We start from the raw sequence: 72089 nt of genomic DNA, 5'->3' as shown, positions 1-72089 counted from the left end.
TGCATTGGGGCAGGTAGCGTTCTCCTGGCATCCGCCAAACCCAGATTAATCCGTCGGATTGCCAGATGGTGAAGCGTGATTCATCACTCCAGAGAACGCACATCCACTGCTCCAGAGTCCAATGGCAGCCCCTTTTACACCACTCCAGCCGATGCTTGGCATTGTGCATGGTGATCTTAGGCTTGTGTGAGGATGCTCTACCATGTAAACCCATTTCATGAAGCTTCCGACGAACTGTTCTTGTGTGGACGTTGCTTCAAGAGGCAGTTCGGAACTCTGTAGTGTGTGTTGCAAAAGAGGACAGACAATTTTTATGCGCTACACACTTCAGCACTCGGTGGTCCCGTTCTGTGAGCTTATGTGGCCTATCATTAGCTCCTAGAATGTTTCCACTTCACAATAACATCACTTACAGTTGACCAGGGCAGCTCTGGCAGGGCAGAAATTTGATGAATTGACTTGTTGGAAAGGTGGCATCCTATGACAGTGCCACGTTGAAAGTCACTGAACTCTTCAGTAAGGACATTCAACTGTCAATGTTTATCTATGGAGATTAAATTGCTATGTGCTCAAATGTATACACCTGTCAGCAACAGATGTGGCTGAAATAGCTGAATCCACTAATTTGAAGGGGTGTACTTTTGTATATGTTGTGTATCTAAACTCAACAAAAAAATACACGTCCTCTAACTGTCAACTGCGTTTACTTTGAGCAAACTTAACATGTGTAAGTATTTGTACGAACATTACAAGATTCAACAACTGAGACATAAACTGAACATGTTCCACAGACATGTGACAAACAGAAATTGAATAATGTGTCCCTGAACAAAGGCGGGGTGAAAATCAAAAGTTACAGTCAGTATCTGGTGTGGCCACCAGCTGCATTAAGTACTGCAGTGCATCTCCTTCTCATGGACTGCACCGGATTTGCCAGTTTTTTTTGTGAGCTGTTACCCCACCCTTCCAACAAGGCACCTACAAGTTCCTAGACATTTCTGGGGGGAATGGCCCTAGCCCTCACCCTCCAATCCAACAGGTCCCAGATGTGCTTAGTGGGATTGTGATCCGGTCTCTTCGCTGGCCATGGCAGAACACTGACATTCCTGTCTTGCAGTAAATCATGCACATAACGAGCAGTATGGCTGGTGGCATTGTCATGCTGGAGGGGCTTGTCAGGATGAGCCTGCAGGAAGGGTACCACATGAGGGAGGAGGATGTCTTCCCTGTCATGCACAGCGTTGAGATTGCCTGCAATGACAACAAGCTCAGTCCGGTGATGCTGTGACACACCGCCCCAGACCATGACGGACCCTACACCTCCAAATCGATCCCGCTCCAGAGTACAGGCTTCGGTGTAACGCTCATTCCTTCTACGATAAACACGAATCCGACCATCACCACTGGTGAGACAAAACTGCAACTCGTCAGTGACCTGTCTTACAACAGGGCTACAAGCCCTCAGCCCAGGTGAGATGGTGATGTCTGGTGAGGACCTCCCTTACAACAGACCTACCTCAGTCCAGCCTCTCTCAGCATATTGCGGACAATCTGAGCACTGATGGAGGGATTGTGCATTCCTGGTGTAACTCGGACAGTTGTTGTTGCCATCCTGTACCTGACCCACAGGTGTGATGTTCGGATGTGCCGATCCTGTGCAGGTGTTGTAACACGTGGTCTGCCACTGTGTGGACAATCAGCTGTCCGTCCTGTCTCCTTGTTGTGCTGTCTCACAGTACGAACATTGCAATTCATTGCCCTGGCCACATCTGCAGTCCTCATGCCTCCTTGCAGCATGCCTAAGGCACATTCACACAGATGAGCAGCGACCCTGGGCATCTTTCTTTTGGTGTTTTTCAGAGTCAGTGGAAATGCCTCTAATGTCCGAAGTTTTTATAACTGTGACCTTAATTGCCTACCGCCCTTAAACTGTTAGTGTCTTAATGACCGTTCCACAGGTGCATGTTCATTCATTGTTTTTGGTTCATTGAACAGGCATGGGAAACAGTTCTTAAACCCTTTACAATGAAGATCTGTGAAGTTGTTTTGATTTTTACGAATTATCTTTGAAAGACAGGGTCCTGAAAAAGGGACGTTTCCTTTTTTGCTGAGTTTAGCTACAACCAGGCCTGCCCTGCGAACGTTCTTGGTTTCCACTAATGCATTGCTGCAATAAAGGCTGCCAGAGAGCCTGAGAAAACTGCCAATATTGAACAAAATGGTGTGTTTCAATTCTTTCCTTCATGAGCAGTCAGTGTATTGACTGGAATAATGGTCCGATAGACTGTAGACGATAAATGGCAATATGAGATTACCACACATAGCTTGTTGATCTATACTCTATTTAAAAAAATGTAAGTGCCAAGGAATGGGACAATATGTGTGCTCTTTGTGATATTCATCTTTAATATCAGGTTATGGTAAAGAGGGAAGGTGTGATGTTAGTGCTGAAAAGGAGAGGTGATTGGTCTGGAAAGTGGATTTGAAAATGCTCTTGGTCCATTGTTGCAAACTGGATTATTGTAAGAATTAGATATAATTGGATAGTACACACTGTAGATGTACAACAGTAGACCTACTCTCTACATGTTTCATTGTCTCCCTTCAACGTTTTGACACCATTCATTCTGCTTAGCAGATTTTGAAATGTCATACACTTTCTTCTGCAGCAGCTAGGGCATGATGCAGACTTCACAGACCCTGACAAGGAAGCTTAAACAGCATGAAATTGGAATGAATTCACACATCATCTGAGCCATCTCCAAGGGCTTTAATCTTCTTTATGTCTCACAAGCAAGCCTATCAAAAAACTTTTAGAGTCAAGTTTTACTTAGAGGGAGGGATATCAGGGACTTTATAAATGAAATGATCTATTGTTGTCTTGTTCTTAATTATTGAATTTAAAATATATTTTAAGGCTAAAGTTAAAATATCTTTGATCGCCCTGCCTTGTCTGAGACATTCTGGGATTCATACCTGTGTTAATAATAGCTTTGTGGGAGAGTTTGAGTCTTGTGTCCCTACGTTGAGTCTGCACTGATCTCAGTCTAAATTGATGGGGTATTATTTCAAGTCGTAGATTTAATTCAATCTTTTAAACACGCTGTTGTAATCTCAGTTGTATCGTTGAGATGAATTGTCAATGTCGAACTGTACAACAATTAAAAAACGGAGGACCAATATGTTGTCAGAAACTAACAACTCTCAGTTCAGAACTGCTTACACTTTGATTTGTAAGTTATGTTGGCATTTCCAGGGAGCCCTGAGGTGCATCATTTTGACTCAGTTCTCTGAAGTTGATTTCGGAACACAAAATAGTTTATTGGGCCTGAACTGTTGTGGTATATAGAAAGGTAAACAGTCAATAATCAATGTTTAAGGGTCTCATCAGGCACTGCTCTCAGATAAGGCAAAAGCAATTTCTCTCTCTCTCTCTACGCTTTACTTTATTCTGAGTTTCAACGGTCAAAGAGAAAAGGCCGCTGGCTCTTACACTAGCCACTGTATCACTTAGTGCCAAGATTGTTTAGGTAAGATGACAAAACACTATCATTTTTAGTTGAATGAACATATGAGACAAATTGAGCGAACACAATTTTTTCCTACAATTTCTCATGTTGGACTTCAGGTTACACTTTGAATTAAAAGTTAAGTAAGCAAACAATAAAAGACTGGAAACCAGTTACTTTTAATACTATTTAGTTGAAACAACTAGATGTGTTTTGTTTATTTCGTTTTTTGACAGTCCGGCTTTTGCAATAAAATGGACACGTACTGCATTCTGGAGAAGTTTGAATGGTAAAATATCATTTTGTTTAATACAAAATGGGCTCTAGAGGAAAACAACAAATTGTTAATTTTCTGTAGCTCCTTTCAATAGAACAAGGATGTGGTGTAATTTGGTTGGTGCGGTTAGTTTAGCTTCTATTGTTTCTCTCATGTTACATTGAAACTAAAGGTAAGACTGGGAAATCAAGGCCTGCTAATCAGCATGATTCACAGACATTTCACAAGCATAATTGCCCTAATTTTTTTTTTAAAAAGGGAAGGAACATCCTACTCCCTAGGTCTTGATCAAACTGGAGTAAAAGGTCATGACCTTCTCCAGCTGAGCTTTGAAGTTGATTGAAGATGTTGATATTCTGGGTTTGATTGCAGAAGACACGCATGGGTCAAGCTGCCTTGAAAGCAAATGAATCAGGCCCTGTTCAGAGGAAAGAACATTAAATTAATATAAGCCCAAAGCCACCATTACATTCTATTAATGTATCATTTACTATTTCTATGTCTTTTAAGACTGCAGTTGTTAATTAAGACTTCCACACAATGGACGTGTTCGCAGAGTTGAGAGATTAGCTCTCCGCGACCATTTGTGACCCATTTCAGGAAACTAGGTGTATGTCGCAACTTCAAAGGAGACTCATTTGAAAGGTTTTTATTTATTTTTTATCAAAATGAGTTTTTTGGGGCAGAAATGCCTTCTGGAACATGTGAACTTTCATGTGCTTTAATAACACATGTGTATGTCATCTGTAAATATGAATACACATTTTAAATGATGAGCCTTGTTGGTTAAGCTACAGAAAAAGTCAGCAGCTTTCCCACTGGCCATGATTGGCTGAGATAATGAGGGGGCTCGACATGCCGAGAGAGGAGTTTGGATTGGTCTGCCATATAGAGGGCTTCTGTCTATTTGAGCTGGTCAGTCTGTGTTGGTAATTCTGTCGAACGCTGCTTTAAAAAAAAAAAAAGATTCTGTAGTGGAATCAAGTGTTCCTCTCCACTTTCTGGAGGATCGAGTTTTGAAATCAGTGTAATTAGAGAATGATAGCTACAGAGATAGAAAAAACGCATGTCTCAGGACTACGTCTTCAGACTAAGGGCAACCGTGGCATGGCATCCATGACAGGGAGACACGTCCATCATGCTAGCTACATTTTCAGATATTAGATGTTACTAATTTTGACAGAAAGATGTTTCATTTCAAGTTAAAGTGTACTGTTAGCTAGCTAGCTAATGTTAGCTGGCTTGATCCCTAGCTAATGTTGCGTGTATGATATTCTTATTCATATCAAAGAGACATTTGCTTTGCTAGTTAGAGCCTAATGTTAGCTAGCTAACATTGAACATCGTTGGTTTGGCACTGTGTTCATTGTTGTTTAACTAGCTAACATTAGCTGGCTGGCTCGTTAGCTAACGTTACGTGACGTGTGTGATCTTACATGTTGTTTACCTAGCTAGGTAGCTACATGTCTTAAGGCTTTCTGCTAATATCAGATATGTCTATGCCCTGGAAATGTTCTTGTTACTTACAACCTCATGCTAATCGTATTAGCCTATCTTAGGTCAACCGTCCCGCAGGGGACCCACCAATCCTGAAGAAGTTTTATGCTAATGTGTACAACACCCGTTGAATATGGCCAGTGTCAGTAAACGTTAGCAAAAAAAGCGTAATGAAATTGTTGCCAGCAGAGCTAGTTAGGCTATTTTCATATTATCCAGAGGTAAACAAATCATCGCTCCGAGAGCGAAACGAGATGGGTGGGGCTAAAGCTTAAGCTTGTGAATTATGCTGAACGGATGTAGACAAAGAGCTCTTCACTAGATAGCAAAATATTCAAAGGCCATTTTCTCAAAAGTGAAGTTTATCAACTTTCAAAGTCGAATTACTTTCCCATTTTTCCTCAAAAACCAGTGTATGATCAACCATTTTGTAGCTCTGAGTCTCTACTTTTATCAAATGAATAAGAAAAATCACAATTTCAAATGTTATTACATAAAACCAAATCCAGGTGGTTAGTCACATTTAATCCAGACTAATTTTGATGTAGGATGGTTATAACAATATAACATATTCCTGGTTTCTTTGTTGACGTAAAGCAATAAATGGAGGTAATTAAAATAATAATCTAAACTATTCTGCATAATTAAAAAGTGGCACGTTAATTTCAGTTTTGAAATAGTGAATGACTGGGTTTTACAAAAGTAGAACATAAAATAGATTCCGTAATGGCAGTCTTTATTTCCTCCTGAGTCTTTTGAAGAATATAAAAGTATGAAGTTGGGGTTAATTAGAAACTGAGTCATATGGTATCTATAACGTATTTTCAGCCACATCTTCCGTTTAGTTTTAATATCATGAATTAAAACAAAAGTACAAAAATCCTGAACTATCTTCAAAGCTTGTTGCGAAATATCCATTTTAAAAACATTTTTTTATGTTTCAGGACCAAAGTGTCATAGGTTTCTAAGGCATTTTACTCAGATTGCATTTTGCCATGTTGAAAGACACATTTAACTGTGCTTTTACTTCCGTGTGGGAATACACAAAATGGCTTGAAGTTGTGTTGCGACCATGGTATAAGATGATACAATTATGTAGGAGACAAATCCAGATGTTATCTCAGGCGGCTGGGCTTATTTTATTTGTACCCCTCACACATTGGAAAGATATACCTCCAGCATGCTGCATCCCAGGAGATCTCACACATATTAGGTGTCTGGACTAGACAAGTAGAATTATTTATTTCCTGTTCTTCCTCCTCCCTCTGGGTGAAAATCAATTGAGGGATCAATAATCTCCCAGGCCGTTCGTTCCTAACAAACATGCCAATTTCCTGTCTGTTCTTAATCTACGACCGGCAAACAAGGTGCAGGGATTGTGTCTCCTCTAAGTGAAAAGCTCTGCTCTCTGAGATGCCTCACAAAGTGAAATGAGGAACCAAATATCACATACCATGGGACATTTTAAATTCACGTTCTCGTTCTGTTTGTACATTTGTCTCTATCTAACTCTAACTCTTGCTTTGTAAGGTTTCAAACAAGTTGCTTCTACGGTATACTGTACATACCGCAGAGTATAAGCAATGAGTCTCCAAAAAGCCACAGATATTATAAGGAACACCTGTTGTCAGAATACCTGAAATAACGCACAAAGATTTAATGACATTCACATGCTCGGAACCTTTGTAAATTTTCATTTTTGATGTCCTCCACCAAGATAAGTGTAACCACACCAGGTGATGAAGTATCACAATACAAGTCCTCACCTGCCCTGGAGATCACTATCCATTACATTCAAATATAGCCTAACTTCACAAATCATTATATTAGCCAATAGAATCCCCCCCCCCCAAAAAAATTATATTTTTACGCAGTACATCTAAAAAGCAGTAATTTTGGAAGCGGTAGGAAGAAATAAGAAGTAGGAGGTCGTCCATCCCCCCCCCCCCACCCCCCTATTTGATTAGAAATGTAATTCATGTAGGTACAGATGGATTCGGTGATTAAAGTATGTCATTTCACAGGGTGAGAGCACAATGCAAGGCATGTGCTTTGCAAAAAGCTGACGGGAACATTTTCTCCTGTGACTAAATGTGATGGTGTTCCAGACGGCTATAATAGGAACCTGCATTTTACCATGCTATACTTCAGGGCATTTTGTCATTTCGACTATTATTTATCAGTCTTCAAAAGGCTTCCACTAAATCCATGTAGTCTAGTGCCATATTCTGAACAGAAGTGCAAATTCATTTTTTTCTCCTGTTTATTTGGTAGCACAGTAGTAGTGTTTACCCTTTGTTATTTATTGAGTAAGATACAGTGGAAACAGCTGTATTACACTGTAATATTGTGGGAACAGCAATACATACAGTGGGGTAAAAAAAGTATTGAGTCAGCCACCAATTGTGCAAGTTCTCCCACTTAAAAAGATGAGAGAGGCCTGTTATTCATCATGGGTACACTTCAACTATGACAGACAAAATGAGAAAAAGAAATCCAGAAAATCACATTGTAGGATTCTTTATGAATTTATTTGCAAATTATGGTGGAAAATAAGTATTTGGTCACCTACAAACTGGCTCTCACAGACCTGTGAGAGGGTCATCTGTCCTCCACTCGTTACCTGTATTAATGGCACCTGTTTGAACTTGTTATCAGTATAAAAGACACCTGTCCACAACCTCAAACAGCCACACTCCAAACTCCACTATGGCCAAGACCAAAGAGCTGTCAAAGGACACCAGAAACAAAATTGTAGACCTGCACTAGGCTGGGAAGACTGAATCTGCAATAGGTAAGCAGATTGGTTTGAAGAAATCAACTGTGGGAGCAATTATTAGGAAATGGAAGACATACAAGACCACTGATAATCTCCCTCGGCCTGGGGCTCCACGCAAGATCTCATCCGTGTAAAGGAAAGAATGAATGGGGCCATGTATTATGAGATTTTGAGTGAAAACCTCCTTCCATCAGCAAGGGCATTGAAGATGAAACGTGGCTGGGTCTTTCAGCATGACAATGATCCCAAACACACCGCCCGGGCGACGAAGGAGTGGCTTCGTAAGAAGCATTTCAAGGTCCTGGAGTGGCCTAGCCAGTCTCCAGATCTCAACCCATAGAAAATCTTTGGAGGGAGTTGAAAGTCCGTGTTGCCCAGCAACAGCCCCAAAACATCACTGCTCTAGAGGAGATCTGCATGGAGGAATGGGCCAAAATACCAGCAACAGTGTGTGAAAACCTTGTGAAGACTTACAGAAAACGTTTGACCTCTGTCATTGCCAACAAAGGGTATATAACAAAGTATTGAGATAAACTTTTGTTATTGACCAAACACTTATTTTCCACCATAATTTGCAAATAAAATCATTAAAAATCTACAATGTGATTTTCTGGATTTTTTTTTCTAATTTTGTCTGTCATAGTTGAAGTGTACCTATGATGAAAATTACAGGGCTCTCATCTTTTTAAGTGGGAGAACTTGCACAATTGGTGGCTGACTACAAAATCTTCCCTAAAAACAAGCCTTGGGTATCAAAACATCTAAAATCACTACTTGATAGGAAGAAGGCAGTTTATGCTGGAGGTGATAGACAGGCTTTAAGAGATGTACAACGTGAGATAAAAAGACAGATACTGGTGGACAAGGAGGCATACAAGCAAAGGGTGGAGAGGACCCTCTCCTCAGGAAACGCAAGGGTGGCCTGGCAAGGGATTAAATCCATGGCTAGCGCCCCCCATATAGGCAGGGGAAAGATCAGTGCTGACCTTGGGGGATATGAGGGCCAGAACATGGCTAATGAACTGAATGTTTTCTTCTCAAGATTTGAATCAGACAACTTCGTGTCAGAAGTAAAACAAATGGAAGCATCATTACAAATGTTTGAGAGAGTTGTTGTTCAACAGTCTGATGTTCTAAAGTTGTTCAGGGGATGTAACACTTACAAAAGCCCAGGCCCAGACAAAATAAGTGGGCATGTGTTAAAGCACTGTGCTGAACAACTGGCTGGTGTTTTTACAGACATTTTCCAATCCTCACTCAACCAGCAACACGTTCCAGTATTGTGGAAAAAATCAATAATTATACCAATTCCTAAAGTATCGAATCGCTCTGTGCTGAATGACTATCGCCCTGTCGCTTTGACATCCTTAGTTATGAAATGCCTTGAGAAAATTGTGAAAAGTCATATTCTCAGTGTCACCCAGAAGCTCCTCGACCCATTTCAGTTTGCCTATCAGACCAGCAGAGGAGTTGATGATGCCATTCTTACCCTCCTTAACATGGTCTAGAGACATCTACAGGGTGCCAAATCCCATGTCAGGGTTCTGTTTGTTGACTTTTCTTCTGCCTTCAACACAATCCAGCCCTACATTCTGGCACAGAGACTCATTCGGGACTTTTCCTTAGATGGGGGGCTGGTTTTGTGGCTGTTGGACTTCCTGAGCCAACGCTCACAGCGAGTCAAAATAGGTCCCCATGTGTCGGACATACGCAACACCAACACAGGCTCTCCTCAGGGATGTGTTTTGTCCCCACTCCTGTACATCTTGTACACTAATAGCTGTACTAGTTCCTATACTGACAGACACCTCGTTAAGTTCGCTGATGACACTGCCTTGATCAGCCTGTTGCATGATGACGAGGAACATCATGGCCCGGTCCTAGATGACTTTGTAGAGTGGTGTGAGGAATCACACTTGGTCCTCAATACTAACAAGACCAAAGAGATGTGCATAGACTTCAGGAAGCGTACAACACCTACCTCTGCAACATCTATCAGAAGCCAGAATATAGAAATTGTAGAGGAATATAAATATCTGGGTGTCTTTATGGACAGTAAGCTTCAGTGGAGTAAATGTACAGGCCAGATCTACAAAAAGAGCCAACAGAGACTGTACTTTCTAAAAAAGTTGGGTTCTTTTAATATAGACTGTACTATATTGACTCTGTTTTACAAATCCTTTATTGAGAGTATTTTAACTTTTTGTATTGTTTGTTGGTTTGGCAATGCCACTGTCAGTCAGAGAAACATGCTGAGAAGGATTATTACCACAGCAAGTAAGGTACTTGGAGTCAAACAGACAGGCCTGGATGAGATATTTAAGGTCAGGGCCCTCCGTAAGGCTCACAAAATCATTTTAGACCCAAGTCACCCCCTGTACCTGGACTTTGAATTACTCCCCTCTGGGCGCAGGTATAGGGCACCCCTCAGCAGGAAAAATTGAACGAGACAGTCATTTGTGCCAGGTGTGATATCCCTCTTAAATAGCTCAGGCAAATGTTCCCATTGACCCCGTAAGGCCAGCAGGTTAGTCTTTTCTTCTTCTTTTTTCTTTTTTTCTTTTTTTCTTTTTTTTAAATTTTAATTTTTTTGTATTTAAATGTTTTTAACATGTTTTAATGTTTTAAATGTTTTATTTCTTATTTCTTACTATTATTATTATTATTTTATTTTTATTTTTTATTGGTGCGTGACTGTTATTGAAAGTTGTCTTGTCAATCTTGTTTTGTATTTAACGCCACTTTAAATGTGTACATGACACTGCAACAAAATTTCCCCATGGGGACAATAAAGTAAGTGACTAAATACTGTTTTGCCCCACTGTATATCCTTAACAACTAGCCAAGTAGTACATAAGATGTGGGAAAATCTATTTATCTTCACAGACCAATTCTCTAAAGGGCAGAAAAAATATGTAAATACTACTACCATTCACTATGTTTGCCTCAAGCACAAACACTTCCTTGATTTGGTCGCAATCAATTCTACATCACCTACATTTCAGAAGCCTGGCGCTAAGTGCATAAAAATGCACACTTAACCTTACAAAGAAATATCTTGAGACAACAATACACAGTGGATGTAGAACTGAAACAGTTATATGATTGATTTCTAAGGGAGATCAGGCATTTTAGTTTACCTGTAAACTGTTCATAGGGTTGGTTTTGTGAGTCTGTGTCACTCTGACAGGAAGCTCAGTAAGATCATGCCGAGCGCACACACTGGTCACACGCACACAAGGTCATTCCACTGCCAAGGAATGAACAGAAAAATAGTGGAAGCCAGCCTTGATTATTGATCTGAAGTATATACACTGAAGACCAATCAGATTCACCACTGACCCTCACATAATGATGTAAACATCTATCCGTGTGTGTGTGTGTGTGCGTGCGTGCGTGCATGAGTGCGCATGTGTAATAAAAAAGCCTGTGTTTGTATGACGAAAATGTGTGTGTGCATATGTGTAAACTTGCTATATTGTATTTAGGTGTCAAAAGAGGCATGTCTTCTGAATCCCATTGTAAATGTTTGTCTCCCAAACACTCAAACCTCTATCTCTTGAAATTCCAAGTGTACACTTAAAAAATGGCCGCTAACATGTAAGAGTCTACACTACTGGTGAATCTTTAGCTATACACTTACAGATATTACTATACATCCTTTTGTCCAGATTTTCATCCAAATAGGTATGGTGTCATCCATATTATGCAATTTGTTAATACGTGCTTGAATACGTTGATTATCAATAGGACATTGCAGTGTTAATCCTTGCAAGAACTGTACATTTAGGTAATTGACTTTACATTTGCGCATAAATTAAGGTTTAATGAAGCAAATCTGAATGTAGTGCCACTGTTAAATCTAATCATGTCTATTCTATTTCCGAAAACATATAAACCTTTAAATTCCAGATACAAGCATGGTTCGACCTGCCAATGTCTGTTTGTGTGTTTTCTTCGTAAACGTGTTTGATGGCAACAGATGTTTCATATCTTCCATCACCAAAAGTTACCCCCCCAATAGCTAGTGTTGGTTGGATTTGAGCTAATTGGCTTCAAAATGAACAGATTTTAACTGGCATTAGGCTTTCAAGTGGTGACTTTTCTCCTTTCTTGGGTCTTGTTTACATACACACATGGCCAAACTGTCCACACATAAAATGCAGAAGCTCTGTTAATGCAGGGTAGAAAATGTCACATGTAGATTCAGCCTCATATGGAGCCTTTAAAGGGTTTTTACATTGAAAACTTAATGTAATAAAAATTTGAACTAAGACAGATTAGTATCACCAAAGTCTGAAACATGTATATTATTGCTCTGTCCGTTGAGTTGTACGTGAAGTTCCAATGACCTGACTTGAGGCTGAATCGCTCGGAATCAATTTGTCTCAGCTAGGATGACATAAGCCTAGCTACTCATTATTAATGTGTCAAATCAAATCCAATTTTATTAGTCACATGCGCCGAATACAACAGGTGTAGTAGACCTTACAGTGAAATGCTTACTTACAAGTACCTAACCAATAATGCAGTTTCAAAAATATGAATAAGAATAAGAAATAAAAGGAACAAGTAATTAAAGAGCAGCAGTAAAATAACAATAGCGAGACTATATACAGGGGGTACCGGAACAGATTCAATATGCGGGGGCACCAGTTAGGAGGTAATTGAGGTAATATGTACAGTGGGGCAAAAAAGTACACTGCTCAAAAACATAAAGGGAACACTTAAACAACACAATGTAACTCCACTAAAGGAGTGGTTCTGCAGGTGGTGACCACAGACCACTTCTCAGTTCCTATGCTTCCTGGCTGATGTTTTGGTCACTTTTGAATGCTGGTGGTGCTTTCACTCTAGTGGTAGCATGAGACGGAGTCTACAACCCAAACAAGTGGCTCAGGTAGTGCAGCTCATCCAGGATGGCACATCAATGCGAGCTGTGGCAAGAAGGTTTGCTGTGTCTGTCAGCGTAGTGTCCAGAGCATGGAGGCGCTACCAGGAGACAGGTCAGTACATCAGGAGACGTGGAGGAGGCCGTAGGAGGGCAACAACCCAGCAGCAGAACTACCTCTGCCTTTGTGCAAGAAGGAGCAGGAGGAGCACTGCCAGAGCCCGGCAAGATGACCTCCAGCAGGCCACAAATGTGCATGTGTCTGCTCAAACGGAGCATGAGGGCCCGACGTCCACAGGTGGGGGTTGTGCTGACAGCCCAACACCGTGCAGGACGTTTGGCATTTGTCAGAGAACACCAAGATTGGCAAATTCGCCACTGGCGCCTTGTGCTCTTCACAGATGAAAGCAGGTTCACACTGAGCACATGTGACAGACGTGACAGTCTGGAGACGCCGTGGAGAACGTTCTGCTGCCTGCAACATCCTCCAGCATGACCGGTTTGGCAGTGGGTCAGTCATGGTGTGGGGTGGCATTTCTTTGGGGGGCCGCACAGCCCCCCATGGGCTCGCCAGAGGTGGCCTGACTGCCGTTAGGTACCGAGATGAGATCCTCAGACCCCTTGTGAGACCATATGCTGGTGCGGTTGGCCCTGGGTTCCTCCTAATGCAAGACAATGCTAGACCTCATGTGGCTGGAGTGTGTCAGCAGTTCCTGCAAGATGAAGGCATTGATGCTATGGACTGGCCCGCCCGTTCCCCAGACCTGAATCCAATTGAGCACATCTGGGACATCAAGTCTCGCTCCATCCACCAACGCCACGTTGCACCACAGACTGTCCAGGAGTTGGCGGATGCTTTAGTCCAGGTCTGGGAGGAGATCCCGCAGGAGACCATCCACCACCTCATCAGGAGCATGCCCAGGCATTGTAGTGAGGTCATACAGGCACGTGGAGGCCACACACACTACTGAACCTCATATTGACTTGTTTTAAGGACATTACATCAAAGTTGGATCAGCCTGTAGTGTGGTTTTCCACTTTAATTTTGAGGCTGACTCCAAATCCAGACCTCCATGGGTTGATACATTTGATTTCCATTGATTTTTGTGTGATTTTGTTGTCAGCACATTCAACTATGTAAAGAAAAAAGTATTTCATAAGAATAGTTCATTCATTCAGATCTAGGATGTGTTATTTTAGTGTTCCCTTTATTTTTTTGAGCAGTGTATTTAGTCAGCCACCGATTGTGCAAGTTCTCCCACTTAAAAAGATGAGAGAGGCCTGTAATTTTCATCATAGGTACACTTCAACTTTGACAGACAAAATGAGAAAAAAAATTCCAGAAAATCACATTGTAGATTTTTAATGATTTTATTTGCAAATTATGGTGGAAAATAAGTATTTGGTCAATAACAAAAGTTTCTCAATACTTTGTTATATACCCTTTGTTGGCAATGACAGAGGTCAAACGTTTTCTGTAAGTCTTCACAAGGTTTTCACACACTGTTGCTGGTATTTTGTCCCATTCCTCCATGCAGATCTGCTCTAGAGCAGTGATGTTTTGGGGCTGTTCCTGGGCAACACGGACTTTCAAATCCCTCCAAAGATTTTCTATGGGGTTGAGATCTGGAGACTGCCTAGGCTACTCCAGGACCTTGAAATGCTTCTTACGAAGCCACTCCTTCGTTGCCCGGGCGGTGTGTTTGGGATCATTGTCATGCTGAAAGACCCAGCCACGTTTCATCTTCAATGCCCTTGCTTATGGAAGGAGGTTTTCACTCAAAATCTCATGATACATGGCCCCATTCATTCTTTCCTTTACACGGATCAGTCGTCCTGGTCCCTTTGCAGAAAAACAGCCCCAAAGCATGGTGTTTCCACCCCCATGCTTCACAGTAGGTATGGTGTTCTTTGGATGCAGCTCAGCATTCTTTGTCCTCCAAACACGACGAGTTGAGTTTTTGCCAAAAAATTACATTTTGGTTTCATCTGACATTCTCCCAATCTTCTTCTGGATCATCCAAATGCTCTCTAGCAAACTTCAGACGGGCCTGGACATGTACTGGCTTAAGCATGGGGACACGTCTGGCACTGCAGGATTTGAGTCCCTGGCGGCGTAGTGTGTTACTGATGGTAGGCTTTGTTACTTTGGTCCCAGCTCTCTGCAGGTCATTCACTAGGTCCCCCCGTGTGGTTCTGGGATTTTTGCTCACCGTTCTTGTGATCATTTTGACCCCACGGGGTGAGATCTTGCGTGGAGCCCCAGGTCGAGGGAGATTATCAGTGGTCTTGTATGTCTTTCATTTCCTAATAATTGCTCCCACAGTTGATTTCTTCAAACCAATCTGCTTACCTATTGCAGATTCAGTCTTCCCAGCCTAGTGCAGGTCTACAATTTTGTTTCTGGTGTCCTTTGACAGCTTTTTGGTCTTGGCCATAGTGGAGTTTGGAGTGTGGCTGTTTGAGGTTGTGGACAGGTGTCTTTTATACTGATAACAAGTTCAAACAGGTGCCATTAATACAGGTAACGAGTTGAAGTGTACCTTATGATGAAAATTACAAACCTCTCTGATCTTTTTAAGTGGGAGAACTTGCACAATTGGTGGCTGACTAAATACTTTTTTGCCCCACTGTACATGTAGGTAGAGTTATTAAAGTGACCATGCATAGATAATAACAGAGAGTAGCAGCGGTGTAAAAGAGGGGGAGGTGGAGGGGTGGGCAATGCAAATAGTCTGGGTTGCCATTTGATTAGATGTTCAGGAGTCTTATGGCTTGGAGGGTAGAAGCTGTTTAGAAGCCTTTTGGACCTAGAATTGGCGCTCCGATACTACTTGCCATGTGGTAGCAGAGAGAACAGTCTATGACTAGGGTGGCTGGAGTCTTTGACAATTTTTACGGCTTTCCTCTGACACCGCCTAGTATAGAGGTCCTGGATGGTAGGAAGCTTGGCCTCCAGTCAGGATGCTCTCGATGGTGCAGCTGTATAACTTTTTGAGGATCTGAGAACCCATGCAAAATCTTTTCAGTCCCCTGAGGGGGAAAAGGATTTGTCGTGCCCTCTTCACAACTGTCTTGGTGTGCTTGGACAATGTTACTTTGTTGGTGATGTGGACACCAAGGAACTTGAAGCTCTCAACCTGCTCCACTACAGCCCCGTCGATGAGAATGAGGGCATGCTCGGTCCTCCTTTTCCTGTAGTCCACAATCATCTCCAATTATATGTTTTGTTTATACTTCATCCTTCGCCCTCATTTGAATGTGTACCTTGCATTACCTGTCAGTTGCCACCACATCTTCTGATTCAGCAGCAGGTCACCAGTAATAAAAATAATGGCTTGTCGTTATTGTGTCGTAGGCTGTAAAAGCAATTTACAGTTGTTTTTCGTTCCTAAAAAAAGAAGACTTAATGGAGAAGTGGGTTACATTAGTTTCCCAAGTTCAGTATGCACCCAAGTTGAACACAAAGAGTGTCTTTTGCAGAGCACATTTTGCAGACATGTGCTTTGAGAACCTGCTACAAAAAAAGATGGGGTATGACAAGCTTCTGATACTGAAGCCTGATATGGTCCCAACACTTGAGTTGCCACTGACAGTCCCAGCAGCAAGCAAGAATCACTCATTTTGTAAGTATCTAATGTCGTGTCTTTGGCATCATTACAGTGAAGACTGTTATTTTATCAAATCAATTCTCTGTAATTATTATTATGTGATTAAACGAATCATGTAAATGGAATTAGTCGGGGCACCAAGGAAAATCTTCAGATTACAAAGTTACAATTTTCCTAATAACTTTTCAGATATTTTAATATCTGATCAATTAGTCTTCTAATTAATGAATTATTCTTCACCTCACATTAGTCTCATTCCAAGCGTTGTAAATTGTTGGTTATCTGCACGAACCCAGCCTTCACTATGAATCATCCATACATCAATTGTCTTAATCATTTATTTACTTAATAACTAAATAAATAATCACAGAAATGCATAACAAACAAACAAACAGTAGGTATGGTTACAAGGAAATGATAGGGGATGTGCCCTGGTGGGCTAAACCGGTGGCTTGGTAGACAAAGGGACTGAGAAGGGCGCGAAAGACAAAAGACACTACACAGTTGATAATTATAATAATTTAAATGCTAATCCTTTGCACATGAGCGCTCACTCATTCGGGAATAATTGCAATCAACATATATATTTACACTCAGTGTGTCGTCATGATCTCTTTTGGAATCGTCCGTCTTTCTGTTGGAAAGTGCTCCTTCCTGGCCTCTTCGCCCCCCTCACCATTACGGTGGTCAGCTACTTCCTCACCATCAGCGCCCTGCAGACTGAAGCTACCCTCTGCCTGGACCAGCTGGTGACCTGGCCCAAGTGCAGCGCCACCCTGACCCTGGGCTTCTTTCCCCAGGCCTCGCTCTCCTCAGAGAAGCTTTTCTTCAGGTGTTCACTAAGCCACAACACAGGAGGGGTAGGAAGAGGGGTTGATGGGCAGGGATGGACCTGAGGTATGGGCGTCGCACCATGCAGTCAATCAGCAACAAGCAGAAGGCCTCCCAAGGTCCTGGGCACGGCCTTCTTCCTGTTTGTGGTCATGTGGTGTCCCTTCTTCATCCGCAACGTACTGGTGGTGGTGTGCGACCCTATGAACTGTGACCCGGGGGTGATGGGAGGGCTACTGAACATGCTTGTGTGGGTGCATACCTCTCCTCAGCCTTCAACCCTCTGGAATACACTGTTCAAAAACTCTGTTCAACGTACCGTGCAGTCTTCTTCCGCTACATACGCTGCCAGTACAGCAGGGAGAGGAAGCCTCTGCAGCTCATACTGGTCAACAACATCCCTCCGCTGGCCTACAACTCCCCTAAACTTAAAAACATGGTCAGTGATGGTCTACTTAAGAGGGTGGCTCTCCCATGGACACCAATGCAATAGCAGCTGGGTCTGGTCTAAACTCATTGAAATAGAAAAAAAAGGATGTGGGCCACGAGTGGGATGTCTCGCGTCCTTTTCCATCTCTGCTAGTCACACCAGAAAAGAACAACTAAGCTAATGCTAAATTCTCAGCAACATCCAGGGGGCACGAGTGGATTTGATTCCCCAAAATGTTCATTAACCTAGCCTTGGTACCAGTCTGTTCAGCTAACATTCCAGTACCTGTACTCCATGTCATATGCCAAAGATGTTTTGCATTGACACAGAGTACAAGGAGTGTAATGTACACTAAACAGACACCATACACAAATCTACTGTATATTTGTATATACATATACATGTGCACATGTGTATGTTCTGTTTTTATTGTCATTAACCCGAAGAGAGAGCTATCTTCTGTTTTCTATGATAAAAATACAGAAATGTGTATTGGTGGGACGCAGGCTAAATAAAATGAATCTGTAAGTAGTCACAAATGAACTGAAGTCAAAGTGTGTTTATTTCTTTGCTGTGTCTCGTTCCCGGTTGGACATTCTCGGGACGTTGTGTCATGGTCCCCTGAAGCTCCCCTGGATGTTTTAAGGAGGTATTGTCACGTGATTGTCCCAGGTGTTCCAAACCATTATAAGTAAAGTAATGACATTGTATGGGGGGGTTTAAAGGTAAGTGTTACGCTGTCTAGCTAAAATAGTGTAAAAAGCCAGCATTTTCCCGTTTGGATGAAAAGCGTGCCCAGAGTAAACTGCCTGCTACTCAGTCCCAATTGCTAATATATGCATATTATTATTATATCTGGCTAGAAAACACTCTGAAGTTTCTGAAACTGTTTGAATGATGTCTGTGAGTATAACAGAACTCATTTGGCAGGCAACAACCTGAGAAAAAATCCATCCAGGAAGTGGGAAATCTGAGATTTGGTCGTTTTTGAACTCATTCCCTATTGAAGATGCAGTGGGATATGGGTCATGTTGCACTTCTTACGGCTTCCACTAGATGTCAACAGTCTTTAGAACCTTGTCTGATGCTTCTACTGTGAAGTGGGGCCGAATGAGAGGGTAATGAGTCAGAGGTCTGGCAGAATTCTTTGAGCTCGTGACGCTCATTCACGTGAGAGCGAGCTCTGTTCCATTCCATTTCTACAGACAAAGGAATTCTCCGGTTGGAACATTATTGAAGATTTATGTTAAAAACATCCTAAAGATTTATTCTATACTTCGTTTGACATGTTTCTACGTACTGTAATATTACTTTTCGTCTGAACTTTTGCCTGGACCTGCCCGCGCGTTGTGAGTTTAGATTGTGTACTGAACACGCGAACAACAAGGAGGAATTTGGACACAAATTATGAACTTCATGGAACAAATCAAACATTTATTGTGGAACTGGGATTCCTGGGAGTACATTCTGATGAAGATCATCAAAGGTAAGTGAATATTTATAATGCTATTTCTGACTTATGTTGACTCCACAACATGGCGGGTACCTGTATGGCTTGTTTTTGTGTCTGAGCGCCGTACTCATTGGCAATCTGCTCTCCATCCATTAACCAGGAATCAGCTTCATGCCGATTGTCGAACAGTCAAATTAGAAAATACAGCAGTATGTGACTTGTGGCAATCAACATGGATTATTGCTCCTCGCCCCACACTAATCCAAGCATACAGCCTAACTGATGCTGTTTTTGGTCACTCTAAAACTATTTCATCTGGGAAATAGGATGTCATTGCAATCCCTTAATTGAGAGAGAGAGAGCAGGAGACGTTATGCTTGTCATAAAACTAACATAGAGCCCATAATTATCCCCCTTATCATATGTAAATAAGGCTGTTAGCAAAATGAATGTTCTCTATGCCATTATGAAATACTGTAATGTGTGACATATTTTGGGTGGCAATCAATCATAAAGTAATCAGTTCTAAATGCAGTCTATATAATGGGGGCAATTCATTTTCCACCTTGATTATTCTAGACACAATTTGACTATGAAAATTGGAGTTAGCTCTCACGAAGTTCCAGCTGTTGCTGTTAGATAGCTTCAATGCCTGACATAACTATTATTATTAAACCCAATTTGAGGTGGCATATGTAGGTAAGGGATATGCTGAGCTTTGATTGCAAACACACGCATACACACACACTCATACTGTATGTACAGTTGAAGTCAGATGTTTACATACACTTAGGTTGGAGTCACTCCACATATTTCTTGTTAGCAAAGTATAGTTTTGGCAAGTCATTTAGGACATCTACTTTGTGCATGACAGAAGTAATGTACCAACAATAGTACACAAGTATAAACAGCATGGAACCACGCAGGCATGATACCGCTCAGGATGGAGACGCTTTCTGTCTCCTAGAGATGCACATACTTTGGTGTAAACAGTGAAAATCTATCCCAGAACAACAGCAAAGGACCTTGTGAATATGCCTGAGGAAACAGGAACCAAGGTATCTATATCAAACAGTTAAACGAGTCCTATATCGACATAACCTGAAAGGCCACTGAGCAAGGTAGAAGCCACTGCTCCAAAACCGTCATAAAAAAAGTCAGACTACTGTTTGCACATGGGGACAAAGATCATACTTTTTGGAGAAATGTCCTCTGGTCTGATGAAACAAAAATAGAACTGTTTGGCCATAATGACCATTGTTATGTTTGGAGGAAAAAGGGGGAGGTTGGCAAGCCGAAGAACACCATCGCAAACGTGAAGAACGGGTGTGGCAGCATCATGTTGTGGGAGTGCTTTGCTGCAGGAGGGACTGGTGCACTTCACAAAATAGATGGCATCATGAGGCAAGAAAATGTTGTGGATATATTGAGGCAACATCTCAAGACATCAGTCAGGAAGTTAAAGCTTGGTCGCAAATGGGTCTTCCAAATCGACAAAGACCCCAAGCATTCTTTCAAAGTTGTGGCAAAATGGCTTAAGGACAACAAAGTCAAGGTATTGGAGTGGCCATCACAAAGCCCTTACCTCAATCCTGTAGAAAATATGTGGGCAGAACTGAAAAAGCGTGTGCAAGCAAGGAGGCTTACAAACCTGACTGTTACACCAGCTCTGTCAGGAGGAATGGGCCAAAAGTAAGCCAATTTATTGTGGGAAGCTTGTGGAAGGCTACCCAAAACGTTTGACTCAAGTTGAACAATGCTCCCAAATACAAATTGAATGTATGTAAACTTCTGATCCACTGGGAATGTGATGAAAGAAATAAAAGCTGAAATAAATAATTTTCTCTACTGTTATTCTGACATTTCACGTTCTTAAAATAAAGTGGTGATCCTAACTGACCTAAGACAGGGAATTTTTACTGGGATTAAAGTGTACTGTTAGCTAGCTAACTAAAGTTAGCTGGCTGGCTCGCTAGCTAACGTTACGTGTATGATCTTATTATTCGTATCTCAAGGCCATTTGCTTGGCTAGTTATAGCCTAATGTTAGCAGCCTAATGTTAGCTACCTAACATTGAACCTGGTTGGTTAGCTACCTGCAGATTCATGCAGGGTAGTAACATCATAACTTGGGTTGATGGTTCTAGCTAGCTAGCTACATGTCTTAACAAAATACTTCACTATGCAAGTAACCATTTCGGGTGCGTTCATAAATTTATTCTGGCCATCTACTCCGATTTCAGAGCACTCTCATCCGAGTGTGTTATTAAAGCACAGAATAATGGCTGAATTTATGAACGCTCAACACCCATTGAATATGGCCGGTGTCAGTAAACATTTGCAAAAAAGCATAATTAAATTGTTGCCAGCAGCACAGTTACAGTCACCAATGCACTGGATGACATTGCAGCTTAACCTGCTCTGCTAGCGCAAGTAAAATGGTCAAAGTGGGGTGTTCTTTAATATGTGTCTGGAAGTAGCTAGCATGCTAGAGAGAGTTAGCCAGTTAGCTTGGGTGCTTGACTGCCATTGTGAGGTCAGAACGCTCAGATCAACGGTACTCATCTGCCAGATCGTCCAGTGTGCACGGTATGTATGAACGGACAATCTGGCAGCACAGTTGCAGTCACCAACGCTCTGGACAACTTTAAAGCAGCCTAACCGGCTCTGCTAGGGCGAGTAATGATCCGTGAGCTGTTCTCTCATTTGTGTCTGGAAGTAGCTGAGAAGTTAGCCAGTTAGCTTGAGTGCTTGACTGCTGTTGTTAATACAGAACGCTCGGATAAACCCTTAAAGAGGGTTGGGCTAAAGCTTAAGAACGATGCTGAATGGGTGATGACAAAGAAGAGCTCTCTAGTTGGTACCAAAACATTCAAAGGACATTTTCTCAAAAGTGAGGTTACAAGAATTACTTTCCCATTGTTCCTCAAATGCAGTGTATGGTATACAATTTCGTAGCTCTGTGTCTCTGCTTTCATCCAACGGAAATTTTACTACATAAGACTGATTCAATGGAATTGTTTTCCTTCTCAACCCAATTGAGATGGTTTGGGATGAGTTGGACTGCAGAGTGAAGGAAAAACAGCCAACAAATGCTCACCATATGTGGGAACTCCTTCAGGACTTTCTAAAAAACATTCTAGGTGAAGCTGGTTGAGAGAATGCAAATTGCGCAAAGCTGTCATCAAGGCAAAGGGTGGCTACTTTGAAGAATCTAAAATAATCTAAAACCTAAAACAACACTTTTTGTTTACTAGATGATTCCTGTGTGTTTTTCATAGTTTTGATCTCTTCACTATTATTCTACAATGTAGAAAAGAGTCAAAATAAAGAAAAACCCTTGAATGAGTAGGTGTGTCCAAACTTTTGACTTGTACTGTATATACTGCATATGGTATGGGGGTGCTTTGCTGGTGACACTGTCTGTGATTTATTTAAAATTCAAGGCACACTTAACAAGCATGGCTACCACAGCATTCTGCAGCGATACGCCATCCCATCTGGTTTGCGCTATCTTTTTTTGTTCAACAGGACATTGACAAGGGCTATTTGACCAAGAAGGAGAGTGACGGAGAGCTGCATCAGATGACTTGGCCTCCACAATCACCCGGCCTCAAACCAATTGAGATGGTTTGGGATGAATTGGGCCGCAGAGTATTTGGTATTTTATTAGGATTCCCATTAGCTGTTGCAAAAGCAGCAGGTACTCTTCCTGGGGTCCACTCAAAACATGAAGCATGACATATAGTGGTTGCTCAACTAAAACTTTTGAGATTATGCTGCGGGATTTAGAGGTAATTTGTGGTTTAGTACGATACCCTGCGTCACTGCTTCATCACTCCAGACCAGCGCAAGGTGGAGTTATAGCACTGATTATGCTTTTGGGTCCGAAGTCGCTAATGTGTCTCTAACTGACAATGAATGGATGTCATAAACCAAATATAAACTGATAATTGTGCATGACTTCAAAACTGAATATCAATGAACCGAATCATGAGGATGAAGAAGGGGATTGAATTTAGAACAATAGTGTAAGAATTGCTATTCCTCTGTCCTGCATGCGCACACCAGAGAAAACTACACATATGTTTTGGTTACTACGCGTCAGTATTACTTACTAAAACTGTTGTTACACCAAGGTTTTTATTCTAAGAGAAACTAAAATGTTCAATTATATTCCATGATATTTTTAAGATATATGTGTTGGCTGAATATAAACAAGTGATGTCCGCTAAATAATCAAGTTGGTGGTGTGGTCATTTAGCCTCGGCACCTACATAAAGCTGAGGGACTGAGTGGCTTTGGATTAGAAAACAGCAGAGTGGCGCAGCGGTAGCAAACTGCGTTGCTACAGATACTGGTTCGATACCTGTGCCAGCCGCAACCGGGCGACCCATGAGGCTACGGTGGGCTTTTGGTTACTCTCCCTCTCAAATAAGAAATAAATAATTATAAATAACAAACTGGCTTCATTTAGAAATTAGTACAAATGTCTCACCCCATGTTCAATAATGGCCATTTTCTCGCTCACTTTAGGTTATTTGAAAACTTTCCAAAATAAAATCATAATTTTATAAACAAAGCTATTATTATTATTATTAATTCATTAAAGTTATATAAAATCCCCTTAGATATTCTCACAGATCAGATTTGCACTAATAAAAAATGCCCTGAGATATTAATTTAGAATCCTCCAATCCTCTAAATGCAATTATTGGCGGAGAGTTAAGTCGTTGAAAATAATATTTGTAGATGTACTGTAGGCCTACCGTAGGCGACATGAGTCTCACTAGTGTTGAATAATGTAATTTTAAAAGTGGTGTAGATCTTATTTATTTAAAAGTCTTATTGGAATTTAGAAGCTATAGGATTTGAAGCAATAGCCTACTGGCATGTGGTCAGCTAATTCAACATCGTTTCGCACTGCTCTGAGACAACATGGGGTGGTCTTGATAAATCAATTAGATTTTTATTTTCACCTGAGGGTTTCATTTTCTGTTTTTCTTGGGATAGAAACACCATATTATTAATGAAATTAATTAAGTTACATTTGTTCAAATCAATCCCATATACTATGTTCTCACAAAAAAAGGTTTTAAATTCTCCAGTACAGACAATATTGAAGACTATCCAATGTTTCTCAAAGATGTCCTCTGGTGGTCAAACTAGCACTAACTAGCATTAATGGCAAAAATGGCTGACAATTAAATAACGTGCCATAGAATTCTGCGGCAGCCAATAAGGTGTGCTGCAGTATGACGCAACTTTTACAGGAAGAACCACCGTAATACAGAACATTAAAAGACAAGAACAGCTCAAGTACAGAACTACATACATTTTAGGTGAAGGAAAAGTAGCCAACAGGGGCTCAGCATATGTGGGAAGCATTCCAGGTGAAGCTTGTTGAGAGAATGGCAATAGTGTGCAAAGCTGTTGTCATGAATGTCCTGTGAGGATCACAATGGGTCAGATCAGCTTGGCAATGGTTGACAATAACCAGTCCTTCTCTCACCCACAGAAAAGGACAGGAGGGAACTGGGCCAATTCACACCCTGTTGTACATTAGAGGAGAATGGGGGGGGGGGCTCTTTCTCCCCCTTTAGTATCAATCTAAAGAATGTCTTTGTTTTACAGACAGTTTTCCCTCTTAAACTCTCACATGGTCAAAAGTTGATAATAGAACAATAATTCTAAAATAAGAATGTGGGGAATGTCATTTGGGATTCATTTTGTGGTGTCATAAAAAATTGTATGGAAGAAATACTGTAACTTGGAAAGTATATCCCCTTTATCTGTTAAGTTTCCATTCAATACGTTGAGCTTATAATGTGTAAATGATGAAAGTGTTGTTGTTAAAATAAGAATGTGATTTTAGGAGGAATAAAATATTCTATCTCCTGTAAACTGTTCATCGTAAGTAGTCATGCCCCGAGTGAGGTCGGAGAACAGACGGACCAAGCCGTCGCCTTCGGCCAGAGTGCATAAAAATTCATAATAATGTGCAAGCTGTCAGAGGGGGTGGCACCCATTCCCCCACTAATTAGTGAACTCTCACCCATGGACAGATTGATTGCTGACCTCAGCAGCGATATAAACCCAAACTATGCCATTTGCGAAAAAACAGCAGAATTTGCGAAAACGCCTTCCAAAATAAACCATTAGTCGCAGGCCTTGTAAAGGTTCTTTCCAGTTCAGCCCTGATGAATGGTCGCCATCAGAGATTGACATCGTTCCAGTACCGCAGTGCACAGCAGAAACATGAGTAAGAAATGGTTGACGTGGAGAGAACCTGGAAACGAATGGCAAAAACTTATGACGACGAACATGCACAATCTCTTCAACAAATTCGTCTTCTACAGGAACAAATTATCTTCTACGGGAACAACTCGATTTAGCCAAAACTAAATACGATGAAGCCCATGCAAAACTAGATAAATCTGACGAGTTATCTACAAACAGGGGCAAGTTGATAACATGACTGCAGTTTTGATGAACAATGCTCAAAGCAATAAGTGAACTAGTGAACACATTGACTAAGTTGGATGACAAGACAGCGGAACTCATTGAAGTCACTGACCAAATGGATGATGAGAGAACCCAGGTGATGAAGATGGAATAATGTATCTCTAGGCAAGCGAAGGAAATCTCATCACTGAATCTTTCGCTCCACACTCAACACCTCTACCTGCAAACCATGACAGATAAGTATGAAGCCGAACAGAGCCAGTGCGACACTCAAGTGTCTAAAATAAGTACTCGGAGCGCCCAAGTGGACTCTGCTATGCAGCAAAATACCACTCTTAGGTACCATCTGGAGGAATTCCAGAACAGTCATGCTCTACAGCGTGACAACCCAACCAAGCAACCAAGCTCGCAACTGGAGCTCAGTATACAAAGGAGTGAAGATGACAAAAGTTTTCGACACATGCATTAGCTGGCTCAAGAGGTTTTCTTGCCTCAGTTGACACGGCAGGCTCCCATCCCACGTCATACCTCAGCCGGCTCGTCGGGCTCCCATGCCTCGGCCGGCCTGTCATGCTCATCCAGGTGGGATGCCGGGTGCCACCCCTGAAGGGCGGTACTGTCACGCCTACTCACACTCCCCCTCTGGCACTCGAGGGCACAAGGTGGCCCATCATTACGCACACCTGTCACCCTTGTTACACACATCAGTGCTTCATTGGACTCACCTGGACTCCATCACTTATATAGCCTCCCCTATATCTGTCAATTCCTCAGTTTAATCGCGGTGTCAGCATTGATGTCGTTTTTGTTTCCCCTGTCCAGACGCTGTCCTTGTTTTGTCGGTTATTTAAACCTGTTATGGCTGCACGCTGAATATTGAAAAAACTGGAAAATGTGTGCACATTTTCAAACGGCCTCCTAAGAAACTTTTTATTTTCCAATATGCATATATTTACTACTGTTGGATAGATAACAGTCTGTAGTTTCTAAAAAGGTTTGAATTGTTTCTCTAAGTCGAACAGAAATATTTTTACAGCCATTTTCCCAGCCGAATTGAGTTTCCCAAAATGCGATGTGTCTCTTTAAGACCTTCTCTATAAAAGGCCATTTGACTTGGGACCATAGGGACACGTCAGAGGCGTACGTCAGACTGTAATGCGGAAGTGAGAATTGAAAGGAGTCGAATATCTCGTCCCTGGACTGAATAACAGAACTTCTTGTGAGACCTGCGCAGTTAAAATAAAAATCCGGGCGCGAAGGATAATTTGATCTCGGCTTCTGGAACAAGGTAGATAACGTTGAATATGATGCCTGACTACGATATTATTTGCTACATGTCACAAAATCATCCTAAAGTATGTTTTTTCAATATACTTTAATTATATTATTGCAATTTATTCTGGACTTTAGATGTGAAACGACGGAAGAATTTTTTGAAGAAACGCTTTCTGGCGCAGCAATGCTACCGTGCTAGCTAACCAAAGAGGGAAATCATTCGTTCTGGAACCCAACTAAAGACTCTACTGGACATTGGACCCCGTTACAACATTCTGATGGAGTACCAAGAAAGATAAGACCCAATTTGGGATGCTTTTTCATATATATGTCGAACTGTTGAATGCTAACTCTGCTAACTATGCTAGGCTAGCGCTTGACTAGAATCAATGCTGCCTTATGCTAGCTTATGATGTTAGCTAATATAACGATATATTGTGTTTTCGCTGTAAAACACTTCAAAAATCGGAAATGTTGTCTGTATTCACAAGATATCTGTCTTTCATTAGTTATCCACCATATGTTTTTCTGAAATGTTTTATGAGGTGTAATTAGTAGCCGACGTTGGTGTATGTATTTTCTCTGGCTACTCCCGGCTGGATTCAGACTGTAGCTATGTATTAGCATTTTTGGGTAGCATCAATGTAAAACAGATTTATAGCTAAAATATGCACTTTTTATGAACAAAACATAGATTTATTGTGTAACATGTTATATGACTGTCATCTGAGGTCGTTTTTTCTGGGCTCTTTAGGTTGGTTTTAGTTTATTTCGGTTGGTTGTGCATGCTACTTCAATCATAATTCATACTTCATAATCATAATTCATACGTGTCTGTCCACTTTTGTATTTGGTGGTGAGCTAACATAAATATATGTGGTGTTTTCTCTGTAAAACATTTAAAAAATCGGACATGTTGGCTGGATTGACAAGATGTTTATCTTTCAAATGCTGTATTGGACTTGTTAATGTGTAAAAGTTAAATATTTTTAAAAAATAGATTTTGAATTTCGCGCTCTGCAGGGGTGTCATTTTCGGTCCGAGGTCGGGCTTGCACCCCAAACAGGTTAAATATTCACTCCCTGTACTTGCTTCCCGTCTCCCAGAGTCTGTCCTTACAGTCGGGAGCTATAGAAAACTAATGTCATATGGGTTTTTATTTTGTGATGTCATAAAAATTGGAACGTAAATCCCCTTTATCTGTCAAGTTTCCATTCAATACGTTGTGCATATAATAAGAAAAACAATGAAAGTGTTGTTAAGATATGAATGTGATTTTAGGAGGAATAAGATCATCTAGCTCCTATAAACTGTTCATAGTAAGTAGGCATGCCTGAGTGAGTTGAGAGTGAGGTTGGAGAGCAGACCGACGGAGCCGACCCCTTCGGCCAGAGTGCATAACAAGTATTGTTAACGAAATTAACATTAGACCAGGAAACATGAGGCGGTAGCTACATGTTTGAAATGTTTGGAACTTTGAACCTAAACACGAGGTAAAGAAATAAACGCGCATTCTTTTAGATCAAAGAGATGGCGAGCTGCAGCTTATGTCCATAGTGGTCTGAATGCTGAACCATGAATAATAAAAACACAAGGTGTAGGCGAGAAGCTCACCTCCCAGACCATCACTGGTATGGCTGATTAGCTGTCCTAAGTCAGACATTAAGAAAAGCGAATCAAAGAGGGACCATCCTACGACTCTTCAAACCATCCAATCCTACTATGAGTCTCAAATCACTGTACGCTACTCTCATCACCCCACTGGAACCATTGGCACGGCTGTTGAGCTTATCATCAAATAAGCAGCTTCAGGAGTGAATGGAACAGAGTGAACTCTGTAGTTCTGTTCAGGACTACAAGACGAACAAAGGCACCCACACGTAAAAACAATAATGATTTCGTAGTCCAAACGGGCGGCAGTTCGTGTGCAAACTATATAATTAATGTGAGAATAGTTCTTGAATGTATCCACGATAAGTGTGCCTTTTTTACATATCTCTCTCTCTCTTCCCCCCTCCCTTTCCATGTCATGTGTAAAAAGCAACCATATTTTAAAAGTCTGCAAGAGACCTTTGTCTCCTGTATTAAATGTGTATGTTATCCTGTTATTATTTAGTTAGCTAGTAAATAAATAATTAAACCATTTTGTGTAGTACTGAATCATGAGTAAGGCTGGGGTTTATGCAGATGCATGAGGTTATGACTGTTCCAGATGATGATTTGATGAGAGGTAATGATTAAAAAGATGACTGTTTATCGATTAAATAGATATATCTTATTGAGTTTAATTCGGGAAATGGTAACTCTTTAAACAACCTCTTCTGTGGTGCCCCATATCCTAATGAGTTAATTGTTACATGATTACTCTACAGTATCGGTGTGTCCCCCGTGGGATGGTTAAGCTAACGTAGGCTAATGTGATAAGCATGAGGTTGTAAGTAACAAGAACATTGCCCAGGACATAGACATATATGATATAGGCAGAAAGCTTAAATTCTTGTTAATCTAACTGCACAGTCCAATTTACAGTAACGTTTACAGTGAAACTATACCATGCTATTGTTTGAGGAGAGTGCACAGTTATGAACTTGAAAATATATTAATAAATCAATTAGGCACATTTGGGCAGTCAGGATGCAACATTTTGAACATAAATGCAATGGTTCATTAGATCAGTCTAAAACTTTGCACATACACTGGTGCCATCTAGTGGCCAAATTATTCAGAATAATACATTATGGCCTTTCTCTCACATTTCAAAGATGATGGTACAACATTTAAAAAAAAATGTAATGCATGTTTTTTTCTTTCAATTATCTTTTACCAGATCTAATGTGTTATATTCTCCTACATTAATTTAACATTTCCACAAACTTTCCTTTCAAACAGTATCAAGAATACGCATATCCTTGCTTCAGGTCCTGAGCTACAGGCAGTTAGATTTGGATATGTCAGTTTAGATGAAAATGTTTTTAAAAATGGGCGGATACTTAAGAGGTTTTAATCAGGAAACAATTAAATATAGTTAGTGGATTAAATAAATAACAGTCATCAGATTAATGAAAGTAAAGTCACAACACTGTCATCAAGGGTAAGGGTGGCTACTTTGAATAATCTCAAATATAAAATACATTTAGGATTAATCTCTCATCTCTGATTAATGCCCTCCTTGCCTGGTCCATGAGTTTTGATGGGCAGCCCTCTCTTGGCAGGTTTGTTGTGGTGCAATATTCTTTCCATTTTTAAATAATGGATTTAATGGTGCTCCGTTGGATGTTCAAACTTTCAGCTATTTTTTTATAACCCAACCCTGATCTGTATTTCTCTACAACTTTGTCCCTGACCTGTTTGGAGAGCTTCTTGGTCTTCATGGTGCTGCTTGCTTGGTGGTGCCCCTTGCTTAGTTGTGTTTCAGACTCTGGGGCCTTTCAGAACAGGTGTATATATACTGAGATCATGTGAGAGATCACGTAACACTTAGATTGCACACAGGTGGACTTTATTTAACTATTTATGTGTCACGTTCTGACCTTAGTTCCTTTTTTATGTCTTTATTTTAGTTTGGTCAGAGCGTGAGTTGGGTTGGGCATTCTGTTGTTTTTCTATGTTTTGTTCTGTTGCTATGTATTTGGCCTAGTATGGTTCTCAATCAGAGGCAGGTGTCAGTCGTTGTCTCTGATTGGGAGCCATATTTAGGTAGCCTGTTTTTCTTTGTGTTTTGTGGGTGGTTGTTTCCTCTGTCTGTGTTTGCACCATACGGGACTGTTTCGATTTACGTTTGTTCATTCACTTTGTTATTTTGTATTTTTGTAGTGTTCAGTTTTATACATTAAAATGGACACTTACCACGCTGCACATTGGTTCGATATCTCTTACTCCTCGTCAGAAGAAGAGGATAGTCGTTGCATTATGTGACTTCTGAAGGTAATTGGTTGCACCAGATCTTATTTAGGGGCTTCATAGCAAAGGGGGTGAATACATATGCACGCAACACTTTTCTGTTTTTCTGTTTCATTATTTTTTTTAAACGTTATTTTTTAATTTCACTCCACCAATTTGGACTATTTTGTTTAAGTCCAATACATGAAATCCTAATAAAAATCAATTTAAATTACAGGTTGCAATGCAACAGAATAGCAAAAACACCAAGGAGGATGAATACTTTTACAAGGCACTGTAGAAAATAGTAAAAATAATGAAAAACCCTTGAATGAATAGGTGTGTCCAAACCTTTGACCTTTACTGTGTATACAGTGGGGAGAACAAGTATTTGCTACACTGACGATTTTGCAGGTTTTCCTACTTACAAAGCATGTAGAGGTCTGCAATTTTTTTAATAGGTACACTTCAACTGTGAGAGACGGAATCTAAAACAAAAATCCAGAAAATCACATTGTATGATTTTTAAGTAATTAATTTGCATTTTATTGCATGACATAAGTATTTGACCACCTACCAACCAGTAAGAATTCCAGCTCTCACAGACCTGTTAGTTTTTCTTTAAGAAGCCCTCCTGTTCTCCACTCATTACCTGTATTAACTGCACCTGTTTGAACTCGTTACCTGTATACACACTCAATCAAACAGACTCCAACCTCTCCACAATGGCCAAGACCAGAGAGCTGTGTAAGGACATCAGGGATAAAATTGTAGACCTGCACAAGGCTGGGATGGGCTACAGGACAATAGGCAAGCAGCTTGGTGAGAAGGCAACCACTGTTGGCGCAATTATTAGAAAATGGAAGAAGTTCAAGATGACGGTCAATCACCCTCGGTCTGGGGCTCCATGCAAGATCTCACCTCGTGGGGCATCAATGATCATGAGGAAGGTGAGGGATCACCTATGTAATTTTGTTTTTTTAATCAATTTGTTGTACAAATCAAGAAGAAAGCAAACAAAAAGTAATATGGAGTCATAAATAAATATTTTCAGATGCATCATTGTTGCACAGTTCTTTTCCATCACATCCAATAGTCAAGAACACACTGTTTCTAGAGATACAGTATGTTCCATTCATAGCACAAGTGTGTATGTGACTATTTCTTGCGGCATTTGGTGCCAAAGGTGAGCTTGTATACCCGCTGTGTCTGCGTAGGCGAGTTTAGCTGGCAGTGCCAGGTGACACAATCCCTGGCAGCAAGCACATCTCAGGGAGAGAGGCCTAATGACTCATATCCAGCACACTCTGTGGAGACTAAGCATTCATTGTCCTTGTTTTTCCATTGAGAAGTGCCTCTCCATCAAATTCTGGAGTCTGTCTCCCAGTGCCAAGCATATTAAAATGAGAAATAGAGACCTTTGTGTCTGCCCTGAATTAAATATGGGTTATTGTGATTTTTGGCACTTATGGATATCTGTTTTGCTGTGCTAGCACATGCCAGGAATCAACACCTTTACAGCTGGGTTGGTGAGAAGAGAGGCACACGAGTTGTGCTTAGAGCAAGCCTGTAGAGTGCCTATGTTACAATCTCCATTTTCTCACATACACAAACACTCAAACGCAATGAATTGGAGCCTGTTGAATGCGCCAGTTGTTTAAAGGCCGTGGGTGAGAGGAAGCAAGGCTTTGTTAATAATGACACATAGCTCCACACCCACACTGGAGGAGGCATAATACTTTTCATCTTCTTCACTTTCAACATACTCTACAATGGACCACATGCAAGCACTAAAGCACACTTGGGCGAACCACAGGTTTGAATATGGGTATGAGCACACATAAGCCCACCCTCCATACACACACCACACACATACACACACACACACACACACACACACACACACACACACACACACACACACACACACACACACACACACACACACACACACACACACACACACACACACACACACACACACACAAACACCAGGGAGATAAGGAAGACAGCTAGAGAATAGTGTGGTTCACAGCCTGGTGGATATCAGATAAGTCCTCCATTATGTCAGAGGTAAACGGAGACACAGTTATGAATGTAGGCCTCCTGCGACATTGGCCACCACAATATTCCTCCTTTACTCAATGCTAACCATTCTACTTGCTCTTCTTCTTTTTACGACTTTTTACAATTTAGGTGGTCTGGATGTATTTAAGTGGCCTACAACACAGGAAATGTAGATATTTCGAAGTGTCAAAAGTTACACACAGATGTCTAATTAATATATTGTGTTGTATACGTCAGATCACACTGAGTGAAGCTAGTAGTACCCAGATAGATTTGCACCTTGTGTGCCTGAAGGTATCATTCTTCCATTTATATTGAAGTGTTTAACAATTTGCATGCAGGCCTTTTAAAGCTAGCATCGAAACAACAGGCCATGTTACTAATATTACTAATGCATGGGAGTGCTGTATGGATTAAAATAATGACTTCATTGTGCTCACATGATACCATTACGTCATCGATATTTGCTATCTAATGGAAGCCATCTGGATTCCCATGGTGCCATGTTTTAAGCACTACATTTGTGATAAGCGCACGACAATGCTCTTAATGAAAGACGCAGCCATCTAATCCATCAATTTTTATCTCAACATCAAATAATTTCTTTGTAACAACCTTACTGTACTGTGATTGTTTTCAATAAAAATGATCGAAAATAAATAAACAGTTTCTTAGCAAATTGCAATTTCACAAGCAAGAATTTTGCCAGTGGTCTGAGTGCGGAGGGGAAAACTGAAAATTTGCTGTTATTGGCAGAGAGGTTTGGATCTCTCTTTCTTATTGGTCTATTAACTAATTTACCTCAAGGTGATGTCACCATGTAAGGCCAAAACTCCATCCCACCAAAACAGGCTGACATATATTTTCAAACAGTTCTTACACTCACAGTTTCACAGTATTATTCCAACCTCATTGTGTGAATATATATATAAAACACGCTTTTGACTGCACTGGACCTTTCATACAAATACTAAGGTATTCAGCACAAGCACTGGAGGGGGGACTTTAAGATATCAAATACAACAGGTGTACCTTAAAGTGAAATGCTTACTTACGAGCCCCTAACCAACAGTACGGTTTCAAAAAATACAGATAAGAATAAGAGATAAAAGTAACAAGCAATTAAAGAGGAGCAGTAAAAAATAACAATATATACAGGGGGGTGCCGGTACAGAGTCAGTGTGCGGGGACACCGGTTAGTTGAGGTAGTAAGTACAGTACATGTAGGTAGAGTTAATTAAAGTGACTATGCACAGATGACAACAGAGAGTGGCAGTGGTGTGGAGAGGAGAGGGGGGGGGGGGGGGGCAGGCAATGTGAATAGTTTGGGTAGGCATTTGACTAGATGTTCAGGAGTCAGGAGTCTAACCAGGGACAGAAGCTGTTTAGAAGCTTCTTGGACCAAGACTTGGCGCTCCGGTACCACTTGCCGTGTGGTAGCAGAGAGAACAGTCTATGACTAGGGTGGCTGGAGTCTTTGACAATTTTCACGGCCTTCCTCTGACACCGCCTGGTATAGAGGGCCTGGATGGCAGGAAGCTTTGCCCCAGTAATGTACTGAGCCTTTCGCATTACCCTCTGTAGTGCCTTGTGGTCGGAGGCCGAGCACCCCGAGCACGGCCTCTCTTTCTCCGCCCCCTCTTCATGCAGATTACTGGGCTCGGGGTCTGATCCCAAGGGAGTCGTATATCCTCCGCCTTGGGCTCGTCAGAGTCGTGAAAGAAGAAAAAGGATTCTGCTTGTCCGTGGTGAGTTATCGCAGTCCTGATGTCTAGAAGTTATTTTCGGTCATAAGAGACGGTAGCGGCAACATTATGTACAAACGTAAGTTAAAAACAACGCAGATAAACAAACAAAAAAACACAATCGGTTGGGGGCACGTAAAATGTCTGCCTTCTGCTCCAGCGCCATATTAAAGTTATATCACTTTATTGCCATGAAGACTGTTAGCGTGAGAGGTGAACTGTTTAATTGACTGGTTAGAAGTTGTGAAATGATTGCATAAATTGTTCTGTGATTTCTTTTTTAATTGCCTTTTGAGTCCAATCTCTCAGATGCAGGTTAAGCTGGACACGAGTCAACCTTTACTACATCTGGTGAAAGAACTGATTTGCCATGACAAAACTGAAGTGGTCAGTCAGACCCTATGCTTAGTCACTGTCTGTGGTGTTCCTTAATCTGTGTAATGGCTTCCGTGTCCTCGGAGACCATGGTAAATCAACCGTGTAATGCAAAAGAATAATACAGAAGTTAGCAATACAAAGTAGACCATGTTTGACCCCCTATGAAGCCCCTAACAGTCCACAGCTACGGATATAATCACATTTTGGCTGATAAAGACTGAAAGATCATAGCCGCAGTGTGTGTTCAATTCAGCCCCTTATGAATCATTAATTGGGTGAAGCAGCAGGTAATACTAATGCAGAACTACCTGAACTTTCTATGAACCTCAGATATTACATTTCATACAGTCAAATCAGGCTTTGACAGTGTACAGTTGACTGTAGTCTAACTTCTTATGGCTGGGGGCAGTATTGAGTAGCTTGGATGAATAAGGTGCCCAGAGTAAACTACCTGCTACTCAGTCCCAGAAGCTAAGATATGCATATTATTAGTATATTTGGATAGAAAACACTCTGAAGTTTTTAAAACTGTTTGAATGATGTCTGTGAGTATAACAGAACTCATATGAAAAAAATCCAACCAGGAAGTGGGAAATCTGAGGTTTGTAGTTTTTCAAATCATTGCCTATCGAATATACAGTGGAATATTGGTCATATTGCACTTCCTAAGGCTTCCACTAGATGTCAACAGTCTATAGAACCTTGTTTGATGCTTCTACTGTGAAGGAGGGGGGAATGAGGGCTCTTTGAGTCAGGGGTCTGGCAGAGTGCCATGAGCTGACCACGCGCGTTCACGTGATAGTTAGCTTGCGTTCCATTGCATTTCTGAAGACAAGGGAATTCTCCGGTTGGAACATTATTGAAGATTTATGATGAAAACATCCTAAAGATTGATTCTATACATAATTTGACATGTTTCTACGGACTGCAACGGAATTGTTTTACTTTTCGTCTGCACCTAGTGACCGTTAGCGCCTCATGAATTTTGATTACTGGGCTAAATGCGAGAACAAAAATTACGTATTTGGACATAAATGATGGACTTTATCAAAAAAATCTAACATTTATTGTGGAACTGGGATTCCTCTGAGTGCATTCTGATGAAGATCATCAAAGGTAAATGAATATTTATAATACTATTTCTGACTTTGTTGACTCCACAACATGGCGGATATCTGTATGGCTTGATTTGTTGTCTGAGCGCTGTACTCAGATTATTGCATGGTGTGCTTTTTCGGTAAAGCTTTCTTGAAATCTGACCCAGCGGTTGCATTAAGGAGAAGTGTATCTATAATTCCATGTATAATAGTTGTATCTTTTATGAATGTTTATTATGAGTATTTCTGTAAATTGATGTGGCTCTCTGCAAAATCCCCGGATGTTTTGGAACTACTGAACGTAACACGCCAATGTAAACTCAGATTTTTGTATATAAATATTAACTTTATTGAACAAAACATACATGTATTGTGTAACATGAAGTCCTATGAGTCATCTGATGAAGATTATCAACGGTTAGTGATTCATTTTATCTCTATTTCGGCTTTTTGTGACTCCTCTCTTTGGCTGGAAAAATGGCTGTGTTTTTTCGTGACTAGGTGCTGACCTAACATAATCGTTGTGCGCTTTCGTCATAAAGCCTTTGAAATCGGACACTGTGGTGAGATTAACTTCTTTGGGCTGCAGGGGCAGTATTGAGTAGCTTGGATGAAAGGTGCCCATTTCAAACGGCCTCGTACTCAATTCTTGCTCGTATAATATGCATATTATTATTACTATTGGATAGAAAACACTCTCTAGTTTCTAAAACCGTTTGAATTATATCTGTGAGTAAAACAGAACTCATTTTGCAGCAAACTTCCTGACAGGAAGTGGAAAATCTGAAATCGATGCTCTGTTCCAGGGCATCCCTATTAATTTGCTTGATATGTATTAGTATACATGCACTTCATACGCCTTCCACTAGATGTCAATAGGCAGTGAGAGAAGAAATGGAGTGTATATCTTGATCTGAGGTCGAATAAGAGCTCTTGGCATGACGTGACACCAATTTCCTGTTTTCAGGAAGGCGCGAGAAGGAACCGGGGATTGCCTTCTGAAAAGCTGTTGTTATAGACGGCTAATACCTCCGGCTTTGAATTTATTTGATAAATGTGACAATATCATCGTAAAGTATGTTTTTTCAATATAGTTTAATCAGATTATTGAAATTTTTTCGGGAGTTTTGGCGTGTTCCGTTCTCTGAGTTTGTTGACGATGGAGAGCTTCGCGCCACTTGGCAAGTTTTGCTTGCTAAATCGAGAGGGAAAAAGGCCGTTCTAAAACCAAACAACGATTGTTCTGGTCGAAGGACCCCTTGTACAACATTCTGATGGAAGATCATCAATAGTAGGACCCATTTATGATGTTATTTCATATATCTGTCGAACATGTGTACTATTAGTTTGCGCCCAGATTTTGGGCGCTCTCTCGCCATAACGTAAGCTGCATGTCGTAATGAAGTTATTTTTAGAATTCTAACACGGCGATTGCATTAAGAACTAAGCTATCTTTAATTTGCTGTCCAACATGTCTTTTTTTGTAAAGTCTATGAATAGTTATTTGATTAGAATAGGTGAGTGTCAGAAATATATCCGGACATTCTGGGAAAAAAGATGCTAAGTTTTCCCAATGTATAAACACGATTTGTGCCGCTAAATATGCAAATTTTTGAACAAACCATATATGTATTGTGTAATATGATGTTTTAGGACTGTCATCTGATGAAGTTTGAGAAGGTTAAAGAAATAATTAATATCTTTTGCTGGTTTTGTCGCTATCACTACCGTTTGCCTTGAATCAATGCTGTTGTGTGGTTGGCTATTGTAGTAAGCTAATATAGCGCTATATTGTGTTTTCGCTGTATTGGACTTGTTAATGTGTGAAAGTTAAATATTTCTAAAACATATCTTTTGAATTTTGCGCCCTGCACTTGGATGGGCTGTTGTCATAAGTGTACCGGCACCGCCCTGCAGCCATAAGAAGTTAACAAGTTTATCTTTAAAATGGTGTAGAATACTTCTATGTTTGAGGAATTTTAATTATGAGATTTCTGTTGTTTTTTTGAATTTGGCACCCTGCACTTTCACTGGCTGTTGTCATATCGATCCCGTTAACGGGATCCCAGCCATAAGAAGCTAACTGGGACTATTTTTACCCCAGGCTGCAGGCATATAAAATGACACAGTGTCACGCCCTGACCTTAGATATCTCTGTTTTTCTTTATATTTTGGTTAGGTCAGGGTTTGACTAGGGTGGGTACTCTCGTTTTTGTTTGTCTAGGGTTTTTGTATGTCATCTACGGTTTTTGTATGTTTATGTTGGCCTGATATGGTTCCCAATCAGAGACAGCTGTTTATCGTTGTCTCTGATTGGGGATCATATTTAGGTAGCCATTTCCTTGTTTGTGTTGTGAGATCTTGTCTATGTGTAGTTGCCTGTCAGTACTATAGTGTATAGCGTCACGTTTCATTTGTTATTTTGTTAGTTTGTTCGGTGTTCATTCTTTTAATAAAGAGAATGTAGGCATACCACGCTGTGCCATGGTCTCCTTCATACAACGATCGTGACATACAGATACTGCTCCACCAGACACCATGCTGGTACTCAAATGTCTCTCAGCAAAGATCAAATAGGAACACACAGGGACCGTGTTTGTCAAATTGGTAACATTGGACCAAAAATTAAACAAAACAAACATATCATACTCGTTTCCCCACAGTCTTGTCTTTTTTACTTTGTAAAAACAGTGGGCATGGCTTTCAACACATTGGTGCTGTCTTTGGGCGCAGTCAATTCAGGCTATCCTCCTGAAATCAATAAAACAGTCAATTGAAAATGAATGTGAATTTTACACCTGATTGGGCTTCCGCATGTAGCACACAGTAAGGGAAAGCTTATGCCTGTGAGAGACCAAAAGAATAGAAGAGACAGAAAATCATTGTTTCATCGACTGCACCAGCATAATTTGCCCTTTGGCTTTGTTAAACAGCAAGCATTTTCGATCAATGACTTAGGAGAGAGAGAGATTAAAGGAGTTCCATAGTGTTTTGCTTTTTGGAGTGTCATAATGTATTGCTGTATGAGCTACTATTATCCTCTCTTAGACTAAATTATAAAGCATTACTGACCATTTGGTAATCATGTATTTACACTACCGTTCCAAAGTTTGGGGACACTTAAATGTCCTTGTTTTTGAAAGAAAAGCCAATATTTTGTAAATTAAAATAACATCAAATTGATCTGAAATACAGTGTAGACATTGTTAATGTTGTAAATGACTATTGTAGCTAGGCGTACAGATGCCCATTATCAGCGACCATCACTCCTGTGTTCCAATGGCACGTTGTGTTAGCTAATCCAAGTTTATCATTTTAAAAGGCTAATTGATCATTAGAAAATCCTTTTGCAATTGTGTTAGCACAGCTGAAAACTGTTGTCTGATTAAAGAAACAATAAAACTGTCCTTCTTTAGACTCGTTGAACATCTGGAGCGTCAGCATTTGTGGGTTCGATGACAGGCTCAAAATAGCTAGAAACAAAGACCTTTCTTCTGAAACTCGTCAGTTTATTCTTGTTCTGAGAAATAAAGGCTATTCCATGTGTGAAATTGTCAAGAAACTGAAGATCTCTTACAACGATGTGTACTACTCCCTTCACAGAACAGCGCAAACTGTTTCTAAACAGAATGGAAAGAGGAGAGGGAGGCCCCTGAGCACAACTGAGCAAGAGGACAAGTACATTAGAGTGTCTTTGTTTGAGAAACAGACACCTCACAAGTCCTCAACTGGCAGCTTCATTAAACAGTACCCGCAAAACACCAGTCTCAACATCAACAGTGAAGAGGCGACTCCGGGATGCTGGCCTTCTAGACAGAGTTCCTCTGTCTAGTGACTGTGTTCTTTTGCCCATCTTTATCTTATCTTTTTATTGGCCAGTCTGCGGTATGGTTTTTTCTTTGCAACTCTGCCTAGACCAGGTCAGTTCGGCAGCAGGTTTGTAACTATAAAAAGCCTCACTCAACCCCGTAGGAGGTGTGATACCTGGTAAGTGTTTAACTGCAATGCTAGCAGATGGGGAGTATTCAAAGACCAGCCTGGTTTGCTTTCATACTCTCAAGACAGGCTAACCTTCTCTGTTATTGGTAATGGTGAGAGGTAAGCATGTCTTGAGGGTATTATCTTTGACTCTCTGTAACTTTCTCACTCGTAACTCAAAATGACACAAATTATTTATCATTAATTTCTATTTGGTACAAAATAATCTGGAACAACCAAAACAAACTACAAATGCATCCAACAAGTTTGTAGCCACAAGCTTCTAAGGATAACGGTGGGAGTCAGGAAGCAGGTGCAGCTGGGAATTTTAAAAAGAAGAAACGTAGAGTGGATACAGGAACAAGAGAAGCGTCTGAACATAGCACAGAAACAATACTTCCTGATTGGTGATAACAAAGGAATACTAAATAAAGCGGGAGTAATCAAAGATGTGATGAAGTCCAGTTGTGCCTAATGATGAGGCGCACGTGTGCGATGTCGAGCGCTGGGGAGCGGGACTAAATACTACACATTTGACTACTTTATTTCCTAGAATCTTTAGGGTTGTCAATAATTGACCCCTACCTTTTTTGAGAGAAAAAAAATATTTTCTCTCTATTTTTTTCTGACAATTGTATTAGTATAAAATAGTATAATTTCCCACATTTTTGGAGCATGCAGTACAGCTCAGTATTTGAAGTAGTTATTTTATACAGTCGTTATTGCTCATCTTTATCAAGGGTGTCAATAATTTCTCAAGCTTATTAAATTGTTTTAGAGCACATCTGTAATTTCCAACCTCTCCTTCTCTCAGTCTGTGATCTGCACATGTTTTAAGATGACCTCAATCATTCCTGTTCCTAAGAACTCTAACATCCTGACCAGACTGCTTGCGCACATGCGCCATCGTGTGCATGTTGATTTTGTCCACCCACACCAGAAGCAATCAGGAAACGCAGGTTGAAATATAAAAAACACCTCTGAACCAACTACAAAAATTTGGGGACAGGTCAAAAAGCATAAAACATTTATAGCAATTTAGCTAGCTTGATTGCTGTTGCTAGCTAATTTGTCCTGGGATATAAACATTGGGTTGTTATTATCCCTGAAATGCACAATGTCCTCTACTCCGACAATTAATCCACAGATAAAAAGGTAAACCGAGTACGTTTTTAGTAATCTCTCCTCCTTCAGTCTTCTTATTCTTCTTTGCACAAAAAAAAGAGGCCAAACTTGATAGCCGTGTGCCCGTGTTATTGTGTAACTTCAGTATGAGTTTATAACATGCTTTTTAAAAAAGTTTTCTCATCTCACAGCTGGCATCTAAAGAGAATGAATCAATTTCCGTCTGCTTGGAATTCTGTTAATATCTTTTACTATATTATCCCCAAATCTCAGAGGAATCTCCAAACATATTCATTAAAGTGTAATTACAAACATTTGTGATGTACTTCAATTACGTCTCACACAGACTAAATGTGAGACTATAATAAGATGTGCCAATATCCAAGAGAAACTGTGCAGTAAAATGAAATGTATATTAAGTAAATTGACTGGCGAGAGAGACTTCTGTGCAGATTCAATATCAACAAAACTTTTGCTAACACAGAGCATATTTATAGTGTATTCAGAAAGTATTCATATAGACTTACCTTTCAATGTTTTTGTTGTGTTACAACCTGAATTTAAAAGTGATTCAATTGAGATTTTGTTTCCTGATCTACACACAATACCCCTTAATGTCAAATCGTTTTGTTTCAAAAAAATTATTTTAATAAATTAAAAATGTAAAAACTGAAATGCCTTGAGTCAATAAGTATTCAACCCAGTCACTACAAAGATGCAGGTGTCCTTCCTAACTGAGGAAGGAAAGTGCTCAGGGATTTCCCCATGAGTGATTTTAAAACAGTTACAGAGTTTAATGGTTGTAATATGAGAACTCAGGATGAATCAACAACATTATAGTTACTTCACAACACTAACCTACATAACAGAGTGAAAAGAAGGAACCTTGTACAGAATAAAAAGATTCCAAAACATGTATCCTGTTTGCAACAAGGCACTTAATACTGCAAAAAACATAGCAATACATTTACTTTTTGTCCTGAAAGCAAAGCGTTATGTTTGGGGCAAATCCAACACAACACATCACTGAGTACCACCCTTCATATTTTATAGAAAAGTGGTGGCTGCATCACAAATCAAAACACATCAAATTGTATTTGTCATATGCGTTGAATACAACAGGTGTAGACCGTACAGTGAAATGCTTACTTACAAGTCCTTAACCAACAATGCAATTATAAGAAAAATGAAGTATTTACTCAAATAAACTGAAGTAAAAAATAAATAAATAACAATATCAAGGCTATATACGGGGGGTACCGGTACAGAGTCAATGTGTGGGGACACCGGTTAGTTGAGGTAATTGAGGTAATATGCACATGTAGATAAAGGTAAAGTGACTATGCATGGATAATAAACAGAGAATAGCAGCAGCGTAAAAATGGGTGTGGGGGGGGACAATGCAAATAGTCCGGGTAGCCATTTGATTAGCTGTTCAGGAGTCTTATGGCTTAAGGGTTAAAGCTGTTAAGAAGCTTCTTGGACTTAGACTTGGCACTCCGGTACCACTTGCCGTGCGGCAGCAGAGAGAACAGTCTATCACTAGGGTGGCTGGAGTCTTTGGCAACTTTCAGGGCCTTCCTCTGACACAGCCTGGTATAGAGGTCCCGGATGGCAGGAAGCTTGTCCCCAGTGATGTGCTGGGCCGTTCGCACTACCCTCTGTATTGCCTTGCGGGCGGATGCCGAGCAATTGCCATACCAGGCAGTGATGAAACCAGTCAGGTTGCATCCACTCATCATTGTTGGCCTACCACTGTGGTGTCGTTGGCAAAGTTAATGATGGTGTTGGAGTCGTGCTTGGCCATGAAGTCATGGGTGAACAGGGAGTACAGGAGGGGACTGAGGATGCACCCCTGTGGGGCCCCGATGTTGAGGATCAGCGTGGCAGTTGTGTTGTTACCTACCCTTAACACCTGGGGGTGGCCCGTCAGAATGTCCAGAGTCCATTTGCAGAGGGATGTGTTTAGTCCCAGGGTACTTAGCTCAGTGATGAGCTTTGAAGACGCTATCGTGTTGAACGCTGAGCTGTAGTCAATGAATAGCCTTCTCACATAGGTGTTCCTTTTGTCCAGGTGGGAAAGGGCAGTGTGGAGTGCAATAGAGATTGCATCATCTGTGGATCTGTTGGGGCGATATGCAAATTAGAGTGAGACTAGGGTTTCTGGGATAATGGTGTTGATGTGAGCCATGACCAGCCTTTCAAAGCACTTTATGGCTACAGATGTGAGTTCTACGGGTCGGTAGTCATTTAGGCAGGTTACTGTGGTGGTCTGCTTGAAACATGTTGATATTACAGACTCGGAAAAGACAGTTCCAGTTGGTCAGCGCATGCTCGGAGTACCTGTCCTGGTAATCTGTCTGGCCCTGCGGCCTTGTGAATGTAGACCTGCTTAAAGGTCTTATTCACATCGGCAACAGAGAGGGTGATCACACAGTCGTCCGAAACAGCTGATGCTCTCATGCATGCTTCAGTGTTGCTTGCCTCGAATCGAACATAGAAGCTGTTTAGCTTGTCTGATAGGCTCATGTCACTAGGCAGCTCGTGGCTGTACTTCCCCTTGTCGTCCGTAATAGTTTGCAAGCCCTGCCACATCCGTCGAGGGTTGGAGCTGGTGTAGTACGATTCAACTTTAGTCCTGTATTGAAGCATTGCCTGTTTGATGGTTCGTGGGAGGGTGTAGCGGGATTTCTTATAAGCGTCCAGGTTAGAGTCCCTCTCCTTGAAAGCGGCAGCTCTACCCTTTAGCTCAGTGCGGATGTTGCCTGTAATCCATGGCTTCTGGTTGGGGTATGTATGTACGGTCACTGTGGGGACAATGTCATCGATGCACTTATTGATGAAGCCAGTGACTGATGTGGTATACTCCTCAGTGCCATCGGAAGATTCCCGGAACATATTCCAGTCTGTGCTAGCAAAACAGTCCTGTAGCTTAGCATCTGTGTCATCTGACCACTTCCTTATTGAGTGAGTCACTGGTACCTCCTGCTTTACTTTTTGCTTGTACGCAGGAATCAGGACGATAGAGTTATGGTCAGATTTGCCAAATGGAGGGCGAGGGAGAGCTTTGTACGTGTCTCTGTGTGTGGAGTAAAGGTGATTTAGAGTTTTTTCCAATCGTTGCATATTTAACATGCTGTTAGAAATTAGGTCAAACGGATTTAAGTTCCCTGCATTAAAGTCCCCGGCCTCTAGGAGCACATCTGCTGGATGACCATTTTCTTGTTTGCTTATGGCCTTATACAGTTCGTTGAGTGCCATCTTATCGTCAGCCTCTGTTTGTGGTGGTAAATAGACAGCTACGAAAAATATAAATTGTGTGGTCTATAGCTTATGAGATTCTCTACCTCAGGCAGGCAAAACCTTGAGACTTCATTAATATTAGATTTTGTGCACCAGCTGTTATTTACAAATATACACAGACCTCCACCCCTTGTGTTATGGTTATGATTGTCATCAACAAGGGCTAGGCAGTTGTTTAGGATACAAATGAACGGAATGCAGCTATAAGCAAAAGCCTAAAGGAAAACATGGTTCAGTCTGCTTTCCAACAGACACTGGGAGATGAATTAACCTTTCAGCAGGACAATAACCTAAAACACAAGGAGAACTCTACACTGGAGTTGCTTACCAAGATGACATTGAATGTTCTTGAGTGGCCTAGTTACAGTTTTGACATAAATCGGCTAAATATGGCAAAACTTAAAAATGTCTTTTGAGGAATGATCCACAATCAGCTTGTAAATGTTGTACAATCCATGTGTGCAAATCTCTTAGCGACTTACCCAAAAACACTCACAGCTGTAATCACCGCCAAAGGTGCTTCTACAAATTACTGATACAGTTGTGAATACTAATGTGCAGTAAATTAGATATTTCTAAAAGCTTGTTTTGACTTTGTCATTATGGGGTATTGTGTGTAGATTGTTGCGAAAAATATATATTTAATCCATTTTCAATTCAGGATATAACATAACAAAATGTGGAATAAGTCAAGGGGTATGAATACTTTCTGAAGGCACTCTACATGTAGAACGGAGACGTCATCCATATTATTTGACCAAACAACTACAATCCATACCATAAATATACATTCCTCACTCCTGTTTCTCAGAATTGCTGGTATTGTTAAGGTGCCTGGAAATCATGTCATTGCTGTGATTACTTTTTCCATTCCAAAGCCTGAAAACATCAATAACATCAAATGCAACTAAAGTGATCAAGTTTTTCATTGCAGCACTTAGCAATATACACTGATGAAATGTTATTGTCTGCTGAAATCTACGTCTCATCATGTTTCTATTTCCAAATAGGATTGCACTGAGGTATTATCCAGTCTTCAAACTTGAGAGAATATACAGTGCATTCGAAAAGTATTCAGACCCTTCCCTTTTTCCACATTTTGTTACCTTACAGCTTTATTATAACATTATTTTTTTTCAATCTACACACAATACCCCATAATGACAACGGGAAAACAGGTTTTTAGAAAGTATGGAAAATAAAAAATAATGTATTTATGTAAGTATTCACACCCTTCGCTATGAGACTCGAAATTGAGTTCAGGTGCATCCTGAATCCATTGAACATCCGTGTGATGTTTCTACAACTTGATTGGAGTCCACCTGTGGTAAATTCAATTGATTGGACATGATTTGGAAAAGCCAACACTGTCTAATTAATAAGGTCCAACTGATGAAATTGCATATCAGAGCAAAAACCAAACCATGAGGTCAAAGGAATTGTCTGTAGAATTCCGAGACAGCATTGTGTCGAGGCACAGATCTGGGAAAGGGTACCCAAAAAATTATGCAGCATTGACGATCCCCAAGAACACAGTGGCCTCCATGATTCTTAAATGGAAGAAGTTTGTAACCACCAAGACTCTTCCTAGAGCTAGCCCCTGGCCACACTGAGCAATCGGGGGAGAAGGGCCTTGGTCAGGGAGGTGACCAAGAACCCGATGGTCACTCTGACAGAGCTCCAGAGTTCCTCTGTTAACATGGGAGAATCTTCAAGAAGGACAACGATCTCTGCAGAACTTCACCAATCAGGCCTTTACTGTAGTGGCCAGATGGAAGCCACTCCACAGTAAAAGGGACATGACAGCCCGCTTGGAGTTTGCCAAAAGACACCACAAGGACTCTCAGACCATGAGAAACAAGATTTTCTGATCTGATGAAACCGAGATTGAACTCGTTGGCCTAAATGCCAAGCGTCATCTGGAGGAAACCTGGCACCATCCCTACGGTAATGCATGGTGGTGGCAGCATCATACTGTGGGGATGTTTTTCAGCGGCAGGGACTGGGAGACAAGTCAGGATCGAGGCAAAGATGAACGAAGCAAAGAACAGAGAGATCCTTGATGAATACCTGCTCCAGAGCGCTCAGGACCTCAGACTGGGGCAAAGGTTCCTCTTCCAACAGAACAATGACCCTAAGCACACAGCCAAGATAATGCAGGAGTGGTTTTGGGACAAGTCTCTAAATGTCCTTGAGTGGCGCAGCCAGAGCCCGGACTTGAACCCGATCGAACATCTCTGGAGAGACCTGGAAATAGCTGTGCAGCGATGCTCCCCATCCAACCTGATAGGCTTGAGAGGATCTGCAGAGAAGAATGGGAGAAACTCCCAAAATACAGGTGTACCAAGCTTGTACTGTCATACCTAAAAAGACTTGAGTCTGTAATCGCTGCCAAATATGCTTCAACAAAGTACTGAGTAAAGGGTCTGAATACTTAGGTAAATGTGATATTTCCGTTTGTATTTTTTGTACATTTGAAATTCTATAAAAGTTTTCTAAAAAAGTTTTTGCTTTGTCATTGTGGGTTATTGCGAGTAGATTTATAAGGGAAAAAAAGATTTAATTATTTTTAGAATAAGGCTGTAAAGTAACAAAATGTGGAAAAGGTGAAGTGGTCTAAATACTTTCAGAATGCACTGTAAATTGTCCACAACACTGAAATGGGCTACTTCTTATGTGAATGAATGAGGAGGCGGTGGCACACCTCAATTCAAACTGTTGTTAAAAAATCTAACTTGTTAGAAGATCATTTGAAATTGATAAGATGAAACATAATGTCACGATTGTTGAAATGAGTGGACCAAGGCGCAGCATGCGTAGAGTTCCACATATTATTTAATAGTGAAAACTTACAACCAAAACAACAAATAATAACAAAGATGCAGTAATGCAGTGCTCAACGCAACTAAACACAAAACAAGATCCCACAAACAACAGGTGGGAAAAGGCTGCCTAAATATGATCCCCAATCAGAGACGATAGACAGCTGCCTCTGATTGGGAACCATACCAGGCCAACATAGAAAACGAAAAACTAGAATGCCCACCCTAATCACACCCTGACCTAACCAAATAGAGAAATAAAAAGGCTCTCTAAGGTCAGTGTCAACGTCGTGTGTATAGGTGGCAGGGAAGTCAGGCGCAGGAGAGTAAACGAAGTGTATATGGAGACTTTTAATCAATGTCCATGACATGCTCCAAACACAAGAAAATATACATACATCAAATAAAATGGGTACGAGGACCCGTCGCACACCTATACACTAATAAAACAACGCTTGACATACAACAATCTCTGACAAACACATGAAGGGAAACAGAGGGTTAAATACACAACAGGTAATGAATGGGATTGACAACAGGTGTGTGGGAAGACAAGACAAAACCAATGGAAAATGAAAAATGGATCGATGATGGCTAGAAGACCGGTGAAGTCGACCGCCGAACACCGCCCGGACAAGGAGAGGCAACGACTTCGGCAGAAGTCGTGACAGTCAGGGCGTGACACATAACATATAAATAATTAGCAGGCAGCGTGCCTTGGTTTTAGGGCAGAGCGGGTTTACTGTTCTGTTGCGTAACAATCACATTCTGGAACAGTGAGTGCATTCTGACATCACACGTGTAAAAGAGATATTTGGAACTCACACTCGACAAGGTTAAAATCAGATCCACTAAATGTAGAGTTACTGATGTACTAGTGAAGACGAGACTAAAGTCCCACTAGCCACCACAGAAGTACAGTACCAAATTAATTAGTATTGTTATTTTCTGCCATCAAAATCAATCTGGTTCGATGCAATTGGATTGCACAGTTAAGTTATAGTGTGTGTTCGTGGCACCCAGTGTTAAATAAGTGAAGGAAGAAAAACTGTTTTATTTTGTAATAAGAATTCTTTACAGGGCTTGGAAATTGGGAAGATATACTTCGACTCAAGGTATTGATTTTTCACTTGGAATGACTTCTCTGGGCCATTCATCTCTTGGGCAATAAAGTGCAGAATCCTGTAGAGGCCTTGTCACTTTGGAGATTTTATGTCGGGGGTGATGAATTACAGCTTGCCTCTCTGTTAACATGTTCCAAATACCCTACGGCAGACAGAGCTAGGAAGGCACATAATGGACCTCAATTTAAAAGCATAGGTAGACAAGAGTCCAGGCACCTTTAAAATACATGATCTGCCAAATAGCTCATAAAGTAGCTGCACTAAAGGAAGGAGAACACCGACCAATTAATCTGCCTGATTGCTCTAACCCCAGGGCAGGACTTGCATTAGAATACTTCAAATAGGATTAATCAATGTTTGAAGACTAAGTTGATTTTGCATTTGTTTTGGATGAAAACAATTTCTGAAATAAACTAACGAAAGCTGCATTGGAATAAGCAGCCTCTATGTTAGCCGTGTATTGTCCATATACCACAAACCTCCGAGGTGCCATATTGCTATTATAAACTTGTTACCAAAAATATAAAGAAAATGTAAAGAGTAACTACAGAAACGATTTCATGAAATGACATGGAACGACCCTTGAAAGAGTAGCCACAGAGTTTAGTTTCTGAGTCTTGTGGGTGAATACGTTTAGTTTTTTTCTCCCTCAACTTCTCTCATGAAATCCCCTGAGATATCAACAGGAAATTACTTTTCGGTTCAGAAGCCACTAAGACGCATTAGAAGTCGTAATGGACTTTGCCAAAGCAAGGGGCGGCAGGCTGGTGTTGATTGTGTCTACTGGACGCAGCTGAAACCGCTTCACACCTCTGCATTATTCATGTCTCTATTACAATTATTGTCCTAATTGTAATAATGTTTGGGCGGCAAACTGCTTTGAAGGAAAAGAAAGCTTCTCTCTCTTCTCCTGCTCTCTCTTTCTCTCTCTTTAATTTTAGGATGAGAATGCTAATGCGATTGTTTTTCATCCAACAGGATTATAGTCTCCATTTATGAAGATGATAACTTGTGCTGCCTGAAAGGCAAAACAAGTTTGGAAATGATCGCGCCTCTTAGTTTTAATTAAAAATCAAAGACAGCTTAATTGCGCTGCTGTTGTGCTCTACTGATGCGTGATTGCTTCAGAAACTGCTGTTTCTGACGAAACCAAGATTGAACTCTTTGGCCTGAATGCCAAGAATCATGTCTGGAGGAAACCTGGCAGCACCCCTATGGTGAAGCATGGCGGTGGCAGCATCATGCTGCAGGGTTGTTTTTCAGCGGCAGGGACTGGGAGACTAGTCAGGATCGAGGCAAAGATGAACGGAGCAAAGTACAGAGAGATCCTTCATGAAAATCTGCTCGAAAGAACTCAGGACCTCAAGCTGGGGGCGTAGGTTCACCTTCCAATAGGACAACGTCCCTAAGTACACAGCCAAGACAATGCCGGAGTGGCTTCGGGACAAGTCTCTGAATGTCCTTGAGTGGCCCAGCTAGGGCCCGGACTTGAACCCGATCTAACATCTCTGGATAGACCTAAAAATAGCTGTGCAGCAACACTCCGCATCCAACCTGACAGAGCTTGTGAGGATCTGTAGAGAAGAAGGGGAATAAAACACAGGTGTGCCAAGCTTGTAGCATCATACCCAAGACTCAATGCTGTAATCGCTGCAAAAGGTGCTTCATAAAAGTACTGAGTAAAGGGTCTGAATACGTATGTAAATGTGATATTTAAGTTTTTAAATTTAATATATTAGCAACAATTACTAAACTGTTTTTCAATGAACCTCTTGTTGCTTTGTCATTATGGGGTATTGTGTGTAGATTGATGAGAGGAAAAAACGATTTAATACATTTTAGAATAAGGCTGTAAAGTAACAAAATGTGGAAAAAGTCAAGGGGTCTGAATACTTTCCGATGGGACTGTATATACTGTATAAAGTACATTTGGAAAGTATTCAGACCAAGTCGTAGTATGGCAAGAACAACTCAAATAAGCAACGAGAAATGACAGTCCATCATTACTTGAAGGTCAGTCAATGCAGAACATTTCAAGAACTTTGAATGTTTCCATAATTGCAGTTGCAAAAACTATCAAGAGCTATAATGAAACTGGCTCTCTTGAGGACCGCCACAGGAAAGGAAGACCCAGAGGTACCTCTGCTGTAGAGGATAAGTTCATTAGAGTTAGCAGCCTCAGAAATTACAGCCCATATAAATGCTTCACACAGTTCAAGTAACAGACACATCTCAACATCAACTGTTCAGAGGAGACTGCGTGAATCAGGCCTTCATGGTTGAATTGCTGCAAAGAAACCACTACTAAAGGACACCAATAAGAAGAAGAGACTTGCTTGGTGCCAAGAAACATGAGCAATGGACATTGGACGGAAATTTATCCTTTGGTCTTGTTCCAACTGCCATGTCTTTGTGAGACGCAGAATAGGTGAACGGATGATCTCTGCTTGTGTGGCTCCCACTGTGAAGCAAGAAGGAGGAGGTGGTGTGATGGCATGGGGGTGCTTTGCTGGTGACACTGTCTGTGATTTATTTAGAAATCAAGGCACAGTTAACCAGCAAGGCTACCACAGCATTCTGCAGGAATACGCCATCCTATCTGGTTTGTGCTTAGTGGAACTATCTTATTTTTTTTCTCAACAGGACAATGACCCAACACACCTCAAGGCTGTGTCGGGGCTATTTGACCAGGAAGGAGAGTGATGGAGTGCTCAGATGACCTGGCCGACACAATCACCCGACCTCAACCCAATTGAGATGGTTTGGGATTGTTGGGCCGCAGTGTGAAGGAAAAGCAGCCAACAAGTGCTCGGCATATGTGGAAACTCCTTCAAGACCGTTGGGAAAGCATTACAGGTGAAGCTGGTTTAGAGAATGCCAAGAGTGTGCAAAGCTGTCATCAAGGATCTAAAATATCAAATATATTTTGATTTGCTTAACACTTCTTTGGTTACTATATGATTCCACATGTGTTATTTCATAGTTTTTATGTATTCACTATTATTGTACAATGTAGAAAATAGTAAAAAATAATGAGAAACCCTTGAATGAGTAGGTGTGTCCAAACTTTTGACTGGTACAGTATATATACACTGTCGTTCAAAAGTTTGTCGTCAATTAGTAATGCCCAGATGTCCAGTATCCCAGTCGCCTCTTCACTGTTGATGTTGAGACGGGTGTTTTGCGGGTACTATTTAATGAAGCTGCCAGTTGAGAACTTGTGAGGAATCTGTTTCTCAAACTAGACACTCTAATGTACTTGTCCTATTGCTCAGTTGTGCCTCCCACTCCTCTTTCCATTCTGGTTAGCGACAGTTTGCACTGTTCTGTGAAGGGAGTAGGACACAGCGTTGTACGAGATCTTCAGTTTCTCTGCAATTTTTCGCATCGAATAGACATCATTTCTCAGAACAAGAATAGACTGATGAGTTTCAGAAGAAAGTCTTTGATTCTGGCCATTTTGAGCCTGTAATAGAACACACAAATGCTGATGCTCCAGATACTCAAATAGTCTAAAGAATGCCAGTTGTATTGCTTCTTTAATCAGAACATAAGTGTTCAGTTGTTAAAAACATAATTGCAAAGGGTTTTGTAATGATCAATTAGCCTTTTAAAATTATACACTTGGATTAGCTAACACAACGTGCCATTGGAACACAGGAGTGATGGTTGCTGATAATGGGCCTCTGTACTCCAGCTTCAACTGTTATGCCTGTGGCTATGAAACCCTGACCTGTTCACCGGACGTGCTACCTTGTCCCTGACCTGCTGTTTTCGACTCTCTCTCTCTGCTGTCTCTAACTCTAAATGATTGACTATGAAAAGCCAACTGACATTTACTCCTGATGTGCTGACCAGTTGCACCCTCTACAACCACTATTATTATTTGACCCTGCTGGTCATCTATGAACGTTTGAACATATTGGCCATGTACTGTTATAATCTCCACACGGCACAGCCAGGAGAGGACTGGCCACCCCTCAGAGCCTAGTTCCTCTCTAGGTTTCTTCCTAGGTTCCTGCATTTCTGTATAGCACTTTGTGAGATCGGCTGATGTAAAAAGGGCTTTATAAATACATTTGACTGATTGATGTAGATATTCCATTAAAAAATCTGCAGTTTCCAGCTACAATAGTCATTTACAACATTAACAATGTCTACCTTGTATTTCTGATCAATTTTCTGTTATTTTAAAATGGGCAAAAAAACTTGCTTTTTTTCTAAAACAAGGACATTTCTAAGTGACCCCAAACTTTTGAATGGTAGTATATATACACCGTAGTGATTGTCTAAACTATAGTTAGTTTGAGCAAGCAATGCTGTATACTGTAGGTATTTTTATTTTGTCTTTTGTCTCAGCTCTACTGTAGCTCTTCTGTACTTTTCCTCCATTCCACCTTCATCATTTCTGGATTTTCCTCTTTCTATTTTCTATTCTTGTGTGAACCTCTGCCACCATCTTTGTCAGAGATAACCTTCCTCTGTGTAAGACACTGTTGTCAAGACAAGAACGGATTATAATCATTCTCAGTGGCTGATCTGGTGGGATGGAAGACAGCTCATTAAGAATTAACGAAGTCTTTAGCGATTTGCACAGTAATCAAACATGATTGACAAGATTAACAAGTGATACCAATTATGTGACAACAACTTGCCATTATCACAACTAACATTTTTTTTGCACACTTGATGCATTTAACAGAAGTGACTACTTGTGTATAATTGTGTTTGGCATATTTCCTAATGACCAGAGATTTCAAACCCATTCAAGACCATCATAGTCACCCATAATGAAGCCTTCTTTATGTGAAGTGGTATTGTCCATTAATGAGCTTGTAACAAAGAATGGCCCAAGTCTACTTTACACTACTGACCCCAGACAGCCTCCACTGACCATCCTCCAGAGAGAGAGTTGACAATACATTATCAGCTTCCCATCTCACCCACGGTTTCCTTCTGGCTTCACTTCTCATTCCACATGTCAGCTTCCTCTTACCCATTCTCCTCATGATTTCATTCAGTATTGATGTTGTTTGGCTCCACATGAGGCATGCCAGATAAGGCGAAGCAAAGGATATGAATAGGCAACAAGGCACTGTCAATATTTACTCAACAGCTGGGTGCAGACTCTCCATGTCACACTCTAAGCACTAGAAGTTGTCAAACAAGGTAAGGCAACTAAGCACTAGGCACAGCAAGTGCTAGAACCCCAAAACAAATGTATGCCTTGTAATTTGTTGTACCTATTTGTCGGTTCAAAACTTTCCTCAAGTCAGACAACCAAGGGGTGTTTAGAAAATGATGACAGGAACCTGATTTCTTAATGTAGAAAGTGCAGGCACACAGGTAGTGAAGCTGGTGTGTCGGAACTTTTGATTTGTAAGTTTGAGGATTAATAAAGAATGAAGCTCTTTAATGTTTCGCTCGAGCAAGCTCATAAAAGCCGACGTGTAGTGAACGAAGCGATGGAATACAAATAAACCTGGGGCTAATAAATGCCACCACTTTTCTTTTATGCTTGCAAGGCATGCAGAAAATGGAACACATCGTGTCCAGGATAGAAAGAGGAAAAAGAGGCAGTGGAACTCATTTTGAGCAAGTCTGGCAAAGGGCATCACAAAATGCTCTCGACTTTTCACACACAATTGGCTGTGTGCCTTTAGTAAGAGGTGAGCTTTCATGAGAGCCTTTTTCCTACATTGAACTTCAACAGAAAAGACTAGAGAGAATACTTGGAAATCTGTGACCATTACTTGTACAATTTACCCAGACAATATCTGACTCTGCCAATTTCAAAACTACATTTCTCTGTTGTCATACTGTATTTCCAATCTGTCAACAACTAGTTACTGGATATGACTTATCTCCTTATTTAATGCTGATTTCAGTCAAGTCCCTTTAAGATCTCCATTAGTGTTCATTCATAAACTGTGAACTGTTTGTGTTTGAATGAGGCTTTCCCCAGAGGGCAGGCTTATAAGCTGTCTGTGTGTGTGTGTGGGTGTGTGTGTGTGTGTGTGTGTGTGTGTGTGTGTGTGTGTGTGTGTGTGTGTGTGTGTGTGTGTGTGTGTGTGTGTGTGTGTGTGTGTGTGTGTGTGTGTGTGTGTGTGTGTGTGTGTGTGTGTGTGTGTGTGTGTGTGTGTGTGTGTGTGTGTGTGTGTGTGTGTGTGCATACATGCACAATGCCAATGTTAGATTCAAGGGCATTGTTTGTTTTGTGGTGCATTTAATTCGCGGCACTTCATCTCTCTCAAAGTAGGTGCCAATTTACAAAAAGGCAGACCTAGTCACGGTGGTGAATGTGTGTTTGATTTGCATATTTGGTTTACCAAGCAACTCTATGAGCAAATAGACGGAAGGCCGTGCCATAAAAGACGGGCAACGTGAGCTGGTGTTCCGTGTTTGATGGTTAAACTTTTCCTCAGGCAGCATTGGGTCCCCTCAGCAGTTCTGAAGAGCTTACAGTGTAACGTGAGTAGTACTTCATGGCTAAGCCTTTAGCTAGCAGCACAGAAACCACCTATGTCATCAGTTTCATTTCACAGCATCCAAGCAGTGTGTGCACTCTGTATTTTATGTTGTATTTTACTTACAAGGAGGTTAAAGGAGAGGAGAAATAAGCAAATACTGTAGAAATACAAGTATAGGAATTTTGCAATGATATGTTTTACCTTTGGGGGAATGGCTAGTGGGAGTACAGTAGAGAAGAATAGAGTTCAGTACAGTACAGTGCAGTACAGCACACTAGAATAGAGTACACTATAATGTACTGTATTGTAATGTACTCTACTCTACTGAACATATTTACAATCCTTTACTGTGCTGTGCTGTACTGTACTGTATTCTATACTGTGATGTCCAATCTTGTGAAACACAGACATCTATGATGGTTTCAGATTTGGCCTGGTCCGGACCAACCAAATGTGGCCCTGTAACAATAATTTACAATAATAGCCGGTGTGTAGAATAATACCCAAATATGCCAAAGAAGGTTATTGCATAATAATAGCCGGTGTGTAGAATAATACCCAAATATGCCAAAGAAGGTTATTGCATATTTCTACCTTCGTGTGCCTAGTCAGGATAAATCACCATGAAGAGAATGATATTCATATCCATAATTATACATTTCTGTACAGCACAAACCAGGTACCCATGATGTAATTCTGTTACCGTAGTTATGTTACCAGATGTAAATCCACTTTACCTACTGTAGTTCAATAACCAAAATATTTTCTTTCAAACTCAAGGTGTCGTGTCAGGGCTGACACCCCATTCTTTCTTCAAAAATCTTTGAATCTTGATACAGCAGATATTTAACAGAGTTTTGGGAAAATGTGGTCACATAAAAAACTGAAAGATTTGACCAAACTTTGCGTCTGTATTTTTGTGAAATTTGATGTCTAAATTGTTCAAAGCAGTCCTTGTGCACAGAGTTGAATGGTTTGTTACATTGAAATCAATGGGAATTGGATTTACCCTGCCTTGTTTTCATGTTTATTTTCGGGTTATTTTTCTGTTGTCGAATGTTAGCCTTCAATGTGCTATCAGTCATTTGTCCACATCTGAGCTGTGAAGCAGTGAAAGGGGCCTGACTGCCAAGAGAGAAGAGCAAAGCTCAAAAGAAAGCAATGTATACACACACAAATACTGTGGCCGATCTACATCCATCATAGACTGCTTAGTTTAGTGAGCCATCACTATCAGTCACCCCTGCCTCTTTCTCACCATAGGCCACAGCTCTATGCCTGTTCTCCCTCTCCCTCAGTACCAATGTCTTTATATATGAATGGACAATGCCATCGATCACGTGACACCATTCATTCCTATGTTAAGACTCAGTAGCGCACTGAAGACAAATTAAGTTGATTAAAGGTTTCCTTATCCTTTAAGCAGTCTATGGACAAGGTATGACCGGCAATCCATGCTTCGGTTTAGTTTCGCTGACACTCTTTCACATGCTAACGCTTTAGCATTTGTGAAACAAGTCATATGACAGATATTAGCATTTTCCGCGCATTATATCCAAGTTATCCAAAAGTATCTCAAATTGATTGTGAAGCTCAACAAATTCAGTTATAGATGTTATGAACATGATGCGTGAAAAATGCTAATATCAGTCCCATGAATTTAATGGGATTTGTGCCACGATTGCTAAAACATTAGCATGTGGAACAGTGCCAGGAAAACTAAACCGAAGTATGCATTGCTGTCATACTTTGTCTATAGAGTCCCACAGTGGAGGTGTCATAATACTCATAAAACCTAGCGGTCAAACAGGGAAATGGTTCCAATCGTTTTTCCACCTTAAATTTTTCCCATAGGGGATTATAGAAACACGTAAAATAAGGGCTGTGTTTAGTGTAGGCTTACCCTGACGTAACATTTTGATAACCATGTAAATCTTTCTCAGACAAAGTGACTTTTATCAAGATATTCACCTGTATTTACCCCCAATAAATAAAATGCTAATTAGGTGCTAATCTGGCTATCATAACCGTTTCCCTATTTGACCGCTAGGTTTCATGGGTATTATGACACCTCCACTGTGGGGCTCTATCGACTGCTTACATGGTAAGGAAACCAAATTTTTAATTTTGTAATTTGGGTGAACTATTGCTTTAAGATGGTGTCCCACGGAGACATATTATGCCCACTTATTACTCCAGGAAGTGGCGTTGCAGGCTAGCTCAGTGCTGTCCCCTCTCATTGAGTAACAGAAGTTGAAGGCCAACACAGTACTGCAGATTGCCATTAGCAACTCAATTATCCCGATAACTTCTTATGTGTGAGATTTTAAAATAATTGGTTCAAGGACATACATCTGGTGTATTTGAAGCAATTATTAGGGTTTTTTTTACACAAAGATTGACCACAAAAAGTGCAATGTTTCCATGCACTATAATGGGGATATTCTTTTCTGCCAACAATGCCTGCAATAACATAGTCGGCCTCGAACTACCGTGGCTTCAATGAGAAGGGGCAGTTGTTCTCCCCTGCTTAGTACACACAGCTGACTAGCCACGACTCTCTCTCTCTCGCACCACTACAAGCGCACATACCACACACAGACAAGCACACGCACACGCACACACACACACACACACACACCGACAAAAACATGTGAGCTCATAAAGACACACAGGACAGTATAACGTGTACAAAGACAAAAAATGGTGTGTGATAATGATCCATGCAACCACACACCCATGCTCCCCATCTCCTCAACTCAGCACCATAAAAGAATGTCCATCATAAAGAGAAGACACACAGGCAACAAATCAATTCTATGTGATTAGGTGCCACAGAGTACACTATATCATTAAAATTCTATTACAGTTTTTTTCCAACCGCTTACACACAAAATCTTTTCATGTCACACGATTTTTGAAACCTCTCACTCAAAGTGCAAAACTACACACCAAATATCCAAAACCATAAGCTATTTCTCAGTTGTCAATTGCATAAAACACTTTTTTCAAAACACTACACACAATTCTCTACCTAAAACACAAACATCTAACAGGAAGTGACTTGCTTTCCTTTACCAAACGCAACCAATCAAAATGCTACACTTATTCACCAGGTCACACACACTCCTCACATGTGCAAACACTAATAGCTTAACTCATCACTAACCAATCACTGCTTTACTGTAGTATAGGCCTATAAATAGGTCAAAGGTCAGATTACCTGTTTTGAACAATGGATGCCAACAATGGACAAAGAGCAAGAGGGAGAGGAGGACGAGGGCAAAGAAGAGAAGGAAGGAGAGCCATCTCTGATGAGATTAGGGCAACCCTTGTTGATCATGTGATCAACCACGGTTTGACCATGAGAGAGGCTGGATTGAGAGTCCAGCCCAATTTGAGTCGATTTACAGTGGCGTCCATAATTCGAACCTTCAGAAATGAGAACAGGTATGCAACTATCTAATGACTATTTTAGCATTACAGTAATGTATTGTAAAATACGTATGACTGCATAGTATTGCATAAACATTTGTAACTCTAAGCCATCCATTTACTGCACTGCACTGCATTGAATGAATGAGGTTGGTTATCATGCTGTACTACATTTTTTTGTACATTGTTTACAGTTCCTATGCTGAACACATACTGTGTTTGAATTCTGTACAGAGTGGAAAGGCAAAGACGTCATGGAGGACGAGGACGCTTGTTTACAGATGTACAAGATTGTGCAATTATAAATATGGTTTTGGCCAACAATGCAATTAGGATTCGAGAGATAAGAGAGCATATCTTGAATAATGACACCATATTTAACAACATCAATGCTGTAAGCCTGTCGACCATACAACACATCCTCCAACAGCACCGAGTGACTATGAAACAACTTTACAAGGTGCCATTTGAGAGAAACTCTGACAGAGTCAATAATATGCGACATGACTTTGTAGAGGTATGTATGCAACACTACTTCCAGTACTTCAGACATACCATATTTACTCATCTGTATATCCTATTGTCTGTTACAGAGAGTATTGGAGCTGGATGCCCATGTAATTCGCCATGAATTTATTTATGTGGATGAGGTTGGCTTCAACCTCACCAAAACCAGGTGCCGTGGAAGAAATGTAATAGGACAGAGGGCAATTACCAATGTCTCTGGACAGTGTGGGGGTAATATAACTATGTGTGCTGCCATCACTCAAAACGGGGTCCTCCATCACAATGCCACACTGGGTCCGTACAACACCGGTCATATGCTCACTTTTCTGGATGCAATTTACACAATGCTTGTCCCTGATCCAGATCAGGAGCCTGCTAGATTTGTGGTTTTATGGGACAGTGTTAGTTTTCACCGGGCTGTTCTGGTCCAAAACTGGTTTGCCACAAATCCCCAATTTGTAGTTTTGTACCTACCCCCATATTCACCTTTTCTAAATCCTATAGACGAATTCTTCTCAGCCTGGCGCTGGAAAGTGTATGATCACCAACCCTATGCCCGCATGCCGCTTCTCCAGGCAATGGAGGACGCATGTGGGGACAGAGGTTGCCTCTGTCCAAGGTTGGATACGCAATGCTAGGAGATACTTCCCTCGATGTTTGGCGAGAGAAAACGTATCTTGTGATGTGGACGAAGTGTTGTGGCCAGACCCAGGCCGGAGAAGAGATGGAGCGTACCTTAACACAGGTGACTACCCCCCCCCCCCCCCCCACCAATTCCTGGACTGCCCCCCCGGGACCCCACACACACAATTGTGTTCTTTACTGTATTCTAAAGAATATACTTTTGGTTTACATATGTTTATGGTTTTGTTGTATGCTACTGTATACAACAGTAATGTTTGGCCTAATAAATATTTTCTGTTTCTACATTGCATTGGTGTTTACAGTGTACTTGTTACCCCTCTCAGCAGATTACTTTCACTGTAGAACATTGCATTTGTCACGTTCCTGACCTTATTTTCCTTTGTTTTGTCTTTGTTTAGTTGGTCAGGACGTGAGCTGGGTGGGCATTCTATGTTATGTGTTTCTATGTTGGGTTCATTTTCAATTAGCCTGATATGGTTCTCAATCAGGGGCAGGTGTTTTACGTTTCCTCTGATTGAGAACCATATTAAGATAGGCTGTTCTCACTGTTTGTTGGTGGGTGATTGTTCCTGTGTCAGTGTTTGTGCCACACGGGACTGGTTCGTTCGTTCGTTCGTTCGTGTGTGTGCACGTTCCTGTTCGTGCGTTCTTGTTTTATGTTCTCAAGTACAGGTCTGTTCACGTCGTTTTGTTATTTTTGTATTTTGTCAAGTGTTCTTCGTGTTCATCTTTCTTTAAATAAATCATTATGCATTCAACCCACGCTGCGTTTTGGTTCGATCCATGCTCCTCTTCAGACGAGGAGGAGGACGAGCGTTACAGCATTGGAATGTAGATATAAGCTTATGAAAGACCAAAGAGCTTTAGATTTAGAACAGCAGTGTTTACATGGTATATCCAAAAATTTACTATTATGAAAGCAGTGTTTGCCAATTCATGCAAATGCTTCATTCTGACATGTGTTTATGGCATTTTGAATGCAGTGTTACTTTTTGAAGAAGATGTGAGGCATTTTGCATTTTGTGTGTGCAGTTTTGGGAATTGTGTGTAGTGTTTTTCCAAGACAGCTTGGAAAACGTGTGTAAGCAGTTGGAAAAAACTGTAACGCAGGGATGGATTATCAATGAATGTAACTGCAGGAAAATGGTTGGGAATAATTATGCGAAATTAAATACAGCAAAGGTACTGAATGCAGGTGTGAATTTCTCTTCCTCCTACTCCTTCTTTCTTTGTGATGAGTTCTGGATATCATCCTCTTCTGTCTCAATTTGGCGTCATACTTTTCACTGTAAAGACGCTTTTAGAAGGGTTTGTATGTGATTCTCAGCTTTTGATGAGCAAACCTGTTTTCAGTGAACCACATTGAGATACACTATGCCAGCACTCGCTAATGCCATTGTAAACAGCCTCAAAGTCCAGGAGCAAGACTTAGGATATTGATGCAAGGGAAACACCCTAATCTTACATCGCCTAAAACAGTATATCTCGACCACCAGTCCATCAAATAAGAGCTTCAGTGTGAGCATGAAGCTGCTGTGGTTTTAGAGCCCCCAGTACAATATCTATCAGGAAGTCAGTAAAGAGAGCTAGATTTACAGCCCCAATGGTGGCTTTATGTCCCACCAATCAGCTCCTACATACACTCTGTCAATGTTGGATAAAGGTCAGAGCTTTTCAGATTGATGTTGATAGATTTAGCATGGCAGAAGCAATCCTACTTAACCTCAGATCTTTTGCATTTTTACATGTTTTGTTCTCTTTGTTTCTTGGATTACAAAAATTACACCAAAATATATATATAACGTAACCTGCAACAATTTCAAAGATTTTACTGAGTTACGAGGAAATCAGTCAATTGAAATAAGTTCATGAGGCTCTAATCTACGGATTTCACATGACTGGGAATACAGATATGTATCTGTTGGTCACAGATACCTTAAACAAAAGGTAGTGGTGTGGATCAGAAAACCAGTTAGTATCTGGTGTGACCACCATTTGCCTAATGCAGCGCGACAGCTCATTCGCATAGACTTGATCAGGCTGTTGATTGTGGCCTGTGGAATGTTGTCCCAATCCTCTTAGATGGCTGTCCGAAGTTGCTAGATATTGGGGGCACCTGGAACACACACCGCTTTGACATACAAGTATGTTTCAGCTCAGAGTTTAAATGTCCCTCGGCAATACCACTACACTTGGCTTGTTAACTTCCATCGAGTCCAAACTGCCAAACTTTTATTTTGAATGGCATTGTGCTTTTGTGTTGTACACACTGCTACATCATTAAAGTATCGCTATCTGGGGACTCATCAAATATTTCTGTGCCTCTCACTCAAGTAACATAGACAGCCAAATGCCCCCTTAATATTCATCTACATTTTATTTATTTAACCAGGCAAGTCTACACAGGCCAAACCCAGACGACGCTGGGCCAATTGTGCGCTGCCCTATGGGACTCCCAAACAGCCGTTTGGATTCGAACCAGGGTGTCTGTAGAGGGTTTCTGTAGTGATGCCTCAAGCAGTGAGATGCAGTGCCTTAGACCGCTGCGCCACTTGGGAGCCCTATATAACTCCCCTAGATTTGTAGGGGACAGCAGACACACTGCTAACAGAATAGAAAGACTTTGTTGGAGGTCAGAAGCCCATCTAGCTGTGTCTGAGAAAGAGTTGAAAGAAAGATGGAAGGACCACTGTCTTACCATCCATGTCCTGCCTCTATTTAGGATGACTTTGTGTATTTGTAAAAAAAAAAAAGCCCTTCGGCTAAAATATAGGATCAGTTTACCTTCCCAAATCTTAACCTTCACCATTGGGGGATGAGGACACAGAACTGAGCAGTGTTCTATGGACAACACCATCCTACTTCTAGCACCTACCCACTGTATACATACAGTATGTAGCCAGTATGAAAGTGCAGCTGCAGCCCTGCCAGTTTGTGTTGAGCAAGTGGAAATCAAGTGGAGATTTCCGAGTATGACAATGACTCCTATGGCTGATTTAATTACGACAACCCTGACTTCTTTGAAGTGTGCTGCTGTATTTGGGAATAATTTTGCTCATGTCTTATTCCTTCACATAGAACACATAAACATTAAATTGTGTAATGGTGAGAATGTTTCTCATTTGTGGGAATTGCAGTAAAAAAAAATCTCCAAAAACACCTTCTACAATAAAATATAAATTGACAACACTCTATGAACACGTTTTGAATGTCAACCGTTCTGATAGGAACAGCGTTCCATATTGTAGATTGGCAAAGAGAACTGTGTGCAGATGTTTGTGTCTATTATCTCCCCCACTGTCTCCTCCACACCTGTACCCTCCTTATGTCAGGTGTTCAAACCGTTCCAAACAAAATCAAAACAAGGGAAAGGAATCACAATCAACTGGCATGCAGATAAGTGACAGTTCCACCTGTGTACTGCCATCGGCAGGCGTTCGCCTCTCTTCACGCCCAGGGAAGGAGCCTGTTCTCTGGCAGAAGGCACTCTGTCAAGCCTCTGTTATTTTACTGCTACTCTTTAATTATTTGTAACTTCTTTTTAAAACTGCATTGTTGGTTAGGGCTTGTAAGTAAGCATTTCACTGTAAAGTCGACACCTGTTGTATTTGGTGCATGTAACAATTAACATTTGATTTGATTTGATTCGGCACGCCACAAAGCTCCAGAAACTAACCAGGCAGACAGAACAGAGTGTTTTCTCCCCAGATAACGCTGAAGAGTAGGGGGTATATTGGCATCAGCTGCACTGGCCCTCCGGCTCCCAATCAAACAGTTGATGTCAACAGGAGGGAGCTGTAGTCCCGTGTGGCTCAGTTGGTAGAGCATGGCGCTTGCAACGCCAGGGTTGTGGGTTCAATTCCCACGGGGGGATCAGGGTTCAATTCCCACGGGGGGACCAGGATGAATATGTATGAACTTTCCAATTTGTAATTCACTCTGGATAAGAGCGTCTGCTAAATGACTTAAATGTAAATGTAGTTTACCTGAATTCCTTTACTACCATTTTTGTGTTTGCAGTTTGAAGTGGTGTGGAGGAAGGTGTGTTAAAAGGTATGTTAAGTGAAACTGCCAACCCGAGGACAGCTATGTTTAACTTTGCAAGCAGTTCATTGTTATATTTCTGACTTTTTACTTAAATGTGGAACTTTTTTCTCTTTGAACATGCATGTATGTGTCACAATAATTTCACTAACACTAATTTCAAAGAGAAAAACAGCATCCACATTCATGTGAAAACTGCTAGCCAGTTGCATTCTGCTGTTAATGTTGATTGCTGATGTGCAAAGCCATGCAAAACACGATGCTTTTCTCTGTCATGTTTGTCAGTTTGTCATGTTTAACTAGTTACCAAAAATAGCCACTGTGGTGCAACTGGTAATCAATTAGCAAGCTAATCAAACCCCATGTTAAGTGATAGCGACACATGCTAAGTTGACACAATGCAACGATCGCTAAATAGCTAACGTTAGCTATCTTCATTGGATTAAGGATTTCAAGGTCTCTTTTTGTCACACCCTGATCTGAGGGTAGGTAACAACATCTCCACCCTGCTGATCCTCAACACTGGGTCCCCACAGGGGTGCGTTCTCAGCCCTCTCCTGTACTCCCTATTCCTCGGCGTAGTTCCTCGGCGTACACATCACGGACAAACTGAAATGGTCCACCCACACAGACAGCGTGGTGAAGAATGCGCAGCAGCGCCTCTTCAACCTCAGGAGGCTGAAGAAATTTAGCTTGTCACCAAAAACACTCACAAACTTTTACAGATGCACAATCGAGAGCATCCTGTCGGGCTGTATCACCGCCTGGTACGGCAACTGCTCCGCCCATAACCATAAGGCTCTCCAGAGGGTAGTGAGGACTGCACAACGCATCACCGGGGGCAAACTACCTGCCCTCCAGGACACCTACCCCACACAATGTCACAGGAAGGCCAAAAAGATCATCAAGGACAACAACCACCCAAGTCACTGCCTATTTACCCCGCTATCATCCAGAAGGCCAGGTCAGTACAGGTGCATCAAAGTGGGGACCGAGAGACTGAAAAACAGCTTCTATCTTAAGGCCATCAGACTGTTAAACAGCCATCACTAACATTGTGTGGCTGCTGCCAACATACTGACTCAACTCTAGCAACTTTTATAAAGGAAAAATATATGTAATCAATTTATCACTAGCCACTTTATATAATGCTTACATACCCTACATTACTCATCTCATATGTATATACTGTACTCTATACCATCTACTGCATCTTGCCTATGCAGTTCGGGCATCACTCATTCATATATTAATGTACATATTCGTATTCATTCCTTTACACTTGTGTGTAGAAGGTAGTTGTTGTGAAATTGTTAGGTTATATTACTTGTTAGATATTACTGCATGGTAGGAACTAGAAGCACAAGCATTTCGCTACAGTCGCATTAACATATGCTAACCATGTGTATGTGACAAATAAATTAGATTTCGATTTTTGGGGGGATTTTTTTATCTGTTTCACCTGTCCTCGTTATTATCTCCACCCCCTCCAGGTATCACTTGCCTTCCTTCGACAACGTTTCTGGTGGCCCACAATGGTCCCTGACGTCTCTGCCTTCGTCGCCGCATGCACTGTGTGTGTGCTCAAAACAAGATTCCACGGCCTCCTGCAGCCACTATGGTCCCTCATTGTCCTTGGTCTCATATATCTCTGGACTTTGTCACTGGGCTCCCTCTGTCTGATGATAACACTGTCATTCTGACGGTATTCGACCGGTTCTCCATTTCATCCCTCTCCGCAAACTACCTTCTGCCAAGGAGACGGCCCAGCTTATGGTGCAGCATGTCTTCCGGATCCATGGACTCCCGGTAAACATGGTCTCTGATCGAGGTCCTCAGTTCTCGTCTCAGTTCTGGAAGGCATTCTGCACCCTTATTGGGTCGTCGGCCAGCCTGTCATCCAGATTCCATCCCCAAACGAACAGTCAGTCGGAGCGAGCCAACCAAGAGCAGGAGACCACCTTAAAGTGCCTGGTCTCAACCAACCCCCACTACCTGGAGCCATCAACTGGTCTGGGTGGAGTATGCCCGGAACACCCTTCCCAGTTCTGCCAAGGGACTCTCCCCTGTCGAGTGCTCCATGTGGTATCAGCCTCCACTCTTCCCTGAACAAGAGCAGGAGGTCAGCGTACCCTCTGTACAGATGTTTGTCCACCGCTGTCGAAATACCTGGAGAAGAGCAAGTCAAGCTACTCTCAAGACCAACTCCAGGTATTGTCAACATGCGGACAGTCGCCCGACCCCAGCTCCCCGCTACCGCATTGGGCAGAGGGTATGGCTGTCCACACGAGACCTGCCCCTTCGGGTAGAGTCCTGCAAACTGTTCCCTTGTTTCATTGGTCCTTTTCCCATCTCCACAGTTCTAAGTTCCACTGCTGCCCGTCTTGTGTTACCCCATACCCTCTGTATTCACCCTACCTTCCATGTGTCTAAGATTAAGCCCGTGTCTCACTGTTCTTTGTCTTCTGTCCCCAGGCCCACCCCCGTCCCTGTGTCATTGATGGCCATCCGGCCTACACGGTAAAACGTCTCCTGAGTGTTTGACCATGGGGCAGGGGTTTCCAGTACCTGGTTGACTGGGAGGGTTACGGCCCGGAGGAGAAGTGCTGGGTTCCCGCTAGAGACATTCTGGATCCAGCCCTTATCACCGACTTCCACCGCCGACACCCCGGTCAACCAAGTATGCGCCCAGGTAGAACGCCAGGTGGCGTCCCTAGAGGGGGGGTACTGTCACGCCCTGATCTGTTTCACCTGTCCTCGTTATTGTCTCCACCCCCTCCAGGTATCGCTTGTTTTCCCCAGTGTATATATCCCTGTGTTTCCTGTCTCTCTGCGCCAGTTCGTCTTGTATGTTTTCCCGTTCTCCTGCTTTTTGCATTCTCCTTTTTCTAGTCCTCCCAGTTTTGACCCTTGCTTCTATCTGGACTTTGTACCCACCTGCCTGACCATTCTGCCTTCCTTGACCACGAGCCTGTCTTCCACTCTGTACCTCCTGGACTCTGATCTGGTTTTGACCTTTTGCCTTTCCCCGACCATTCTCAAATCAAATCAAATGTATTTATATAGCCCTTGTTACATCAGCTGATATATCAAAGTGCTGTACAGAAACGCAGCCTAAAACCGCAAACAGCAAGCAATGCAGGTGTAGAAGCACGGTGGCTAGGAAAAACTCCCTAGAAAGGCCAAAACCTAGGAAGAAACCTAGAGAGGAACCAGGCTATGAGGGGTGGCCAGTCCTCTTCTGGCTGTGCCGGGTGGAGATTATAACAGAACATGGCCAAGATGTTCAAATGTTCATAAATGACCAGCATGGCCAAATAATAGTAATCACAATGAACAGGTCAGGGTTCCATAGCCGCAGGCAGACCAGTTGAAACTTGAGTGGCAGCACGGCCAGGTGGACAGGGGACAACAAGAAATCATCATGCCAGCTTGTCCTGAGGCACGGTCCAAGGGCTCAGGTCCTCCAAGAGAGAGAATGAAAGAAAGAGAGAAAGAGAGAATTAGAGAGAACATAATTAAATTCACACAGGACACCGGATAAGACAGGAGAAATACTCCAGATATAACAGACTGACCCTAGCCCCTCGACACATAAGCTACTGCAGCATAAATACTGGAGGCTGAGACAGGAGGGGTCAGGAGACACTGTGGCTCCATCCAATGATACCCCCAGACAGGGCAAAACAGGCATGATATAACCCCACCCACTTTGCCAAAGCACAGCCCCCACACCACTAAAGGGACACCTTCAATCACCAACTTACCATCCTGAGACAAGGCCGAGTATAGCCCACAAAGATCTCCACCACGGCACAACCCAAGGGGAGGCACCAACCCAGACAGGAATACCACGTCAGTGACTCAACCCACTCACGTGACACACCCCTCCTAGGGACAGCATGGAAGAGCACCAGTAAGCCAGTGACTCAGCCCCTGTAATAGGGTTAGAGGCAGAGAATCCCAGTGGAGAGAGGGGAACCGGCCAGGCAGAGACAGCAAGGGCTAATTCTCTTGCCTACCCCTTTGTAAAACTCCAACCATCTGCCTCCTGTGTCTGCATCTGGGTCTCGCCTTGTGCCTTGATACTTTTTGCATGTTCAACTAGCTGGCTAGCTAGATGAATAGCATTGACATCCAACTTAGCCAGCTGATAATTATGAAGTTACCTGTTTTCTAAATCGAGCTAGTTATCTTATAATATCTGCATTGCCATTGTTTGGCTGGAAGCAGGTTGAATGTGTACAGGGTATTTTAGTACAGCTGTAGCAGTCAACGGGCAATACCAAGCTATAGGAAATGAATGAATTCCTGTTTTAGCCTATGATTCTGGAATCTGTGTTTCATCATAAGAAGAACCTGCTATCCACCACCAGTACAAAGAGATGATCAAGGGTGAACAATAATTCATTGTATTTTGTCTTTGTACTTGATAAGCGTATTGCTTGAACTTGGGTGTCAATGAATGTTATTGCTGGTAGCTATGCCAATGTTTTAATGTCTTGTTTATTTTTGTCTACTTTCCCCCTTTACAGCTTCAATTGTCTGGAGCCTGGTGTTGTTGTGGCCAAGGACCTTTCACTCAGTTAGAACCAGGTTTCAGCTGCTGTGCAACGCTGAAATCCTTCCACCCAGAGATGTGCAAGCATTCCCTGGACTGGACACAACCCGGCAAACATATCTTTTTGAGAAGATCAGGACTTTTACAATGAAAAGGCCATGGATATTACGGGCCGGTTTCACAGACAAGGCTTAAGCCTAGTCCCAGACTAAAATGCCTGTTTGAGCTGTCTTAACTCAAAGCGGCGTGCACAGACTTATCTTAAAATAGTCATAGATTTAGCCTGTTCTGGACAAAACAACTTCTGCTTAGTACTGTTTGTGAGGGAGCATGGACTATTTGGAATATCTAAATGAAGACCAACATGCACTACAGAGGCCAGCCAGACGAGTACTTGTGGATAGGAGTAATCCATTCAATTACTTTGATGAAATAGCTTTTCGAGACCGCTTTCGTATGTACAAAGAAAATGCATTGGAGATAATATCTTTGCTTGAGACTAGACTTTCCTCTCTGTTTCAAAGAGGAAGGCCTTTACCCAATTCTCTCCAAGTTCTGATCACTTTGAGGTTTTTGGCATCTGGAATCTTTCATCATAAAACTGGTGATTTGTTTGGTGCCAGTGAAGCAACTGTGTGTAGTATAGTTCACTAAGTCTGCAGGGCCATTTGTGAACTGAGGAGTCTTTACATCAAGGTCCCTGATGCGGCTGGCCAAGCCAACTACAAAGTACAATTCTATGAATATGGGCACTTCCCAGGAGAGATTGGCTGTATAGATGGATGTCATGTTCCCCTCAAGTGTCCATCGACTCCTGATTCTGAGGAGTACAGGAACCGTAATAACTGGTTTACCATCAATGTTCAGGGTGTATGACCTCCTAATTTAGAGTTTTCAAACATTGTTGCACGTTGGAAAGGTGCAGCTCACGATGCAATGATTTTTCTCAACTCTTTATTGTGTGCTCAGTTTCAGTGAGGACACCATAGTGGAAAACTACTTGGTGACAGTGGACATGTGTTAGGAGTGTGTATTGGAGGCGAAGTCAGGTGCAGGAGAGCAGACTGTAGTGAACAGGCGCACTTTTTATTCCGGTCCAAAATGACAGCACAAAGTAACATAAAATGTGCCCAAACACGGAACATAGTCAAAAAGTAATGTGCGTAACAATATCCACAATTCCAAAATACACGTAACACAAACAATCTTACACAAAGACATGATGGGGAACAGAGGAATAAATACATATGGATTGATTGGCGAATGAAAACCAGGTGTGCAGGGAACAAGACAAAACAAATGGATACATGAAAAATGGAGCGGTGATGGCTAAAAAGCCGGTGACGCCGAACGCCGCCCGAACAAGGAGAGGAGCCGACTTCAGAGGAAGTCGTGACAATATGGTAAGAGTAACTTTTTTTTCACTCCATACATAAATCCCACAACAGCTGAGCAGCAAAGATACAACCAAGCTCATATTCGAATAGGGATGGTCGAGCGTATGTTTGGAGTATGGAAAAATCGATTCCAGTGTTTACCCAATATATTTTGTCTCAAGCCAAGAAGATGCTGCAAGGTGATCATTGCTGCAGCTGTGCTGCACAACTACTTCCTCCAATGGAAGATCAGGATCTAGCAGATGTGCTGAGGAAGGCAATGACCAACGAGGACTTGCACACAGAGTTGCTTTCACATTGCAGCACTTCAACTAGATGAGATGCATTTAAATATGGAATGTATTCATTATGGCTTATTTCTGCTTTGATAATGTTTGTTCTGTACAAAATTCAAATAGTTTGCAGCAAAATTAAATAAGTGACTAAACCAAGGCTGGTTTAAAATGTAGTTTGTGGTGATTAAAATACTCTCACACATGAATATCCAAATGACAAAACATTTGTTTTTTACATATATTGTTCACCATGGCTGGTAATCACAATTGTCTGAATACTGTATCTTTTTTGGATCATACCTCGCTCTTCCAACTTCATATCCAATTCAACCTGTAGAATTCTAATTTTAATTTCATATTCTTCCTTCAGATATTTATTTTTATTCTCATGAAATTCTCTGGCTAACTTTTCATGCATGGTCATCTTTTTTGTTCTCTGCTGAAAGGTGGTGGCAGCATCTTCTCTCAGGGATGTTATAGCAGATGTGGAGGGTACACACTCACTGTGCACTGGCTCTTCCAACCTGTTCAGATTCCTTTCCTCTGGAAAAAGAACACTGTTTGAAGCACAAATAAACAAATGGTCCTTAGAATGAAAGAATAATAAAGATTGACACAGAGAGTGGAATATATTTACCAAAGGAAGTAACCAATATACTTTCTTTGGTAGATGTACCATTTGTGCTCAGTTCTTCATCTGAACTGTCCAAATGGTCATCGTCTGGTATACCATCCAGAGGTTGCTGGTGCTCTATTTTTCCAGACAGGAAGTCACTCAATTCATCAGTCTTGTCTTTTTTTGGTGGTCCACCACCAGTAGTATATCGCTCTCTTCTGAACTCTGCATTCTCTCTTTTTAAAGACAGTTTAATGTTCTTCCACAGAGTCTATAAAGGCAGATATCATTCAATATAAGTGATGTCACAAACATATGAATATGAGAAATACTGATAATAATGAAGATATCTCACCTCAAGTTGTCGTACTCTTCTTGTGGTTACATTTTCATTTGCATTGAATTCACTACAAATTGCAGCCCAACCACTTTTTATTTTGCTCAGTAGCAGTAGTACGGTTTTTACTTTCAATAACTGGATGGTTTGACAAAATTTGTTTTAGTAGCATTTTTTCATACTCAAAGTTTTTTGAACTAATTATTTTTGCCTCTGCCTCTGTTTGTCTCAAGATTCACACCAGTAATGGTGTATTCTATTCCATTCCGAGTTTTTATGAGCACCATTAGACCAACAGAATGTGCTCATACTTAACCTAATTAGGCTTAACCCAGGTGTTCTCATTTAGGCTTACTTACCTTACTCCAGGACTCCATAGTCTCTGACTAACTAAGACAAATTTAAGCCAAATGCATGAAAGCTACTTGAATGTCCTAGTTTAACTAGTACACATTAAGGCCTACTCCTGGCTTAATCTAAGTCCTGTCTGTGAAACCGGCCCTACATGTCCTGCTCCAAAGTCTAGATTCCTTTGTTTATATCTGTAACGATTATCCTCCTCTTCTGACGAGGAGTAAGAAGGATCGGACCAAAATGCAGCTTGGTAAGTGTCCATGTTAACTTTATTAACTTAACACGGGAAAAAGACAAAAATAACAAAGTGAATGACAACAAAAGTCAAAACAGTTCTGAATGGTGAAACAAAAACAGGAAACAACTACCCACAAACACAGGCGGGAACAGGCTACCTAAGTATGATTCTCAATCAGAGACAACGATTGACAGCTACCTCTGATTGGGAACCATACTAGGCCAAACACAGAAATACAACACATAGAACAAAACCTAGAAAATAGAACATAGAATGCCCACCCCAACTCACGCCCTGACCAAACCAAAATAATGACATAAAGAAGGAACTAAGGTCAGAACATGACAATATCATAACATGACCTAAACCAAAGTCACAAAAAGGATCTCATGATATAGTCCTAGGTCACAGTTTTTACCTAAGCCTTTATGTGTTTACATTTGTCCCTAATTGTAGGCTACTACCTTTAACACAGGAAGTTAATCAAGTATTTTAATCTTGAAATCTTTTATCGTTTTTTTAAGCATACCTCCCTGCTTTAGCACCTGGCCACAGTTATGCCTTTCTTTAAGAGATTGGTGGGTCTAAGGCTTTAGAGGCTGTGAACAATGCTGAACGATGTTAATTAAATAGGCATCAACAAAGAGGAGCACTCTAGCTGTTCAGTGGGCAAGG

General features: G+C 41.3%; 1 pseudogene; it reads left to right on the top strand.

The window, feature by feature from the left end:
* The first annotated feature begins 16452 nt into the window (after positions 1–16452).
* On the top strand, positions 16453–66180 carry LOC129825904 (5-hydroxytryptamine receptor 2A-like; annotated as a pseudogene).
* The last annotated feature ends 5909 nt before the right edge of the window (positions 66181–72089 follow it).

The sequence above is a fragment of the Salvelinus fontinalis genome, chromosome 28, assembly GCF_029448725.1.
Source record: "Salvelinus fontinalis isolate EN_2023a chromosome 28, ASM2944872v1, whole genome shotgun sequence".
Taxonomy (NCBI): domain Eukaryota; kingdom Metazoa; phylum Chordata; class Actinopteri; order Salmoniformes; family Salmonidae; genus Salvelinus; species Salvelinus fontinalis.
Note: the sequence above shows the minus strand (reverse complement) of the source record. Positions and strands in the feature narration are given on the sequence as shown.